Source organism: Urocitellus parryii, chromosome 7, assembly GCF_045843805.1.
Source record: "Urocitellus parryii isolate mUroPar1 chromosome 7, mUroPar1.hap1, whole genome shotgun sequence".
NCBI lineage: Eukaryota > Metazoa > Chordata > Mammalia > Rodentia > Sciuridae > Urocitellus > Urocitellus parryii.
Genome location: NC_135537.1, coordinates 95860749 through 95932837, shown reverse-complemented (window position 1 = coordinate 95932837; position 72089 = coordinate 95860749). Strand labels below are relative to the sequence as shown.

The 72089-nt window shown below is 41.2% G+C and overlaps 1 protein-coding gene across 1 annotated transcript; it reads right to left on the bottom strand.

Annotated features, from left to right (window-relative positions):
- Positions 1–21494: 21494 nt before the first annotated feature.
- Positions 21495–49868, bottom strand: LOC144256063 (tensin-1-like). The gene is given in 13 exon segments (XM_077801218.1): positions 21495–21639; positions 23248–23280; positions 23703–23771; positions 24841–25009; positions 25238–25309; positions 27023–27100; positions 27744–27836; positions 28184–28315; positions 29050–29136; positions 46135–46293; positions 48959–49095; positions 49630–49720; positions 49823–49868. Coding segments are annotated over 13 exon segments (1311 nt in total).
- Between the last annotated feature and the right edge of the window lie 22221 nt (positions 49869–72089).

The window sequence follows — 72089 nt, the reverse complement described above, 5'->3', positions numbered from 1 at the left end:
CGACCAACTGACGTCTATCCCCAGCCTCCCTCTTTTCCCTTCTACCACCATGGGAATCAGATGTTCTTATGCCCACTTTAGATATAAGGAAACAGAGGTTCAGAAATGTCACGTGACTCACCCTCATTCTTGGTTAGCAAAGATGGCCCTGGTCAGTTGGCTGGGCCCCATGTTTACCTCACTATAACATTTTAACATTCCCTTCAGATTATTCTTCCTCTCTATCACAGCTCAGGGAGGAGAGGAAGAGGCAGAGTCATGGAGTTTGAGACACAGAGTATTCTACAACTCCATGTGAAGGGTAAGGTGGTACGTGGAGCAGCCACACAGGACTGTGTCTTTAATTTCCATCCTAGGATGGGGGGAAAAAGGATTGAGAGATATTTTCTGATTCTTTCCCAAGCCATCCTCTGGAAACATTTTTTCCCCAAATTCCCTCTCTCAATTAAGAAATTAAGCTATTTTTAGAATCTAGATCCATCTTAATCAGCTGCCTGTGGGTTGGTCACATGACCTTGGGGTCTTTGGTTTCTTCATCTGCATAAAGTAAGATGGGTTAACTACATGCATCCAAGGAGTTTCTATGAGCAACTTGTTCTCTCAGCTCTTCTAATCCTAAAAACAGACAACAGCCATGTGGATAAACCCTCATCCCTGGGAAAAAGTGGAAGGAGCTCAGCTGGTGCTGTGCACAAAGACTCACTTGTTAGCTCTGAAGGGCTCTTCTAGGAGCTTGTGCAGCCCTGATTAAAAGCAGGGTGGCCGTTGAGTCCAAATAAGAAAGCAAAGATACCAGTTCAGTTTGCATTGTTCCCAAAGTCCCTGGATAGAGCAAATACCTGGACTCTCACTTGCATCTGGGGTAGAATCTCTGTTTTCCTGATCAAAAGCAGACTGGATTCTCTTCAGGCAAAATACCTTTTGTCCTGATTTGCCTACCTGGACCTCTATTACTGAATCATCAACCCAAGGACCAGATGAGAACAGGTTCCATTCAGACGCTGCCACCACTCTGCAGAACTCTCCCTAGCTGAAGAGCCACCACCACTGCTTCTTCTTTCCTGTCCATGCTCCCATTCCTACACTGTGAAGTAGGAATTCACAAGTCCATACTTATTAATTAAGGGTAAAGGTAAGGGGAATAGGACATGAGACAAGGAAGAATGAAAAAAAAAAGGAACACCTTACCCAAGTGGCAATACTTTAATATACTGCAAAGATGCTCAAAGAGTCACTCCACCATACTGGACATCTCAACACGTGATGTATAGAAAAAAAAAATAATAGACCCATGGAAAAAGAAAACAGGATTTATCTTCAGACACCCTCCCATTTCCTCTCTCCCATTTCCTAGTTTCCACTGGCTAAAGTTCACCCTGGAGGAGTTCTCAGTCCTCCTCTTCTGCGTTCCACCATCTGTGCCCTTCAAAAGTCACTGAGGAAGCCAGACCTCCAGCCAGAAAGGTGACAGTGCCTCCAACCTGGAAGAAGTGGGAAGAGTAGTAGTGCAGAATTCAGTTGCTCTGCCTTCTATGGTAGGATTGTGTCAGCTCACCTTGAACTTGTCACCCTGGTAGAGATAGGCAACTAAGTGTCTGGGAGAGAGTAAATCTGAACAAAGCCAAGGAAGTACAAAAACCCTCTCTGGCTATGAGGGGGTAAGAGGGAAAGGTATACCAGAGAAAAGCTCAGGCACCTTTATTCAATAAATGTTTCCCAAGACACTGGATACAGAGATGAGACAAATTTCTTTGCTTTCAAGGAACATACTCTACTGGGGAGACAGACTTAAGACAGGCTATTATAAGTAATTGTTGCAAAGATCATTGTGAATGATTATACTTAACCTCCCTCACTTTATTTATAGGAAAATGAAACCTAGACTTAGCAAATTTGCTTAGAGGGTCTGTGGCAAAAAAAAAAAAAAACACATAGAAAACCCAAGATGTTAATTTCCAAGTCAATGCTTAATTTACTGCCCCTCTCTACAGGCACAGAAGTGGTTTAGAGCTTACTATGTTCTGAAACAAGTGTACTTTAAAAAGGTGCTGCAGTACCAGGGCCTGGTCCAAGCCACATTGCTTAACTCTGTACAAATTTCCCTGTAGATCAAAATGGCATGTCAATAAGGAGGTTGGTGTGGATGGGGAGATAATGTCAGGGAACTCTTTGTGAAGACAACCTATTTGTTCAGAGGAGCCAAGAGAGATCAGTTTAATTGAAGTTAAATATATTTTAAGGAAGGTAAGAGCCTAGCTGGGGGTTCAGCCAAGAGGTTTTGTTCTGCCTTTGAAAATGAGAAGAGTTGAATAGGATCTGCATGGATAAGCTGATAAAAAGCCCTTTGAAGTGGACAGGGATCTTTTTATAGACTCAGAATAACTTAGCCTGGGGTGAGGGGTGAAGGAAGAGAGCTACTCATTTACAAACTGAAGTAGTAAATCCCTCCTGCTGGATTTCTTCTGGCTCAGCCATGAAGAAAGATTGGCCTGGTGTCCTTGTCTATCTGAGAGAAGTCAAATCTGGCTGTCCTTCACACAGAAAGTGCAGACAAACGACCCAGGGGAAAGCTCTAGAACCCCGGTTAGTAGACATTAGAAAGAAAAGTATGGAGCACAGACTCTCGGCCTCCATACTCCATTCCAGCTCACACACCATCAAGCCCTCCACATGGGTCATGGGTTAATCTTTAAAAGAATGAAGGAGAGTTTACTCCAACTTCTTGTCAATGAATAATAGCAATAAAGATTATTCTTATGGATTGTTTACTTTGTGTCTGATGCTACATATGCAATACCTCATTTATTCCTTTGAATAACACTAAGTGGTGGGTGTTATTTTAATTCCCATTCTGCATCCACAAAATTGAAGCTCATTTTTGCACTAGTAAGTTTAAGCAAATCTTTCAAGCTTAGCATATCACAGACCAGAACCTAGAGAGATAAAATTGTTAGATGGTCAATGCTGAAGTGGCTTGAGGAGTGCACCTCTGGTGGCAAGCCTCAGGAAGTAAAGCTTCACTCCCATATCACCTGTCCTTTGTCATGAACAACTAAACAATATGGTCTGATAATCCACTCACCAATAGCTCACCATCTCCTTTTAGACATGAGAACATTTGACCAAAGACTTAAGATTCAGCTTTCTGTAGACCCCTGGGTCCTGTGTTACCCTGCATTTGAAGAGAAAAAGGATGCCAAGAAAAGGAACCACAGTGGTAAGTATGTCCCAGGAACAAGGTACCTCAGTGGTATTCGAACTGAGAAGTTGTTCACCTTCACTTCTAAAGAAGACAGAAATGAGGGATTTGGACCCAAGTTACTGTAGAATTGAACTCAGCTTTAAAGCATATTGTTAAGATCACAAGCTTTATCAAATCTGTCCTGCATTCCTATAAACACGTCAACATCTTTTTTTGATGATTTACAAATACATTTCATCCAAACCTGTGTCACATCAACATCTTGACAGCTGAAGCTGTGACTTTGGAAAAAGCAGAGAAATCAGGAGACACTGGGTGTATTCTTAATTCCTCCCAACCTACCTGGGTCATCTCCCAAGCCCTTAATTCCTCCCAAACTCACCCTCTGGACCTCCATTTTCTTGTCTGTCAAATGAGAGGATTGGGTACAGCTGATCTCCAAGGTTCCTCCATTCCTCCCATCTGAATCTTGCATACTTCAGAGTAGCTGCGGAGGGAAACAGATCACCAAAATGTAAAGAGAGCGGGGGAAAGTGTAGGCCCTGAAATGAACTCTAAGAAAAATCAATGGGAATTTATGTTGCACAAGTACAAGGGACTGTGTGTCCTCAAAAGCCACACAACCTTCCTAGATCCTTGAAATGTCGTGAAGACAGATGAAACACACATTCAGTGATAAGGAAACCTCTCCGCCCTCTTTGAAGATGGCTCCTCCATTCACAAGCCCCACCATTGTCCCTCTCTACCATATAGACAAGAGTTCAGAACACACAAGTCCTTTGAGCTTCCACCTATGGGGCCGTCCACCTCTGATCCCTCCCACTGGAACCCTACGCTAGGGAAACCCTAACACAGTGTACTCGTAAATATGTACAACTTTTGCATATACATTAAAAAAAAAGTCTAAAGGGAAATGCTAACTATGCTGATTTGATCATTATGTATGGTATACAGACCTCAAATTATCTCACAGTACCCCATAGATACGTATAATTAAAATAATAATAATTAATAAAAAAAGAAAGAATTTGAAGGGAAAGTCCTGGTAATGGAATCTCAGAACATGTTAGAGTGGAAAGAGACCTTAGAGGTCTTTTTTTAAGTTCTGGGAATAGGGCATGTGCTAATTGGCCTGGCTCTGGCTATGAAATAAATTGCCATCATCATTATCTTATTCTCTGAAGGAGACAACCCCAGGTTAATATTACAAAGAAGGATGAGTCACTGGAGAGGTTTAAAAGTACCTGCTAATTATTTCTTTAAAGAAAAGCCCTAACTCTGCGAGAAAGAAGTCATGCACACATTGACTGCCCATTAAGATGAAAGGGCAGCTTACCTGGGCTGCTCAGGAGACCGGGGAATAACAGGAGTGGCTCTGTTCTGCTCACAGGCTTCCCACCAGAGGCCCTTCCTGGTCACTCTTACTGACCATGAGTCCCTGGGAGAGGAGCGGGCTTCATCTCACTTTCTTACTACCTCGCCATGATGCCAGGAGGCTCAGGGAGGGTAGACCAGCTGTAGGAAGGGCTGAGGCTCTTTGAGTTGTAGAGTCAGCCCAGGAAGGATTCTAAATTGCCCAGTTTGGGAGTTATCCGACCACTTTCTCCAATGGCTTCTAAACATGCAGATTTATGAGTAATCCCAACAGTTAAAACAGCAGACCAATTCCATAATACGTTCTGGCTTTTAACGTTGACTCAGTATCCTATCCATCTGTGGGAACAATGAAATTCATTTGATAAATTAAAATTTTTGAATACCTGGAGTTTGGTGATTTTGTGTGGTGCCTCTGTGGCAGACACCTTAACTTCTTGAAAGAACTGCCAAGGACCCTTCAAGCCAATACTTTCTAGGCCCTTGAGCAATTCTCTGACTTGGGAATTTAGGTTAGTTAGTATTATGGGCTGAATTGTGTCCCCCGCTCTCACCAAAACTCATTGTGTTGCAGTCCTATTCCCCAATACCTCAGAATGTGAACGTATTTGGAGATAAGATTTTCCAAGAGGTGACCAGGATAAATTGAAGTCTTTAGGATGGGTTTTTGTCCAGTCTGACTGCTGTCCTTACAAGAAATTTGGACACACAGAGAGCCACAAGGGATGCACATCTGTAGAGGAAAGACCACCTGAGGACAACAGGCAGCCATCTGTGGCCCAAAGAGAACAACCTCAGAAGAAACCAGACCTACCAACACCTTGATCACAGACTCCTCGTCAAGAACCATGAGAAAATGGATTTCTATTGTATAATTCACCTAACCTGCAGGGCTTTTGTGTGTTGGATGGTTTGTTTTGCTATAGTATCTATGGTTAGCGATACAAATTAATAAAACCAGCAGTGGCCCCCTTCCTGTGCCCTCTCCTTTGCCATCCTACTGCATTTAGCCTCACTCTACAGTAACTGAAGGTCCAGATCTATGACTCCTGTCCTATTCTGTATTCATGGAAAACTTCAAATGGTCTAGAGGGATGTAGAGATGCCAGTTCACATCTGGTCTTGCATCTTTTTGCTGGAGAGTTCACCAAAAAATATAATAATAATCTTAAATTTCTCCCTTCATCTTCTAGAAAGGGCCCCTAGGTCTTTGTGTGTGTAGGTTCAGGGTAGGGTATATTCCAAGGTGAAGAGGGAGAGGAAAAAGAAGGCAGAAGACAGAGGAAAGAGCTGGAGAAAACAAGGAGAGTCGATAGAGAAGATGGGGAGGGGAATTCAGGAGAAAAGGGGAGGCCGGAGAGGAAGCTAGGAGGAGGAAGATAGAAGCTCTGCTTTCAGAGGTCTGGGTAAGCTCAAAGGTTTCCAAACCACTTGTCCATGAGAAGAGGATGAGATGGGAGCTGCTGTCCAGGAGGAAGACAGCCATAGCACAGGTACTGGGAAGAAAGGATGGGACCCATACACCTGGGAGGACAAGAGAATGACCAGTTGAAGGAAAACATGCAGCTGTGCCTTCACCAGAGGCTGTGTCCCAAGTGTACCTCTGATGGGGCTCCCGCACATTTGGCCAAGGACTAGTATTACCAAAGGGCTCAAGAGCCAAGAGCTTAATCCTGAGTATATTCCTCTTGCACTTAATTCCTATCGCTGCTTCCTTGTCTGGTCATACCCATGAGGATAACACCATCATGTCAGGGTCACAATACCGAGTTGAGTTCCCCCTCTTTCAAATAACTGGATATGTGGCCCCTTCAGGATCGAGTCAGAGTCCCCTCACCTGTGAGGTGAAGAAGCTGGAGCTGAGCTATCTACACATCACCTAACTCTCCTGTGACCTTCTGAGATGCTCGCCCATGTGCCCATCAATCAGCACAGCCTATGAGAACGCTGCCATCAGGGTCCCTGGGGGATGGTCAAGGAGAAGCCAAAGGAGCAAGGGAGGTGTTCAGCTGAGTTTCCAGAAGGAAGAGGCTGCTGTTCACCCCTGCTGAGGGTGGAACACATTCAGGATGAGGCGGTGCTGGGACAGGGTTTGTGCCCTGCCCCCTCCTGAGGGCTCTTAACAATGGGGAAGAGGCACTGAGAAGACAGAGTTCCCCACTTAGGTCTGGCATAAGGGTGTGAACCAATAGGAGCTGGAGACAAGGGACACAGGTTCAAGGTCTGCCCTCTCTAGATAGATAGATATGTGTGTGTGTGTGTGTGTGTGTGTATGTGTGTGTGTGTGTGTGTGTGTGTGTGTGTGTATGTATCTATGTGGGGGTGGGGAGGGGGTGTGTGCTGGAGCAGAAAGAAAAAAAAAAACGGTGTGCCTTCAAGCTGAGGTTCCCATGCATAAATAGATTTTATATGGTTATAAAAAAAAAGGTTGAGGAGAAATAATTTTATGAAGCCAGAAGAGAAGGGAGTACAGGTGCAGAGCTCTCCATCTTATCTGAAGGGCCAGCCAGCCACTCAGCACATAGTGTTCTGGTCAGAAGTGGAGCTCCTGACCCTGAGGAGGTCAACACCCTTGGTCACGGCTAAGGGACGACAGCCCTGCACATGGAGAAGGAGCCCTGCCAGTGTGGCTGCCCTGGTATGGGACTCGGAGTCTGCCCTTTGACGCTAAGATTAAGTGTTTGCATTTGTAAAATGGAGACAAGAAATTCTTGGTCCAACTCCCCTTAATGGCCATAGGAGGCAAGAAACACTAGACGATAGAATGGAAGGAGCATGGTGGATCTGGAAAGGCAGGCATTAGAGCATCGGAACCAGAGTCAGACTCGGGGAGTCCTCAGCATGGACATGCAAACTGGAGCCAGGGACGTGCATAAAGGAGCAAGAAGAGCAAACCCTGGGGACACCAATGGCTCCAAGATGGGCAGAGGACAAAGCACCAGAAGTGGAGATCAAGAAGGAAGGAACGAGAGCCACCAAGGGCTGACAGGAGGGAGGTGAGAGAATGATCATTTAAGCCAAACAGACTTCTGAAGAAATGAGACTTTTGTTCTTTTTACCTCCTCTGTATTGACAGCGGAGGTCAATCAGAGCAGAGCAAATGGCCACTTAGAGGAAAGAACACATGTGGCTTGCAAAATCATTTTTTAAATTTTTGGCATCTATTGTAAGCCTGCTGAGAAGCACAGGGCTCATCCATTCCACCTGGTGGTTTGCTGTGTGGCCCTGGGCATCTTACACAATTTCTCTCTGCTAGATGTGAGCCAACATTTATCCAAGTCCTGAGTGGCCTGGGTTCAGAGGGGATGAACTGAGGATCCAGTTAGTATTGAGCAACTGACTCCAGAGAGGAGTGTGTCATACCTCATAGTCAGCTGGGGTCTGCATCTCTCCCAAAGTCCAAGCTTCTAGACACGGATCTAGAAGTCCTCTTCGAAAGAATCCCACTTGACATTTAAAAATCTTTCAGTCCAACAGCACCCAAAACAAACCCATCCCAATAGCCAGAATTAGTGGAAAACCCTCTGGATGCAGACCATTGGACAGAACCTGGGGAGAGTTGAAGGAAGGCACAAAATCTGGGTCCCTGCCCTCCACCTTGGAAGGACAACAGACTCTTCTATGTTGACTAGCAGCCAGGCTCTGCTGTTGCTACAAATATACAAACAAAACGCACTCAGAGCCCAAGCAGAAGTCAGCAATTCTTCAGGGATCAGAGAAGCCTTTACAAGGAAGTCACCATCTGAAAGGGGACTCATGCTTAGGATTTCAACTTTCAGAAGAGAAAATGTATTCTGAGCTCAGTGTAGAGCAAAACTCTGGCAACAGGAAAGTAGCATTCTATTCAAGGAATAAGTTGATGGTTTGGGACTGCATTCTTTATTCAATGCAGAGTCAAGAAACTTGTTTAAGCATAGGGGTGGTCGGATTGATCCTGATATTTAGATAGAGTTTTCTAGCCAGGATGGAGAGTAGACTAGGAGGTAGAGTTACCAAGGGAGGAGAACTCTTGAAAAACTACTATCAATTCAGAAGAGAAATCACCATATTTCTAAGGGAAGAAGTGTTGATATTGCAAAGATCAAAAAATAAAAGGCAAACACCACATGATCTCACTTACATGTGTAATCCAAAAAAATTGATGTCCTAGAAGTATAATACGGCTTAGTGTTCAACAGAGGCTAGAGAGGCTAGAGAGGCTAAGGAGGCTGGGGAGGCTAGAAAGTGGCTGGGAGGGGTGGGGTGCGGCAGAGGCTGAGGAGGCCGGGGAAAGCTTGAGAAGGCAGGGAGAGGCGGGGAGATGTTTTTCTATGAGTACAATATTATATAGAAGGAATAAGCTCTGGTGTTCTGTTGCACCAGCCGACAATAATGTATTGTACGTATCAAAATAGCTAGGAGAGAAGATTTTGAATGTTTTACCTCCAAGAAATGATAAATGTTTAAGGTGAATGTTGTGCTAATCTGATTTTATTGTTACACAATATATATATATATATATATATATATACATACCAAAAAGTCATTATACCCTACAAACATGCATAACCATTATGTGTGAATCAGTATTTTTTAAAACGATGGCTTCAAGGTTTTCCATAATGTGTCAATAAAAAACACAGAAGGCACAGTGTTAGGAGAGTGAAATATAAATAAAATTATTTCTAAACAACTTGAGCCTGCCATGGCAGAATATAAAGGTCTTGAGCCCGAGAAAAAAGACTCTCCAAAAGTGAGTCAGGGATCTGGACTGGAGGTCAGTGCACAGGTTAGTTAGTTCAAGGTCAATGTCGAGCAGAGTCCTTTCAAGAAAGTCCCTTCAAGAGGTTACACTCAACAATAAGATCCAGTCACACTGCCTCAAGCAGGCAGGCCTGTGATGCCTACAGAGATTGAGGCGCCATCTCAGCAACAAAAGCACCAGCAGAGTTGTGTTTGGGGCCTGTTGAAGAAAAACACCAGAAGAGCATGACCTGTTCACTGAGGGGAAGGGTGGTCAGACCACCACCACTTAGGAGTCTAAATTCATTCTCTCTCTCTCTCTCTCTCTCTCTCTCTCTCTCTCTCTCTCTCACACACACACACACACACACACACACACACACACACTCACCTGTTCAACATGCACTTGACCCTGAAGAGAGCTACACAACATGAGCCTGTCTGTGCAGTGAACACTACCTACTGCAAGCTCTGGCGTGGGATGCCCAGGGAGAGAGAGGGACTAAGAAAGGCAGAGGACGGACGAGAGCCAAGAGCCGACTGAAGAAATGTTGTCAAAGGAGAAGGAGTCGAAGAAGAATCCAAGAGTGAGAACTGGGGGATATTAAGGGTCATGTAAGTCAGGGAGGGGAGGAGGGAGGGCCTTTAACCATACTAGATTTTATGAGAAGAAAGAAGTCTTAGAAAAGGCCTCTGGTGAACTTGAGCTTCAGTGTTACCAAATGTGCTAAAATTTTCAGCCTCTATGAATGATGAAAATAGAAGCCAATCTATAAAGGTGAGGATTAGGGGACAATGAAATGAAGACACTATGGTATCTTCCAAAAGTTTGTCAAGGAGGGAAGAAGGAAAATTGAGGAATGGCCCAAGAGAGAAACAGAGCTAAGGCAGTATCTTTAAGGGCATTTGGTAGTTTGTAAAGTGAAAAAAAAAAAAAAAAAAACCTTATTAGGTAATAGTAGTAATAGCTAGCATTTATTGAGCATTTACTGTGTATGGTATATGGTTAATATTACTTAAACTCTGGAGAGAAATTAGCCTCCATTACCCGCCAGGAGAAACAGAATCTTAGATTAAACAATTAACTCAAATCCCAGAGTTGCGGAGGGGCAAAAACAATAGGGGAAAATGATCAACATGACCATGGGAGAGTGGATTCCAGATGTTCCACCCCAGAGAAATGGAGAGCATTGGACTTGGTTCAGAACTTTCCCACAGTCTGCCCCATTCATTCCCAGGAGCATCTATGCAGAATTTTATGTAGTGATTGCTTATGTGAACAATTCACAAATCAACATTCATTAACAGAAGACAATAGTGTGGCCCAAGAGCCACACTTAAAGGAGAAGAATTCAGCGAGGGCAGGAATGATCTTGGTTATGGTCAAGAGGGTTCTGAAACAAGAGTGTGGTTTTCCAGGGGGAACCCAAGGGGACAGAGTGCTCTGGGGGAAGGGGCTGCAACTCCCCAGATGACCACTGGAGGGAGCCTTAGGCTATGGACAGTGCTGGAAAGCTGTCTCCAGGAGGACTTCAGGGCATCCAAGAGTCCTCTGCACCTCTGCAGCTCCCCACACCCCCCAGCTTCGGCCCCTCCTGTTCTCCGAGGTCCCTGGGAAGGGAAGTATCCTTGGTCTCCATTCTCCACTGTGAACTGAGGCCTCGGCAGGGTGGAAACACAGAGGCTGGCTGGGAGAGACAAAGAGACAGAGGGGAGACAGGACAGAGAATGGGAACAGAAGGGAGGGGCAGGAAGAAGGGGGGAGGGCGCCAAACAGGGGAGACCGGGAAGAGCAAGAGGAGGGGATCCTAAGAGGAGAACTCTAACGGCCTCCCCAACCTGCCTTCTGCAGCCCCAAACATCTCTCCCTCCCTCCCATCAGTGTCTGCCACCGCGTCCCCATCCAGGATTCAGGGTCAGAGCTGGGAAGGTCCTGGAGCAGGAACAAGAGAAGAAGAAGCCCAAGTGCACAGGATGGCGGCGACTCAACCCCTAGCCCCCACGAAGCTCTGCCCCTCTGACCCAAGGCCTGTGGCCCTCACCTGGCTCTCACGGCCTTTATCTCCCCTGGGGATCAGTGCAGCTGGTGTCTGAAGGACTGTCATTCAGAGAGGTTCCCCTGCCCCTTGCGGACACAGCTGATACTGCAGGGGAAAATCCAGTGGGGGAACAGGCAGTGCCTTCTGGGGCCAGCCAGGGCCGGCTTTCCAGGACAAGCCCTCCCTCGGGCCTCCCACCTCACTCCTGCCTTCCGACCTCTGCGTGGGTGAACCTGGGCCCAGTGACCAGTGGAAAGAGTAAGAAGCACGTGCCGTGGGCAGAGGTGACAGCTTTGGAGGGAGCCGTGTGCACCTGCTTCCTACCCTCCCCTCTGCTCCCAGCTCTGCAAATACAGGAGCCTCGGAGTCTGAGGCCTCTTCCCCAGCCTCTGCCACTCTCCGCTGCACTGCCCATTTTGTCCCTTAGGAGGGACAGAATGGCCTCCTGAAGGTCAGACTCAGTGGCCTTCTCCAGAGATCATTCACTCAAGGCTGAGGTGCTGCCTGAGTGATGATGGCCTGCTATTCCTCCTTCTAGAAATGTCCTCACAAGCCGGCGCCCCTTGCCCACCAAGACGTCACCCCTGGGTTCTCCTCCCCCCCAGGCTCGGCCTGCTCCAGGGGATCCTCTCTCCTCTCTTCCTTACACACTGTCGCTCCCCTAGTTGCTCCGGTGACCCTCCTCTCTCTGCCACGCCCGCGTGTCATGTGCCTGCAGCGTGGCCAACAAGTGCAGGGCAGGCCTCCTCTAGACAACTTTCCCAGGCCACAAGCCCTCGGTGCTGAAATGGGAAGAAAATGAAAGTCCTGACCTCCACCTGGGGCTTAGTTAGGCGGAGGCTTGGGGACGGGTCTGTCTGGTCCTCATCCCCAGAAGTCTCCCTGTTTTAGCCAGCCTTTGCCTCTCGGTGACCAAAAGGACAAGAGCGATTTTGGAGGAGGAAAAGTTTGGTACTCACAGTTTCAGAGGTCACAGTCCACGGACGCCCGGCTTTTTTGCTCAGCGCCTGAGATGAGGCAGGATGTCAGGGTGGAAAACTGAGGGGAGGACTCAGGCCAAGGCCCGGCCCGGGAAGGAGAGAGACAATAAGCTTAGCTCACAAAATACATACCCCAAAGACATGTCCCCAGTGCCCAGCTCCTGCAGCCACACCCTACCTGCCTACAGTCACCACCCAGTTCATCCTTGTCAGGATGAATGCACTGGCTGGATTGAGGCTCTCATAACCAATCATTTCCCCTCTGAACGTTCTAGTATCATCTCACACACGAGCATTTGGGGGACACCTCATATCTCCTGAGATATCCATCACCTAGTCTGGTGGCCCTGTGAGTTTCTGGGTCGAACATGGAACATGAAACCTTTGCCTGGCACCAGACCTTATCCTCTGCTGAGATGGTGGCCCTCCTGCTCCCGGGGTTAGTCCCATGTTGCAAAGCCCAGGCCGTCCCACCCCAACCCCAGAGCCTTCCTCTTCCCCATTCTGAGTCCAGGGAGGAATGTGGGCTGAGCAACATGAGCCATGCTCATCCCTGGACACTCTACTATATGACCTGAGGACAGTCTGCCCTGGGAGCATCCCCATATGTCAGGACCTTCTCATGCAAGTGGGGGACCACTGAGCCACACGGCTGCTCCAAGTGCCATCTGGTATAACTCTCAGGTCCTCATCCAGCGGGACCCTTCCTTGCCCCGTAGCCCAGAGAAGGTTTCCTTCTAGAATTTCCACACAGTTTCTCATAACATATCCAACCCCAAGCAGTACACCTTCTTCCCAAACCCACATTTCTCACTCAGTGGGAGTGACTAGTCATTGTTCCCATCACCCTGCAGTGGTCGGGTAGCAACTGAGCTGCTCCAATCCTCTAGTGTCCTCGATCTTGACTTCACAAAGAAACAGTGTAACCCCTCTTCTCCGGCCTCTTTGGGCACACACTTCAGTCCATGCCTTGGGGACTTCACAATCTAGCAAGGGAGAAATAAAAGAAATAAATGATATGCACAGATAATATCAATTGAGTACTCACAATTGAGCACTCAGGTATTCCCAGCTGTTTTTATAGATAAGAACTCTCAATTCTCACAATCAGTCTCAGGTACACTATTATCAGCTCACACAAACATGGAAACAGACACACAGCAAGATCAAACAACTTGCTTACGGTCACACAGCCAGTGGGGAGAAGCCAGAACTTGAACTCAGACAGCCTGACACCACCACCTGTGCATTAACCATGCTTCTGCCTTGCGTCCAAATGAATGCCAAGTTCCAACTAAAAGGCCTGTTACTTAAGAGAGGAATGTGGGACGCAGACAGGCCAAAACCCTCCCCCCCCTGGCCCTTGACATGTGCTGTTTCTTCTGCCTGAAATCCCACTGCTCCCCTCTCTGTCCAGTCGACTGCTGTTCACCCTTGGACTCCAGCATCCAGGAGGAGTGATGTCCTAAGGGACCTTCCCCACTCCCCCAGACCATCAGGATTCATCTGCAAACTCTTGCTGCCTGTGGAGCTTTCCTCCGGAAGGCTCATCGGAATGCCAGGATTCATTGCTGATTGCTTTTTGTTTTTCCATCTCCCAGCAGACCACAGCTCCACAGGTGCCTGCAGGTAGTGGATGCTCAATAAACAGCAGTAGAGCTCATTATTAATGGGTTGATTTACTTGCCCTAGGCAGCCTGAGGTCTGTACCCACACCGAAGCTTCAGGGTCTGGGGTCTCCTCCATCTCTCTCAAGTGGTCTCCTGCCCTCCTCAAGAACCCCTCCCCTGCTCCACCCACGCCATGCTCTTGTGGCCCAAACCAGCCCACGTCCCCTGAGGGAGGGACAATAGTCTGCCAGGTCCTATTCCACCCACGCAGGACACAGATGCAGGGCTGGGGGAGGGCAGGGCCTGGCGACCTGAGGGGCACCTTTCATTGCCTAGGACTCGACTTGGGAATGGGAGGCTTCCCAGGACTGAGCTAGGAGTCAGGGAATGGAGTGGAGGCTGAGAGGAGGGGCCCTGAGCCGGACATCCTGTCTTGATAGCCAGAGATGATCTTTCAGACCCGATAAAAGCTGGAGCCGAGGAGGCGGCTGTACCCCCGCCCCCTCAACCCTGTGGTCAGGAGCCCGGAGCCCAGCAGATCAATATCATTCGGGAGGCTGTCTGCCCCAGCTCCTCTCTGCTGCCAAGTCTCCCCAGAGGCCTGAGGGGTGGGTGTGGAGGAGGCAGAGGCACCAGAAAAAGAAAGGAGGTGAGTCTTTGTTAAGAGCTGGTGGGGGCCCACAGTCAGGCCAGCACCGTGTGAGGTGGTCTCCACCCTCATAGCTGACTTCTAGGGTGGGATCTTCCCATTTCACAGATGAGGAAACTGAGGCCCAGAGAAACCAGAACCAAACCCACCCGTTCCTGGCTCTGAGGCAGCGCACCTCAGGAAGATCCTGCTTCAGGGGGCTCTTCTCAGGTCAAGCATGGGACTGGCCATACTCCAGCTAGACAGGTCACTGTCCTGGCCTGTGTCTGCAGCCACACCTGACGGAGCTTAGGAAGGGCCTCTGCAGTCTTCAGCCCCACGGTCTCCGGGGGGGAAGCTCACCCCTCCCAAGCACCCCTTTCCTTTCCAAGCAGCTCCCCCACCTCTGACCTCCCTGCAGCCTTCACCCAGCGCCCATGGAGGCCAGAGGAAGCTGACTGCCTGGACATCAGAGGCCATGGAACATGGGATGCCCAGTGTCACCCCCTCCCCTAGCCTAGTGAGCTCACATTGAGCTCCTGGGTCCTGGCTGTGCCCTGGGCTCTGCCCCTTCCCACCACTCCCCAGCTTGCCTGCCCCCAAGAGCTCACACACTCCTTCTCTCCCCTTCTCTAACGGGGCCATTTGCTGACTAGCAGAGCTAGGGTTGGATCCTGGAAGGAGAAGCCCCTGCACCCTGGTGCTGGGAACCTGGAGCTGACTGCTGGCTGCACCCCAGGTGCTTGACGGGTAGGAGGCAGGAGAGGAGATGCCAACCAGGGGACTCAGCATGGCTCAAGAGGCTAGGTTACCTGTGCGTGTGGACGGGGGCTCTGTGTGGTCTCTGCCTCTGCATGTGCATAGTGTGCGTATCTGGGGGAGATGGGCACCCACACAACGGCAGGTTTGCTTCTACACCAGGAAAGGTCTGGCTATGGGGTCAGCTCACCTGGGGTCTAGCCTGACACTGTCACTTATCCCAGCTTTGTGACTTTGAGCAAGCTCCTCAACCTCTTTAAACCTCAGTCTCTTCCTCTATGAGATGAGAACAAAGACATTCTTTATCTCACAGTTGTGCTTGTGCAAGAAAATACACTTACGTGCCTAGTGCAGGTCCTGGCCCTCTGTGAGTGTTTGCTGAAAACTGGCTGTCACAGGTAATGATGATGACGAGGCCCAGCTTTGCCAGTTAGAAGCCAGGTGACCTCTCAGATCCTCTGTTTCCTTAGGTGTCCCTTAGGTCACAGGACAAACCCCATGTTGTGGATTTGGTGGGACGTCTGGCATGATGCTGCCATCCGGGGACAGGCCTCTTCACAGCCGGCAGGTGTGTGCTTCCTGACTCGCTCACCTCATAGAGCACCAGGTATCGTCCCACGTGGGCTGGCACCCCGGGGTTCCTGAGGCCCTTTCGGGGGTTCTGTGAGATCAAAGCTACTTTGTAATGATATCAAGTCGCTCTTGGAGTTTTTATTCAGTTTCTGCTTTAGAAAGTATCAGTGCCCCAATGGCTCGGGAGGCTGAGTCAGGAGATCGCAAGTTCAAAGCCAGCCTCAGCAACTTAGGGAGACCCTAAGCAACTTATTGAGACCCTCTCTCTAAAAAAAATTAAAATCTCTGAGAATGTTGCCCAGTGGTTAAGCACCCTTGGGTTCTTTCCCTGATATCAAAAAATAAAAATAAAAAAAGGTTCACTTTCTTTCATGGAAATGCCATTTACTTTCACACATAATGAATGTTCTAGAAGTGAATGAATATGTTTGAAGTGTTCTCAGTTTTAATTTATACTGAGGTCAAGATGGGAAGATATAACCCACCTAAACAAAAGCTCTTCAGGGGCCTCAATAATTTTTAAGAGGGTAAAGGAGTCCTGAGACCCAAAATTGGAGAGGCCTGCCCCTCGTCCACTGCTGTGCCAACCTTGGAGGGCTGACCTGCGGGCCCCACCAGCTGGTCCAAGTCACCCTCCCGGCCACTCTGCAAGCTCAGTGGAGAACTTGAGGATGTGGGGATCCCCCAGAGTCCCCTGTGCTGTGCTGAGGCAGGCTCTGTGGACCACACACCCAATCCTTCTGAACATGAGTGGCACCCGGAGATTCTACCTAGAAGCCTCTGCTCCCCTTTACTCTGATAAACCTCACCCCTTCAAGGGGCATCCAGCCCTCCCCATTCTCAGTCCCCGTGGCTGATTACAGAAGGTTCCAGAGGCAGCTCTCTCAGAACCAACAGGCATGTGCCCCAGGTTCTCCCTGAGAACGTAGGGAGAAGGGAGTCTTCTTTCTATGGGACCAGCAAGCTGATGGGACTGAAGGCTCGGAGCTTCCTGTGACCCCATCACTGAGTCTGCCTGAGTATTGGGCCAGCCCAGGACCAAGTGGTGGGAACAGATTCCCCATCCCATCCCTCGACGCCCTGGACCCGGCTCTGCCTGCCCTCCTCAGCACTTGGCCTAATAAATGCCATTTTTTTCTTGAACAAATTTGAATTGAGTTTCTCTTCCAGATGAAAGAGTCCAGATGAACAACCCAACAGTGACCAGAGGTAGACTTGGGTGTTGGGGAAGTTGTTGGGAGAATTTGGGGTGAATCAACCACCGGAGGGAGAACTGAATCCCCCTCATATCTGATGCCCGTGAAGGGTCCCTTTCTTCCAGAAACCCCCTGTCCAAACAACACCATGCTAGATAATACCATGCAGTTTTTCTTTAAGTTTTATCATTTATAAAGCCATACAATGCATCTCGAAGAAACCGAGGCGCTGTACAGGAGTGGGAGAGCCAGCGTGGAGGTCCGTACATTCATATCCAGGACGAATAGCATACATCAGGGTTTATACAAGGTGGCAAAGTTATAGGCACAATGATACAAAATATAAAGTATATTTCCATCTATATAAATACACAGCGGGGTGTGGGAGGACCCTGGGGTACTCGGGGTTTTCTGCAGAGGACCTGGAAGGCAGGTGGGGTGGGGGTGCTGTGGTAAGGAATTTCTGACATTTGTTTTGAATGACAAGTCTGAAGAGAGGAGAGAAAATGGGTGGGGGGGGACACAGAAGGCACACCTGGGCGTGCTCACACACACACACGCACAGGCACAGACCAAACACAGACACACAGGAGAGTGTCACTCCATTTAACACTGATTAGAAAACAAGCTTGGGACATGGCTCTACAATAACCTCGTTGCTGGGAACGGCCCAGGTGTGGGAAACTGAGTCCCCTGTCCTTTCCCACTTTACAGGGGAGACAGGAAGGAACAGGTATGCTGAGCCCAGCCCAGGGGGCTGGTCCTCGCCACCCGACGCTGAGACTCCACCAATCGCTGGCCCTACAGGCCTCCCTTCTGATAGCTCTCACCGCTGGGTTACCTTGAACTTGACATTCTGCCATGCACCACCTCTGACTCCTACCCCTAAGTGCCCTAAAGAGATGAGCCAAACACACACAGATGTCCACACTTGCACGCGCGCACACACACATCCTATGTTACCTCTAGACACGGGAACACGAGTCTCAGCATTCCAGGGCCTGGCCATGGGTGAAGAGGTGGCCCTGAAACTCTGCCCCCCAGCTCTTAGAAGACCCCAGGGGTGGGCAGGGGTGGGCTTCTTAGATGGGGGTATGAGGTGGGAGAGTCCCCCTCCTCTCCCTCCTGAGAGCCCCCTCATAGCAGGATGCCGCACAGCCCCAGGGTCCCACCACCCATCCTGCCCAGTCCCTACCACATCTGGGGGTTACTGAGAAGTCAGGGAGAAGAATCCTCGGCAGTCAGTGTCCTCAGCTTTCAGAACTCCTGGGGGAGAGGGTCAGTGAGATGGCTCAAAATGCCTGTCCCCAACCCAGGAGGCGATGCTTCTGTCCTCAGATGCCTGGCTAGATCAAGGAGCCAAGACATCACGATGGCGAGGGGCACCTCCGTCACCCCTGGAAGCCACAAACACTGCTCATTTCCCCAGCTCCCCTCTGGGGTCACCTCACCATGGCTCTCAGGCCCAGCCCTTCCCTCTTATTCTCCCTGGGCCCCAATCCTTGCAGAATCAGAGATGTCCCCACCATGCCTGTGGCGGCCAGCAAGGGCGAGGCCCAGGCCTGCCCCAGAGACCTGCTGGACAGGCAGAGGCAGCACCTCGTGCTGACCAGGCGTCTCCCGCTCTTTCTTGCCTTTTCTGCAGACCCTTCCCTGCCTCAGCCCCCATCAAGACCAGACAGCACTCTCCTGCTGACTACAGATTCAACAACACACAACAGGCAAATGGCCAGGGAGGGGGAGAGAAACACGTATAAAATGATAACAATGAGTCAAAGTGCTCTCTCTTAAAGGAAATCTTTGGCAAGCATAAACTACAGCGCAGAGTGATGTGTGTGTATGTGTGTGTGTGCATGTGCATGTGTGTGTGCCAGGTCCACCTGTGAGACACTGAGCAGAACGGGGTGGCAGGCCACCACGTGGCCCCCAAAGTGCTGATCCCTCCACAGGTGTGCTGAGCGCGAGTGGCCAGCTCGCCAGCACTCTCTGATGCCCCCCTGGCTCACACGGGGCTGGCCTGGAGTGCGGGGGCTGGCCAGGCCTGAAGGGGCTGAGGGTGGGCAGTGGCTAGGCAAGTGTGAAGGCTGACCCCAGACTCAGTCCCTGTGCAGGGCGGGCTTCCGTAGGGTCCTCCAGCCTCCAGCCAAGAGGAGGCAACTGACCAGGAGGAGGCTGCCAGCCTAGGCAGCGGGAGAGGGAGGTATTTACAAAGAAACCAGGTGGGGAAATGTCTCCTATATTAGAGGAGACCTTGAGTGTGTTAGGGAATAAGGAGAGGTGGCTTCAGATATTTGGCTTCAACATCTCAGAAGGAAGGGCACTTTGGAAGGACCTAGGTCACCAATCCTGGGACTTTCCCTTTGGGGAGTGCAGTGGGGGCTCAGGCTTTGCCCCTGTCTAATCTAGACACTCTCCTTTCCAGCTCCCAGAGACGCACACGTGCACACCTGGTCCCCAGCAGGCTCACACAAGCACTCAGACCTGTAGGAATGAAGACAGCTCCCCAGATGTGCAGGGAGCTGACCACTGGGCCCTAATTGACAGAGAATCAGGGAGCCAACACAATGCAGCATACGCACCCCACCCCACTGAGCCTCAGCACGGCCCAGGGCAAGGAGATGCCCAGCCACACCACGGACAAAGGCCCCTCCACTCAGGCTCTACTTATATGTAAAGAAAGGGACGGGGACTGGTTTCTGCTCAGGGAGGCAACAGAGCAATCTGGGAAACAATAAATACTTTTTATCAATTTACCTATTTTTTAACCTTTTCTTATATTTTATTAGCTTACATATTCTGTCAGTATGTCTCAGGTGTATATTATACATATTTATATATCAGTACAATGCCACTCTTCAGAGGGCCCCTGTGGGCTGAAGAATGGAGTCCTGTTGAAGTTTCCATTCTGGCTTAGAGTTCCTGGGTGGTGGCCAAGGGTCTTCCCCACTGCCCAAATGGACCCTTGGTCTTTTGACCTAAATGCATGCTCTTTGTCCCCTGCTCTGTGGGCAGTGTCGCTCTGCTGGGGAAGCCAAGGCAGAAGGGAGACAGCGAGGCTCTGGCGTGATGGGGAGGCCCTGTGATGCTCCGGAAGTGGCCCTAGGAGCTTTGCTGATGTCACCCTGAGCAGCCCAGCTGAAAGGCGCCTGCAACCAGTCAGACCTTGAGGCTCTTACAGAGGGGACATCAGGACCACAGGTTTCTTCTGGGGCCTTGCTGAGAAGAGATCTGAGAAGCAGATTCCCCAGGATGAGCCCCAACATGAGGACCTTGCAGGAAAGACAGGGCAGGGCAGGAAGTCACCATCCCCAGTGCCCCAAAAGGCAGCATGCAGATAAGCAAGGCTGAGCTGAGGCTGGTGCTGGGGCCCTGAGCCCAGGAATGGGGCCTAGCAGCAGTAGTAAGGCAGAGCCCCAGCACTGGCCAGAGTGGCCTGCCCAGCCAGCCGTGAGGCACCCGTGGTGGGAAGGTGTCAGGGCTCAGCAGCCACCTTTCCTGACAGTCCTCCTCCCTATGGACACACATATCTCTGCTTCCTCACACCAAAGCCCAGGGCTCCTGGTCAACCAGCAACGGAGCAGGGGTGCACTTCTCCTCTGACCAGGGCCTCTGTACAGATCAGGCTGGTGGCACCCGGGGCCACTAGAGTATAAGTACAGGGATGGGGAGGGGAAATACTAGGTACTCCTGCAGGAGAGGGCTCTGTCTCCTCCTGCTGCCGTGTCACCCCCAACCCTAACCTTCTTTGGACAGCATGCACGTGTGTGCTAACCCGGGGACAGAGACGAGCAGAGCTGTTTACAATTCTAGCAGACAGAGGCGATAGAAATCAGTGTGTGAGGGTGTGGGTGGGGACATACAAACACCCACGTCACAATGCATCGATGGCCCAGCACAGGAAGGAGGGGCCTCGGGTCTGGCATAGTGTCAGAAGGAAAAGCTTCTCCATGCGCTTTCTCCCGCCAGCCTTCGGGCTCAGCGACCCGCCCTCAGGTGGCCAGAAAAAGACTCTCTTGACTTGAACTGTCCTTGCAAAGCAGGTGGCGAGGGACACAGAGCTTTTTCATTTTCCCCCCAAAATGTGGACCCCAAGGAGGCCCGTGGAGGAGCTCCGTCCTCTCAGAGGGGATGGGAGTGAGGGGACCTGGGCTGGCTTAGGAGGCTCTGGGAGGCTGCCGTTTCCATCTGCCCAGGAGAACCTGCGTCTTCTCCTCCATCATTTTTTTTTGCTTTTTCTCCCTCTCCCCTCCCCTCTGTATTTCACTTCCCCCGCCCAACGCTACACTTTCTTCTCTCCTTCTCCAAAATTAGCCCAAAGTCCTCCTTGTGGATTCGAGGTGGTCAGGATTCAGAGGTCTCCTCCCCAGATGCCCCGTCCCCGCTGCCCTGGCCCTGGGAAAGGGGTGTGGGCTCATCTCTTCTGGCCGATGCTCTGCATGACCTTGGAGACAAAGTTGAAGATGGCAGAGGCAGGCTGCTTGGGGTCGAGCTCAGCAAAGAGGTGGCAGGCGTTGTCTGTGGTGCTGCCCTGCTTCCAGGCCACGAAGCCAAAGAGCCTGCAGGGGCAGGAGAGGGTGGTGGGCAAGAGGGGAAGACAGGAGGACCCTGGCCAGGGCACCCCCAGCCTGCCACATGGCGTACCCAGCCTCCCCGGGCCTCAGGGACAGGGGGCGCCTGAGACAGAGCCCTCTTGGTTTCCCCCGCAGCAAGGCCAAGGCTGGGGACAGTGTCTCGCTTTGTTTCAGGGCAGGCGAACAGTTCCCCTTGGAGGGGTGGAGCGGGACTGGGGTGAAGGACAAGACTGGATAGTTCAGGGTGGGGACGAGACCAGAAATAAAGTGGGAGCATTCGTCAAGCAGCCTCTCCCAGCCCCACCCAACTGACCGCTCCCATAAACAGCACAGAAGCAAACCAGGAGGCCGGGGCCCAGCCAGGATGGGGCCTCCGCACCCACTACGCACCCAGCAGGCACCCACCACACACCCGCCATGCACCCACCATGCACCCCAGGAAGTCAGGGAGTCCAAGAAGGAGCAGGTCCTCCACCCCCCCCACACACACACACAGCCGCCCCGTCCAGAGGCTGGGAAGTCCAGAGAACCCAAGGGGGAGGGGACCCCACACCCGTCCCCCCTCCAGCACCAAGATGGGAGTGACCTAACATTCTCTCTTTGCAAAACAGAGTTAAAAATACGAGGGCAGAGAACAGAATGCGAGCTCAGGGCCCCTCCCAGCCAGGGTGTTGCTAATTAGAGCGAGATGGGGAAATCAGGACAGCTGGAGATGCCCATGGACACCCCTCTGCCTCAGACGGCACTGCCCGGCTAAAATTAGCCAAGTCACAAACACACTCTCACACACACACACACACACACACTCACACACAGCCCTGTACTTCCCACAACTTGACTCTTCCAGCTTGGTTTCAGGAGCTGGAGTAGTGCTCAGGTGTTGGAGTCACTGGGGTCCACAGGGCAGCCCCCCAACTCCTCCCTGTCTGGGCTGGCTAGGGCTGTAGTGCAGTGGGGGTGACCTGAGCAGGGTGGGGGTCATCTCTGAGCTCCCATCACACAGGCATGCCAGCCTTGTCTGCCTGCTTCTCCATGATGGAGACCTGGCCAACCCATGCCTGCCCTGACACTGCCACCTGACCCAGCTGCAAGCTCTGGCCTGCCTGGCCGGCTGGCAGGGACACCAAAAAAACATGGGGACTCGATGATTATGAGGACTGAACAAGGCCAAGTCCCCAGCGTTGATCACACCCAGATTCCTGGTCACTGGAGGTGGCCTGGCTGCCTCTGGTCTCCTTTCTTCAGCCAACAACCATTCAGCAGCCTCTCTGTGGGACACTCAGCCCTGCCCAGATTGCTGGTCAAGCTACCTCCTCACATTAAACCCATCTCTCTCCTACCTTTCAGCCTGAGCAAACTCTACCTGTCTTTTAAGATCCATTTTAAAATATTCGTTCTTTTCCAAAGCCTTTCCAACTCTGTCCCTGAAAGGACACACTCTCCTTTGCTAAGACCACACACGTGGGCTGTACTGTTTCTCCAGACTTCCGTGACATTGGCACAAAGATCCTTGCTGGCCTTTCCCTACCCCAGCCTCTGGATTCTAAACCTGCCACCCCCCCACCTGCTGGTGGACTAGGAAGCCACACTTACTTAGCAGGAGCACCTCCCTCTGTCTTCATCCACCTGTGGAGAGAAAGTCAGCTCAGGGTAAATCCCTGCACCTGTCCCCAGAGCACCGCCCACTCAGACCAGACTCTGGGGCAAGCAGAGGAGCCCTGACCTCTGCAGGATAGAAGCAGCCAAGGTCACCCAGGGGCTTTAAAGTTGGAGCAAACACTGCCAGCTACCTCCCACAGTGTGGAGGGGAGATACAGGGTCAGGGTCAGGGTCGGGCCAGAGGGGGTAAAAATGGGCATTTGAGTCCCAGGAGGGTCTCCAGATCTATGAAGAAAACTCAAAAAATGCCCAACACAATTAGGCACACTCCCCTGGACACAGACGGATCTTCCAGTTGGACAGAGAACTTGCGCACCTGTGCTCATGTACACACACTCTCTCCAGCGGCATGAGCTGGCTGAGAGGGAAGGTGTTTCCAAGAGACTTACTTTCTTTCCTGTGGATCCAGGTCACAGAAGGTGACAGTGTTGAGGGGGTAGTGTCTTCGGAAGAAGAGCCTGTGGTTCAGACATCAGAGAACAGAGAATGAGCATGGGAGGGTCTGCTTCCTCCAGCCCTCCGCCTGTGCCAGGCCACCTCGCACTGTGCCTGTTGTGGGTCACTGTCTCACAGAGCAAGATGGCCTGAGGTGCTTAGGAACAGAGACATGTGCCACAGAAATAAGCCCAAAAGCCAGGGGCTGGAAAAGAAACTGATGCTGAGGAATAAGAAATGGGGGGACCCTAAAGGAGGAAGGAAATGAACTGGGGTCATGGTTAGGAGAGAGCCTGGGAGGAAAGACTCTGCTCCTGGAAAGAAGTACCTTTTAAACAGTTGTATTGAGAGCTGACTACCTAGTTCAGGCAGATCCTTATAGGATGGAGGGAGGGAGGGAGGATGGAGGGATGGTGGGATAGATAGATGAATGGATGGAGGGAGGGATGGATGGATTGATGGATGGGTGGATGGATGGAGGATGGATGGAAGGATGGAAAGATTGATGGATGGATGGGTGGGTGGATGGAGGATGGATGGAGAGATGGATAATGGATGGATGGATGGATGGATTGATGGATGGGTCGGTGGGTGGATGGGTAGATGGATGGGTGAATGGAGGACAGATGGATGGAGGGATGGAGGATGTATGGATGGGTGGATAGATTGATAGATGGTAGGTTGGTGGGTGGATGGATGAGTGGATGGATGGATGGATGGGTGGGTGGCTGGATGAATGGAGAATGGGTGGATGGGTAGGTGGATGAGTGGGTGGGTAGATGAATGGATGGCTGGATGATGGCTGGCTGGCTGGATGGAGACACACACAAATTAAGGGATAAGTAGGCATAGAATAGATAGGGAATGGATGGATGTGAGTAAGTAGATGAATGGACCAATTGATGAGTGTGTGAACAAGTGGATGAATAATGGATAGATGGATGAACAGCTAGTGTGATAAAGAATGGAAGCAAGATAGATGGATGGGATAATAGGTGGGCTGAGAGGTGCAAGGGTGAGCGGTGGTGAGTGGAGGCACGGATGGGCTGCAGGAAGGAGAGCCCAGCACAGGAGCAAGTAGAGGAGGCTTACTTTCTCTGGTTGTCAGTAAGTGTGATTCCCTGCGCAGAGACCTTGAAGTGAACGATAGTGGCAGCTGGCGTGGGGTCAGCAGCCAACGTCTCAGATGTAGCTTTGGAGATGGCCTGTGGCCCAGTGAGTGACTCCATATCCACGGAATTGACGAAGAGTACATTACAAGCTACAAGAAATGGACCCAAGTGGGAATCAGGAAGGCTGGAGTCGGTGGAGACGATACCCCAGTCCACTCTTGAGGGACCAGCCTCAGGCCAAAACATCTACACAGAGGAACATAATCTGCCTGGAGACCTCTGGGCCTGGCAGACTTCCACCTGCACCTGCAGGAGGCCCGGGCAGGAAGGTGGAAAGAAGGGCGTGGGCAGGGGTCCAGTCTCCAGGGACCACTCACCCGCTCCTTGCTTCAGCAGGTCAGAAGTCGAGTTGGCAGGGCCCAAGCTATCTCTGGATTCATCTGTGGGGTCTGAGACAAAAATTCGCCTGGTAATTAAAACCCTACAGCTGGAAACAAGCACGGTTGGGCTGGGCCTAAGGTAACTTCTGCAAACACTTTGTGCCAGGACACGCTCTCCACGGCTGGCCCCGGTGGGAGTCACTGGGTTACCTACAGGTGGAATGTTCTACCACTGCTGTAAGAACCCAGCACATGGGTTGAGAGCTCTGGGTCCAGGATAGCTGGGCTCGAACCCTCAGCCTGCCACTTGCTAAGTGGAACCCATGACCCAGGGTTTTCAGTGTTAATCCACTGCCTGGCAAAAAGCAAGCTTGGAACAGCAGTGGTGTTGCTTCTGTTTATGCTTAAATTCATTCAGCCACCAACAGAGCACAACCATAAGTTCAAGATTAGTAAGAACCGAGAGATAGACATGTTCAGTAGCTTGACTTTACCATTTCCCAATGTGTAGCTATATCAAAGCAACACATTATACACAGTGCATACTACTGTTTTTATTTCAACTATACCTAAATAATTTTTTTTCATGGTATTGGGAATTGAACCCCCAGGGGCACTTTGCCACTGAATTACCTCCCAGCACTTTTAAATTATTTTAATTTTGAGATAGGGCTTTGCTAAGTGGCTGAGGCTGGCCTCAAACTTGTGATCCTCCTGCCTCAGCCTCTCCAGTAGCTGAGATTACAGGCCTGTGCCACTGAGTCTCCAGCACTAAAACTTTTAAAAACAAAATCAGAACAACAAATAAGCATCGAGTCTCATTTGTCACCAGTGTTGCTTACACTTTGGTGTGCAGCCTTGTTAAAATGCAGATGGCTGGTCCCAACCTAGAGTTCCTGATGAAGTGGACCTGGAGAATGCCAGCATTTAACAAGTTCTCTGGGGATGCACAGCCTGCTGGTCTGGGGGCCCCGTTTCAAGAACCACAGGTTTATACAATTCAAAGTCAAACAGCTTTGTAATTGCTGGACTTCCACAGTAAATTCCATAAAAAAGTAATTTAATTGGTGTCTAAACTGTGTGGTTAATAATGCTGCTTAAGTTGCGTTGGAACTTTTAAGCTAATAATGTTGGCCAATTATTATTAATAATTCAGTGAACTGAATTGAATAGATAAAAATCATCCACTAATATTGGAGATCTTATCTCAACCTCTAGGACATTCTTCTCCTGACTCTCCCACGTCTTAGGCCTTCCCCGGGGATGAGGCTTATTCTGAGAATTCAGTATGAATTTCTTAAAGGCTCCAGAGTATTTTCTAGAACCATCTGGAAAGACAACTTACATATGCCCCTGGAGTTCAACTCTTAAATAAACTTTTCCTTCTTTTGGGGGGGTACCAGGAATTGAACCCAAGGGCACTTAACCACTGAGCCACCTTCCCACATCCCCAGCCCTTTATATTTGATACTCTGAGGCAGGATCTCACTAGGTTGTTTACAGTCTCGCTAAGTTGCCGAGGCTGGCTTGGAACTCGTGATCCTCCTGCCTCAGCCTCCCCAGCCACTGGGATTACAGGTGTGTGCCACCACGCCCACAAACTTTTCCTTCTTTTTTATCAGGAAAAAGAAGTGTGTGAGAGAGAGGTTTTGGGTTTCCCCACGTTGGCAAAATTGCCAGTGCCCTCCACCCCTGGCCCACATTCTGGAGTGGCTGGCAGGGCCAGACACGAAGGAGGTAGCTCAAGGGCACCTTTGGAGCACGGGGAGACTCACGTCCTACCTCGGTTTGGAATGACGAGCTTGCAGGGCAGAACCAGAGGGATGATGGAGTGCTGGTAGACCAGGGTGGACAGGGAGCCTGCGGGACGAGACAGCGGCTCAGAGGCAGCACTCCTGGGAGTCAGGGGCCAGCCGGGGCCAGGCGCAAACGCCAGGAAGCCTCACCCCACCGGGCTTCTTTCCGTGTGTGTGTGTGTGTGTGTGTGTGTGTGTGTGTGGCTAGAGATGGAACCCAGGACCTCAGGTGTGCTTAGCTATGGAGCTACCCACAGCTTAGCTTCTTTATTACCCCTCTCTTATCCACAAATTTTCAGAGCTGAAAATTCATGCCCTCTTTTTTTTTTTTTTTTAGCAAGACCCAAGGAAGAAGATTCCAAAGACTCCCTCTAGCAGTCATATTGTGACCTAACAACTTCCCTTTACAGTTCCTCCTAACATCTTTTCTAAGTCTCTCCAGTGATGACCCCACACCCCTCCCCCCAAAAAAGAAACAAACAGGGTAGAAGCATTGGAGAATTGTGGGATCGAATCCCAGGTCAGTCACTTGTTACCTGTGACTTCTTGGGTAAGTCTAATTAACAGTTCCCTTGTTCGAAACAAGGACGGTGCCATCTACCACACAGGATTATGGAGGAGAGAACTTGGGGTCAGGCCCCAGGGGAGCTTGAAGCAGGGCAAGATGCTGAACCCCTCCTGCAGGGACAGTGGTGGGGGCAGCTCACCAAAGTTCAGCTCATTGGGGCAGCCCTTGAGCTTGACCCCTCTGGGGCCGGTCTCGATTAGGAAATGTCTCACCAACTCATGGGCCAGATCTCCTGGGATGGAGAGAAAGAAATGGGACACTTTTCACAGAGTCCCCCCATGTACTCCCAAGGCTGCTCTACCTCTTCTCCAGTGCACGGTGGGAGAGAGGGTCGCAGAGATGGGGAGGCTGGAGCCTGGGGCTGCAGAGACCACCACCGGCCCCTCCAGAGAGGAGAGACACCTGCTTCCCTGTTCCCCAATGCCACAATCACCAGCCCAGGGCACGTTCTTCTGGAGAGCTGTTTATCAGGCACCAGCTCTCTGAAACTTAGGTCCTGCTCAGCACCCTGGGGCCCCCCAGCACCCCAGGGTTTGAAGAGACCGTGAAGATCCCATAGTCTCCGGAGGAGGATGTCACCTTTCTTATTCTGCTACATGATGGTCGGAGGAGGAGAAGACACCTTCATGGCCAGCCCATAGGCCCCCCAGAAGGAGTGGCTGTCACGGATGACGAAGGCCCCTGGCTCCTGATCCTTAAGGAGTGCGATGGCTGCGCCAGAGGAGGGAAGAGGGCACATGAGATTGGCGTCCCTGGCTGCCTAAGTGCCCTGGGGGCCTCTGGAACTTTGTTTTCTCTTGGATGAGATGACATTCTTTAAAGTCAGAGTGTAAACACTCCCAAGGGTCCTCCTGGGCTGAGATGGCCAGAGAGTCAACACTGGGGGCCACGCAGCCTGTCGCAAATACTCAAGTCTATGGCTGCAGCTGGAAGCGAGAGACAGTCTGTAAACTAATGGGCATGGCTTTGTTCCAATAAAACTTTATTTACAAAGACAGGCAGTGGCCAGTGGGACCGACAGGCAGTCCTTGGTGAGCCACACCCACACCCCACAGATGTTCTATGAGAACCCATAGAGGGCCTCGTCTCTATTCCCATATTCACAACTTCATTTGTTTCTACAAAATGCAAAAATCTCCCACATCATACAGATGGAGAGCTGAGGCTTCATATGATCTTGGCTGTTCTTCTACTTTGTCCAGGAAAACCAAAGCTCTGATGGACTCTTGCAAAAATCATTCACACCAATGGTCTGCCAGCCTTCCCTTTGATGTGGGAAGTGCTTCTTACTGTCTGACTTCAATTCCAGCTCCCACTCTGTGACCACTACCTACTGCAAAGAGGAATGAGTGCACTGTGTTCCTTGCCCAAGTCAGACATGGTGATCGGAAGCCAACTCTGTCCTCTATGGACCCACAGAACCACCAGAACCACCCAGTCCTCACCTTGCTCTCTGGAGATCTCAGGCTTGTACCAATACTTGGAGGTGTCCTGGACAAATTTCACTTTAGCCCGGGTCTCAGGACTGTTGTCTGCAGGAGAAGAAGAATGGGAAGTGTTATGGGTGGAACTCTGTTCCCTGAAAAGAGATGCTGAAGTGAGTCCTGACCCTCAAAGCCCACGAATGGGGCCTTATTTGGAAAGAGGGTCTTTGCACATGGAAGCCAATAAGGATGAAGACACTCTGGACAGAGCCCTGGTCTAGGAGGATGTGTCCTCAAAAGAGGAGACAGAGACTCGTGGAGACAGCTCCATGTGAAGAGGGAGCCACACGGGCTGGCACAGCCACAAGCCAAGGAACACCAAGGACCTCCAGACCCAGGAGGACTTGGCAAGCCTGGAACCCATGGTCCCTCGGAACCCCACCAGGGACCAAGCTGGGTGCTGGACTCCTGGCCTCCCCATTTCTGCTATTTTAAGCCAACAAGTATATGGTGCTTTATACCCAGGGGGACACAGAAAGTAGTGTCCTCGAACATCACAGAGCACAGCAGGAAGGGACAGAGCAGAGACTTCTCACCCCCCCACTGCCTGCTGGGCATCCCACAGAGCCAACCCAGAGCCTGCCCTGCTCCCAGCACCCGTCCCCTAGAGGATTCCCCACACGGCTAAGACCCACCCTTCCCCCTCCCCCACAGGCTCAACCTCCCAACTGCAGCATCGCGGGTGACAAGGCAGGAAGACCCCTTTCTGTCCTCTCTTCCTGATCCCCCTCCTCTTTCCCACGTGGAAAGCCAGTGTTCTGCAGTCACACAGGGCAAAAAATCACTCCAACTCTGGGACAAGTATGAGGGACTGGCCTAGGACCTAGAGGCTCTCTGCAGGGTGTCGCCAGGCTAGGTTTCTCGGCTGCTGATTCCTCCACCCAGCTCCTTAGCAGGCCTGGGGATCCCTCCTGGGGTGCTATGTTCTGGGGTAGCTCAGACAACTGGGTTCCGCTGTGCAGCTTTACAATCAGGAGAGAGGCTTGGAGGGAGAGTGGCTTGGTGGGTTACAGATGGTGACCCACAGAGAGACCCTGGGGTCAGGTGAGCACCAGCTCCAGGGCAGCTTCTGGGTCAGGGGTTGGGGTGTGGGGCCCTCGCTTTCCAGCCTCTTTCCTCATCTTTGTTCCTTATCAGCAGGTCCTATTGTGTGAATTTCTGGAATACAGCACCACATTTCAAACACGTACCCGGCGTGCACTGGTCCAGACAGGGGATGAGCACCTCTGTCTCTTATCATTTCTTTCTATTTGGCACCTTTGAGCGCCACTCTTCAGTTCCTCAGATCCCCTTGGTTTTTGTAAACCAGAGAAGCCACGCTGTGCCTCAGAACCCTAGCACAGAACCCTCCTCACTGTTCTGCTCCTTCATCTTTGGGCACCAAAGAAACAAAAGGAAAGCAGAGGAGAGAGGGACCTTCCACCCCACACCTCCCTCTCCTGTCTTCAGAGCCTGGAGCCGAGGCCCTGCGCTAAGGACAGTGTCAGTTTCTGGGGTTGCTTTCTCCTTCTTGTAAATTTCTATCATGGGCTCAATAATGATACTTTTATTCTGTCTCCTACTGTAGACAACTGTATGCAGGTTATTCCAGCTCATGTTGTAACTATTAAAATAGAAGTTCCCAAGGTTATCCACAGACGCATTTATTTTTGTATCCCATACAGTGCCTTGCACAGTGATAAAAATAGTTTGACTCAATATTATATATTTGAAATACAGAAAAAGGAATCTTGATTTTTGTAGAGGCTGAACAATGCTAGAATTGAAAGGGAGAATAGAAAGTAGAACAAATAGCCAAATAGCATGAAAGCAGTGTTGTGATCCAGCCCTCTAAAGGCAAATTCTCAGTTACCAAAACCTAGTGAAGGAATGTAGACTTTGAAGTTGACCTGAAGGGGTTTTGAATATGCATCTACCATTCACTAGATATTTAAGTTTAAACATACTAGGTCCAAACTCTGAGCTTCAGAACCTCTTATGGTGAGTAAAAGGAATATCTATCTTGAAGCCTTGAGAGAAGACTCACATGAGGTAACATAGATGATAGACCTCAGTATATACAGCATATATAGTGTGATAATGGTAGGTCTGTCTAAAGTGACTTCATAAGGACTAGTATGTAATAAAGTAAGTGAAGCAACTCAGACACCCTTTTGGAAATAGCTAAGAGATGACATCAGCAATTAATTGAGGTAAAGGAGACAAGATGCAGCAACACAGGACACAGTAGAAAAAGGCCTTTAAGAATTGGGGAAAGACCAGATCTATGTGCTGGATATGCAAAACACTTAAGATAAAAAATAGGAGTGAATTTTATCAAAACAATTCACAGAATAATTGAGCTAGAAAATGTTTATTTCACTTAGTCCAACTTCTATCCACAGCGCTATCTCACTCGTAGTGGATAAGTATTCTAAGATAAGCATAAAACCCGCAGACCAAAATCAAATTACATGTGCTGTATACTCCCCTAATTGGTCATTAGATTATTCTATGCTAATAAATCAGATTCTGACTACAAAGTGGCTTTCTGATGGCTTCATCCATCCACCTAGGTGGCAACATAGCTATTTTTTGATACTTCCAATTAGTTCTATCGCTTATGAATTGTTAATTGAGAAATGCTATTATTTCATTAAACTATTTCAGCATGGTTATTTTTCCTAATTTAGAAATTTTTCCAATCTCCAATTATTTCATAAGCTAAATTCTCCAACTCCATTTATTCTTTGGTCAAGTACCGTGTTTATTATTTCAAGGTTCATGTTTATTATTTCAATTAAACTAAATGCTGACAGATGTGTGCAGGAAGGCTGTGTGTGTGTACAGCTTGTTTTTAAAAGGGAACAGAACCCTGAAGCATGGAGAAACTTAAGCCCGGAAACTGATTTGTCCAAATGAGCCTCAGTAAGAAAGCTACATCATCAGCAGGGGCCATCTTAGCCTCCTCACCACAGCCCCACAGCCAACGTCTACTACAGGCTAAAACCTCAGGGGTGACTCCAAAGTCTCAGTTACAGACACACACAACAGTAACAAGGACAACATCTAAACTGAATTAGCAACCAGAGGGCCATTAAAAGTGGTTGGAAGAAGAACATACAGATAGTTGTTCTCTTAATACAATTTCCCTGAGATCAAGAAGAAAAAAATTAAGTCCCTCTGCTGTGGTTGAAATGACACAGGATTTTTATGAGGACTTTGAAAACCAGTGTACAAATTTCCAGAAAAAAAGATAATATTTGACTCCACTATAGGAGCAGACTTAAAAATAAAAATTAAAGAGTCATTAACAGATCATAAACCATAGACACAATGCTTTAGATGGTGAATATTAAGACATTCTGCTTTTCCCCAGATCGTTTTAATCCATTTCAGAGTGTCAATAGGACTGTTCTATGAAGAATTCATATGGCTCCCCAAAGTGGCTCTTAACTTAATTATTCTTTATTTATTAATAATCAAACAAAATTCACAGGATGTCCAGTGCAAAATAAGAATCATTTTGACACTTGTACTAAAAAAAAAGTAATTAAATTTTAGACAAGACTGTATATTCTTTCATTCAGAGTTGAATGACTTTCCCTCCAAAACTCTCATATATTAACATTCAACATTTATTTCTTATTCAATTTCATTTTCTTTAAAGACATAGTCTTTCTATCTCCAGAAAGGTAAAAGAAATTGGCTTTTTTTACTATTATATTTCAATTTTTCATTAAAAGGCTTTCTATTGAATTATAATAACTATGATTAATGAAGTTTAAATACATATTTAAATTACTTCTGTCCACCATAAGTGTTGATTTCCATGACTCAGCAGAAGTATTTTATGACAAAAACAGCTAAATGCCAGCATTTATATCTTTAAGCTAGCAGTGGAAAAATGGTTGCACTGCAACCATCTTATAAACCCTATCAATATGGCAATAAGCAGAGCAATTCAAATATACAAAGAATAAGATATTACCAAATAGTCACAAACATCCCTTCTAGATTTAGAATTGCAGTCAATAATTTTGTCCACTTGTAATTAAGTATTTAATTCATGGCTGGATAAACAAAAACTAGATTCTGCAACTTTACACCCTAGTGTAGGATTCTGGTCATTTCAATTGAAAGAACAACTTCAAATACTAAGAAATTTACTATCATATATAGTAAATAAACAATTGTGAATTTTATCAGAAATTCAATTTAGAGTTATGATTTTAATGTAGTTAACCATTAACCACCCAAATGTTTAGGCAGGTAATTATGCATGACAGGTAACTGTGTTTTTCAAAGAAAGTATGCTTCTTTTCAAATTCTAAATAGAAATCACTACATAAGAAAATCAGATTATAAAAATTTAACATATTGTTTGTGTATCTTATGCGTAGAAGTGTTACTTCAAAAAATTTCCCAGAAAAAGAGTGCCCCTCATTATTTATTCCTAGATGATTGTATGACAGTGAAATCAGTTTACATTTGAAGACATTCTGAATAATCCTATTAAAAACCAGTTTAAATGGCATAGCTCATGTTTACCTCTTTGGGTATGTACCCATTAATCTCTTTAAGTGCTTCCTTCCTTGACGCAGCTGTAGTTCAAGAGCTGGCCAGCAGCTGGCCTCCATTTCTGTAGGTTTTCATGAACACCCAGAATTCTTTTTAGCAAGTTTGAAAAATGCTATATGCCTCAACAAGTTTTTCATACCTAAAGAGCTTATAAAAAGCTTTCAAAAGGAGTCCAAAAGAAAATTTTCTCTTAAAAATAAAAACCAAACAAAAGAAAGTCACACATACTACAAATTCTATCTCCTATGAAGACCTACCAGCCTATTCTTATGGTTTTCTCTCTCTGCCATTACAACAGAACGTCAATTTCATATAAAAATTTGCCAGTTTCATCTTATTCAAGTGTGTTGGTCTAACGTTCCAGGCTGCTGTGCAAGCAGCACACCCCCATACAAATGGAGAGATGCTGGATGCCTATATCCACTGTCTGTTCTAACCAATTGGTGCCCACGGCACACCTTTTTTTAAACATTGTGAACTTCATCCCTGCTTATTTCCCAAATGAAACCATAAATTCTTAACAGAAACCATGTCTTATAAATAAGTAGTATATTCTTCAAAATAAACACAATACCAAGCACACAGCTAACATTCAATATGTATTGGTCAGCTGATTTGACGGAATGGAAAATGTTGCATTGTGAGAAAAAATATTCATAAGTTATATCTACACTGGAAACAAAAGTTTAAAAGATAACAAAATATTTTCAAGATCAGCAGTTTAATGTCAGGGACATTTTAAAAGGATTATTTAAAGATATTCTGTGCAGTCCATAACTGCCAAGATGTTTTATAAATGTTTTCACCAGAAGTGTGAAAGAAAAGTTTTAAAAATATTCAAGGAGTAGATGTCTTAACAGCCCAAAATAAAATGTTTGCTGAAGCTACAAGGCTGGCAGAACTCTGCTTCATTTCAAAAAGTTTCTAGGCAAAAGAAATGTTTTCCTGGAAAATACTACCTTTTATTTAGAGAACACTTGCCATGAACACTTAGTCATTAAGTAATTTAAGGTTTCCTCACAAGCTCTTTGGAGAAAATCTATTATATGAATGAATGAAACTACCAACACCTATGTCAAAATACACATTTGGTTAAACATATGAAATATGCCTAAGTATTTTTCTAAGTAATGTGAAATACTCTTATCTTCTTTTTGCTCCTTTTAATTTTCTATAAAACAAAATGATGAAGAAAAAGACAAAATCCTCAAGTGTTTTTCTCTGTCTATAATACATTAAAATGCAAAAACTCCAGGGCTTATTTTATTCCAAATTCCAAGTAATTTTCAAACAGACAAAACATTCATTTTGTTCAATGAAAAGAAATAGTAATTTCAAAGCTATTTTTAGCAAAAACATTTGAGTTGACTTCAAATCACCTTTCAATGAGAGAGCAACTTGGTATCCACATTTCACTCAATCATCTGCAGTAAATCACACAATGAGACCTAAGAAAACCATTCCTTCCAAGAGTTTTGTAGCCAACTAAGTCTTTATTCTTTTCAACATCAAAAGACAAAACTAAATTATACTCCAAGCACATGGTTTATACGTTTACTCTTTTAAAAACCTACACAAAAGGATATTTGTTTTACCTGTTTAGTATTTCAGTTAGTTTCACAAAACCAGTGTAAGCCAGTTCAAATGCTCCTCTGTGCCTGGACTGTAAAAGGTGTTGTTTAAAGTAATCTCCTATTTCTTTTACCTTTAAAATTTTTTTAAAAAAATATTCAATTTATGCTTACATTTATATGTATATAAGTAATATAACTTAGAACCTACCCCTAGATGTCCATCCACTTAACACTTACTGTGTGACAGATGAAGTTTTAAGCATTTTTTATTATTATCTCATTTAATCCTCACATTCCATGAAATAAGTACTTTTATAAAATATTTTTTTTTAGTTGTTAGTGGACACAATGCCTTTATTTCTATTTATTTATTTTTATATGATGCTGAGGATTGAACCCAGTGCCTCACCCACACTAGGCTAGCATTCTACCACTGAGCCACAACCCCAGCCACAGTACAATTATTATCTCTACTCCACAATGGGGAAACTGAAGTCCAGAAAAGGTAAGTAGCTTCCCAAGGTGACATGGCAAGTAAGTGGTGGAGCCAGGACACACAACCAGGCAGTCTGACTCCAGAGTCAGCCATCTTTAAGTGCCACACTAGAACTGCCTTCCTATGCCAGAGTCACAAACTTCACAGTGTGCTCCTGTCATTCAACACCAATATAAAATACACCAAACAACAGCACTCACATACGTAGGCCTGGATAAAATAATCATGCTTTCTATAAAAGTTTTTTTCCCTCTCTTACATCCATAACAAAACTTACCATTTTAACCATTTTAATTGTTAATTAAATTATTAATTAGTTACTAATTTCAATTACAATTCAGTGGCATTAAGTACATGTCAGGAACATGTTGTATAACCAAACCCTCAAAATCATCCAACTATAGAATTTTTTCACCTTCCCAAACTGAAACAATACACTCAGTAAACAATAACCCCCAATAACTGCCTTCCAGTGATACACTGTTAATGGCAACATAAGATTTAGTACAAAGGATATCCTAAAAAAAATCAATAGTTATCACTGTGATTCAGAATCATGGGCTATGCTAGAATGCCAGCCAATCACTTTCCAACACACTTATTCCCCATGCAAAATCAAACAAATTTTAAACTGGTTATTTAAAGAAAACACAACTAACAATTAGTTGTGATTGTGGCTTTGGTTCTTATGATGTTAAACTGGTTAGTTTGATTGGGCTTTATACCATTATATCTGGTGGCTACTGGATTTAGAAAATCCAGGTTTTGCAAAAAACTCAGAACCAAAGCTGTTATCAGCTATCTCTTGATCCACATCTCCACAGATCTCAGTAGAGTGGAAGGCAAGTCATCCCAGGATATTTTGATCTGCTTACCCTGAAACAGCCTTCATGTCAGCAGAGTGACTAGATTAGTGTTCTGCATGTATCAGAGGTGATAGGAGGCACAAGGAGTGAAAAAGTGACCACAGGCAGCGTCTCACTTTCCTCATCTACACTTTAAGGATTGTAACAGAACTTACCTCATAAGTTGTTCTGTTAGAATGAATAAATTGCCAAGTTCTGAACCAGCCCATAACCTATAATCTAATTTTGTTTGACATAAGCCTTCTGGGGTCCTAAACAGAGGGAAAGTATCCACGCTCATAGTGTTACCTGATTATGATGACCTAAGAAGTGATGTCATTAGAGAAAGAAGACTCAGAAATGAGGCCAACAAAGATCCAGAAAAGCAGTATAAAGTTAAGTTTTTAAAATTCTAACACTTTCAGATCCCAAAGATTAATATATCATGTTCTTCAGTTAAAGATTTCCTATAAATATCTAATGATTCACCTCATATCTCAATGCTACTCCTTTAATATTTTTAAAGGTCACATTATATGAGGCTAAAGGCCACAAAATAGGTCTTATTTCATCTTCAAAACAGTAATTGCAGAATATATTTTAAACAAAATTATCAAGACTTAAATCTAAATTCCATCCTCAAAATAGATCTGAAGCTCAATATCTAATCCTACAAAATGGGGACCAGAAGAAACACCAGTTAGCTAACTCATCACATCCACCATTTCTATTATTAGAGAAATAAAAGAATTCTATGGTGTTTCAAATCAGAGAAAATTAAAACAGGAAATCATAGAGATAGTTTCTTTCTTTCTTAGTTAATTCTGTTTCCCAAAATGTCACAGATATCAAAACATACTTCAGGAAAACATAATATTATTAGAAAAGTGCTTCTTTGTGGACTCAGTAATGATTTGCAATCTCCTTAAGCAGTAATTCCACTTTCATTGCTTCCTTTATCCTAACTTCCTCCAAAGGGACCTAAACTAAAAGGCATATAATAAAGACCTTAGTAGGGTGACCAGTCCTCTTAAGATTGGACCTCTGCCTTAGTTAATCCTGGCCTCAGAAATCAGAATGACATTTTAAAGAAAAAGGTGAAAAAGAGTCTTTCCTCATTTTATTCTGCTCTTCATCTCCCAGAAACACACACAGATAATAACCAAGCTTATTATGAATTTTTTGCTTTTGTAGGATATATAAAACTACTGTTAATCAGAAAACAAGTACTTCTTTGGAACCCTGCAAAATGCTTAGCAGCTTAATGGCTGGGGTAGATAAAGAAGATAAAAACAAATGTCTGTCTTCAGTAGGCTTTCAGTTCGGATTGGCAGAGGAAAAATCAATATGCAGAGAGGTACCCAGTTCTAAGAAATCAAAGATCCTTCTGCACTAGAATTAGAAAAGACTTCATGTCCAGACCTTGAACAGGATATACACACTTCGGTGGACCAAAATGGAAAGGCATAATTGACATGAGAAGCTGGGAGGCTAGAATGAATGAATAAACATTTTCTAAGCACCTGTTAGACACTGAGCTAGATCTTTTTATCTAAATGGATGCAACATAAACAAAGCTAAGGCTAGCAGACCTGAATGAATGACCTAGAGGTTTCATGCTACAAAACAGTGGATGATGGGGATGCAAGGAAGAGATGAACCCAACTACTGGGATGGAGTAGTGAGTAATGTGGTCTATGAGCAGACATAGAAGGGCCCTCCAGACATCTCCCAGCAGGTACTCAGACTGGAGAACAAATTTTATTCAAACCACTTAAAAAGCAAGAATAGAGGAAGAAAAAAAATTTTTAATTAATTCTTAATTAAAAAGCTCTCTGAAAACTCCAACTCAATTGCCTTTCATTAGGTACCACTGAGTTCCTATTTAAAGTTCATAAAAGCCTGTAATGGCAGACACCTCTCATCACAGCCACTCGGGAGGCTAAGGCAGGAGGGTCTCTCAAGTTTGAGAATAGCCTCAGAAACTTAGGAAGACCTGTCTCAAAATACAAGAAAAAAAATGTGGGGGTAGAATAGTTCAGTGGTAGAGCACACCTGGCTTAAAAAAAATCCATAAATGCCTTCTTTCTGAATGATGTATTTGCAAAATATTTTTATATAAATAGCATACATCTCAGGATTTAAAAAAAAGAATTATGCTAAAATGCAGAACAAATGGCAATGATTTCTTTTTTTTTATTATTAAATTCAAGGGGCTGGGGCTGGCGCTCAGCAGTAGAGCACTCGCCTCACATGTGTGGGGCCCTGGGTTCGATCCTCAGCACCACATAAATTTTAAAAAAAAAGGTATTGTGTCCACCTACAACTAAAATAAAACTTTAAAATTTTTTTATTTTTATTTTTTTAAAGAGAGAGTGAGAGAGGAGAGAGAGAGAGAGAGAGAGAGAATTTTTTAATATTTATTTTTTAATTCTTGGTGGACACAACATCTTTGTTGGTATGTGATGCTGAGGATCGAACCTGGGCCGCATGCATGCCAGGCGAGCGCGCTACCGCTTGAGCCACATCCCCAGCCCTAAAATTTTTTTTAAAATAAAATAAAATTAAATTAAATTCAAGTGACTGTCTTTTAATTTAGCATATCCTGCTTCTAACTTTTTATAAACTTATTTCTGCAGGCAAATTAATATGCTTTTTGTATTTATAGCATGTAAATTGCCATAGGGAAAGACAGCTACATGTTATGTCTCCAGATATCTACAATTTATCACAAGACAAATCAGGGATGCTAAATGTTCATCTAGAATATAACACCAACAAAAGTTAAATGTAAACTCACTTTTTAAAACTTACTATTTACCTATACAATAAATATAGTAGACAAATCAAGACTCATTCCATTCATAAATACATAAACCCAAGAAGATTTAAGTACAGATGGGACACTTCTATCAAGGGCACATACAGTGGTTAAGATCTGAGACTTTGAAGACAGGAGGGTGGTGAACTAAAGCCTACTTCACAGGATGATTGTGAGAAATAAATGAGATTAAGCATATAAGTGTTTAGTAGAGTACCTGGCACAGCAGCAATCAAGAAATGTCCATTTGGGGCTTTATTTGTATTTTAAAAAATAAGACTCAATTCAAGACAAAGTCACTTCTTATAACTTTGAGAATGTCAACAGTTGAGTTTCAAATTCCACTTTGGTTAAATGAGATGTTTTACAAAAGTTTATCCTCCCGTAAGATAATTAATGTTTTCAACTGTACATTCTCTACTACAGTGATTTCTTCAAAGCTGAAACATTGTTTTCCTGGATAACAACAACAAAGGCCATAGTTTTCTGGTGTTCACCTATATCTTACCAGAATGTTTATTCTTTGCTTTCTAGCAAATTCTTAATCTTGAGCCATTTTAACCATTGCCCTTTAGTCTGAATTTTTTTAATGAACTTGTCTTATGCCCCTTATTATCCTTCTAAGCTCTCTGAGGTCAGAAAAACCACAAATTATTATTTTTTATGTCCCCACCATACCTATATAGTAAGGTAGCCAATAAATAGGTGACTAAAAGATGTGGTTTCATGCTCAACTTCATTTCAAAACTTAAAAATGATAACTTCCAGCTAGGCAAGATGTCACATACCTATAATCCCAGCAAACTGAGAGGCTGAGGCAGGAAGATTGCAAGTTCAAGGCTAGCCTCAACAACTTTGCGAGGCCCGGTGCAACTTAGTGAGACCTTGTCTCAAAATTTAAAAAATAAATTTAAAAAAAGGTAATTCCATGCAACACAATTCAAATTCTAAAAACTAATCAATCTTGGGCAAAATAAAATACAAAGGCAATTACTTTTAAATTTACAAATGCTAATAAACATATACTTCATTTGTAGTCCATTTCAAAAAATCTAAAACCATAATGAAAAACCTAGAGGGAATATATCAACCCAGTTAGCCCTGTGCATTATGCAAGTTATAACCAAATCTAAAGTAGAAGTTCTTCTGGGCTGGGGATGTGGCTCAAGTGGTAGTATGCTCACCTAGCATGCATGAAGCACTGGGTTTGATTCTCAGCACCACATAAAAATAAATTAAAGATATTGTATCCATCTAAAACTAAAAAATAAATATTAAAAAATAAAATAAAAATAAAGTAGAAGTTCTTCTAATAGTTGGCAATTATTTTTATTCATATGATTTCTGTGCCAACAATTACGAGTAGAGGGAAGAGGAATGAAAAATTTGCACAAAAGCTTCTTTTTAGGAATATCAGAAAAGATATGTAAACGTATTGCTACTCCAGGTAGAGGAAGTTGTTTTAAAAAATCAGTAGGCAACAGGTATCAGATATCCCATGGAAAGAGGACCAAGAAAATGTATCAAGCAAAAGTCTGTATCAGCAAAACATCAAGCTAGAAACCTAGACACACACCAACTATCCAGGAAGCTGTGCAATAAGGCTGTGTGCACTGCCCACTCTGGAAGGGTCTCCACTTACATCCCTCAAATCTGGTTTTATCTCTGCCTCTTATACAGGGACATTATGAAAGAACCTTTCATTACATGGTTACAGTGCAGGAGGAAAGTCAGACATGCCACTGAATGAACACATTTGCCTCGTGGAGCAGCGGGTGAGAGCATACTGCTTCATAAAAAGTGATCTAAGGAAAAGATTGTTAAAAAGTTCAGTAGGGAATTGTCTTACTGCCTTGCTGCTTGCAAATATTTGCTTGAGTATTAGAAATAAAAAAAATCAACTTAAAGAAAAATTAAATGAGCAGTTCAGAACAAAGGAAGCACTGTGCCATGTGAACATGTCTGTGAAGGAAAAGAATCAGGTTCCTATCCAGAGCTGCCACAAACCAGCTTTGTGATCCTGGGAGAACCAGGTAGCATCCAGGGGTTTCAGCTTCCTTCTGTCCAAAGGAGCTGGAGAATATCATCTCTGTGACCCTTTCTGCTCCAATAGTTTGTGACTACAACACTGAAAACTTGGAATTATAAACAAGCCTCAGTTTTTCTCTTCAAACAGCAACAAAAGCCCTCAAATTGTAATGTTACTTCCTGTTAGCCTTATTATAAGATATACTCACATATGTGGAATTTAAGTGGCCACCCCCTTAACAAAGGGCCATAAAATCAGGATGGTCTTAAGAAAACTGGGCTACAAAAGAAATCTTCCCTGTCTTCTAGCCTCAAGCCATGAAATTTCAAATTATAATAGAATTATATTACTTTTTCAAAAGTGGAGGGAATAATCAGTATGCTAGTCTATATGGAACAGCGTCCTCCATTCATTGATGTAAAAGCCGCCATAGTTGTTATTGCTGGTACTATAAAACCTAGGTTTCACATTCTCCAGCATGAGGCTGGAATTCTGCCTGCAAGTCACATCACTGCCTCAATGTGTCCCGGTATGTTGGAGTCACATTCACCTAAGGTGTTGACTCTTAAACTGGTAGTTTTGCCATCAGGCACAGCAGATCTAGCTGCAACAGGGCAACCATGCCCTTGGCAAGGTATACCTGAGGTGTGGCCAGCCATTCCAATGTAAATGACATTCTTCTCTGTCATTTATATTTTTAACTCTTAAAGGTATTAAGGACATGAGAGTATTTTTAAAGAAGCAAAAATTTTTGTTTAAAAACAGTCATGTAACTAATTTCTTGATGACTTTGGATTTTCATGGACCAAATACTCCTAAACTGAGACATTTCTTTAAAGTCAGCAAGATCAAGAATAAAGCTTTCCATAGAGAGAAGTATTTCAATATTAGAACACAATTATCACATATATTTTTGATCCCTTGTTAAGCCATTAATTTATTCTCAAAACTACAGTTATCACAGAACCACACACTGGAAAAATGACTGCAGGGCATTAGAATGGGAACTAAGGTTTAACCAAAAAAAAAAAAAAGTCAGAATTCTATTTTTATTCAAGCAAATCACCATTGGAAGTACTCTATGATTTTTAAGAGCCCGTCTTTTTATTATTGTTATTGTTAGTCTTTGAGTTTTTCTACAAACATCTCTTTCATCTTAATTCAGAATTTTCACATAGTTATCCCACATAAATTCACTTACATTGCATAAAACTTTGGATGCATCAGAAAAGGTGTCAAGGCAAAATAATTTTCATAGGAAGCTCTCAGGTCTGCCTCAGTTATAGTGGAAACAAAATGTTTCCCTTAATTTATTTTTAATACACTCCAACAACCCCCAAAAAACTATATGTTTTAACTTGTCCTTGTAAAGAGAAGATGAGAAATCAAGGCACATGTTTATTTCATAGCAAGATGGTAAACATCAGTGAAGTAATCATTAATCATAACTGATTCCTAAGCAAAGATGTTGGCATTGGCACTACAGCCAGTTACCAGCAACTACTCCAAGTAACTCTAGAACATTAATGCCTATTTGATTTGGAGGAGAATAAGGAACATAATGCTGCCCACAGTGTACTGTTCACCTTTGCCTCTCTCCTTCCTGGGGCCTTGCAACATCACAGGCCAGCTGTTAACCAGATGCAAGCACATGAGCCACAGAGTGTGAGAATAAAAATATTAGCATTATTTCCATGGAATGAGTCACGTGGTGATTATAGAAATAATCAGCATTAGCATACTACAATATTTGTTTTGTTCTTGAATGTTGTAATACCCTAGGGGGGAAAATTATCTTTATTTGAAAAAGGTTAAAAATGAAAGTATGTGTTATATATCTTTGCTGGAAAACTGTGGGAAATGGATTTGTTGAAACCATATGGAAAGGAAGAGGGAATCAATTAAAAACAGAAATCTAATAAATCTAAAATATTTCCAAATGAAATGCTTGTGGTAAACTAATTTCTTGTAAACACTGCACTCAAGTCCCTTGAACAGTCCCAGATGGTGAACTAACTTTGTGGTCTTAAAATAAAAGTCAGCCAAAAAAAACCAAAGTGACTACAACTTTATTATTGAAGTAGTGGGAAACATAAGATCCATAATCAATCAATCAATCAATCAATCAATCAACTTTGTATTCCTCTGCAAAATTTAAGAGAGTTGGAGAGTTTTACTGGAGAGTTTCAACTAAAATTTAAGTTTATGTATGTTAAATGGAGAAAGAGAATTAAAGTAATAATATCACAGTAAAAAGTGAGGTTAAAAACTATGCTTATATAAAAATATTCCTAAAATGCCATAGTTTTGAAATGTACTACAGGTCTAAAATCCTAAGTTATTGTGAACTATTTTTCAGTTGACAGCTGTAAAATTTTATTCAAGAAAAATTCAAAAATTTTTTTAAAGTTGGATCATAAATAGAAGCTTGTGATTTACATCTTGACCAAAAAGGATACCTGCTGGAGCCTTACCTGATCCTCTGTTAATAATCCATCAGAAGATTCTGGCATAGACTGCATAGATAGAAGCTGGCACAGTGTGCCTAAAAGTAAAGCAAATTCCTTCATACTTCTCCAACAACACACAAGCACCATCTGAGCAGTTACATCACATGTTTTTCCTTCTTTACCTTAAGGGAAAAAAAAAAAAACTATTGCAACACTAGACACTCGATTATTCACACCCTAGGTTTCTTAGAACAAGCTTGTTCATAATTTCCCCAAGAATAATCCATTTAAACAAACCAATTTGTTATATGTTCTATTTATTCAGGAGAAAAAAAAATTTAAGATTTGTCAAGCATGTGCCATGAGGAGAAATCATGCTAAGTATTTTTTTAATTTGTTGTTTTCAAAATCAATTTTTAAAAAAAAACAAAATATTCCTTCAAAACTTAAGTCTAACTTTTGGAAATTAATGAGACAAATTCTCTTTGCCTCTTTAATATCCATAAAGTATTATATGAATGACTAATAACTACACTTCTTATTTATCTTGGCAAATATGGCTGTTATATCAGTTGAGTAGAAAAGAACTTTATTTTCTATTTTTACATATTTATTTTTTTCTTTCCTTTTGTTTTTTATTTATTAGTTCTAATCAGTTATACATGACAATAGAAAGCTCTTTGATTCATTGTACACAAATGGAGCAGAATTTTTTGCTTCTCTAGTTGTATATGCAGTAGAGTTACACCATTTATGCAATCATACATGTACCTAGGGTAATCATCTCTGTCTCATTCCACTGTCTTTCCTAACCCTTTACCCTCTCCCCTCTCCCCTTTGTCCTATCCAAAGGAAAAATCAAAGGAAAAAGCTAGGTGCATTGGTGCATACCTGTAATCCCAGAAATTTGGAAGGCTGAGGCAGGAGGCTCATAAGTTAGAGGCTCAGTAACTTAGCAAGACCATGTCCCAAATAAAAATAAAAAGGGTTGGAGTTGCAGCACAATGTAGGTCACCCCTGTGTTTGATACCTCTAGTACTGAAGAAAAATAAATTAAAGAAAAACACAAACACTCCTTCAAGATATATTTGAATCCCATGGTCAATAAGCTACAATTACCCTGATTTATTACCTTATTCTTGCTTTAGGAGTATTTTTTTTAAGAGAGAGAGAGAGAGAGAGAGAGAGAGAGAATTTCAATATTTATTTTTCAGTTTTCGGCGGACACAACATCTTTGTTTGTATGTAGTGCTAAGGATAGAACCCAGGCTGCACACATGCCAGGTGAGCTCGCTACCACTTGAGCCACATCCCCAGCCCCTTTAGGAGTGTTTTAGTACTGACATTTTTAAAATCCAAAATAAACTTTTAAATTAAAAATACAAATTAACAAAGTAATATTTATACTGTAATCCCATGTTTTTTTTAAAAAAATTCCACTAAACTTAAATGATAAATATATATATAAATAACATACTATAGGTATAAAAGAACATATACTAAACAGGAAAGTAAAAAAGGAAGTAATAACAGCTTTAATTTATTTTTAATTTGTATTTATCTCTATGTTGTATGAAACTATTACAATAAGCACATAATAATAGTGTTTGTAATTCTAAAAATATAATTGCAAAGACAATTTTGTAAAACCATATCTCCACCTAGTGGAAAATGCAGAATATGTAATAAATAAGAAACTACTGCTTCACAGTATCACAGAAAATTCAATAGTAACAACTAATGATAAAAACAAGCTGTAGAGACTGAAATTCTGGTGGCCTAGTAAAACAGAGCACCTCACATTTTGATGAGTACTAAAGTTTATTTCCATTTAGAGCTGTTCTACTTTAAGAACTTGCACAGCAGATGAACCCCATTGCAAGGAAATGACTGCTGCCCCACTCAGATTCAAGGAGCAACACTGCTTGTACAGCACCTGGCCTGTCAAGAGGATTTTAGCACTTAAAAGCCTTCTGCTATACCACCTTGTATGCTGAACTGGAACACATCACTTTCTGGTTTTAAAAGTCTATAAAATTCATTCGTAAAACCAGATCATTTCCAAAACCAATTTTTTTTTAAAGAAAGAGTTCATTTATTATATAAAAAAAACATTCCATATATTTTACTATTACTTAATCACCTGGGGCTGAAACTAAAACTAAAAGATAAATCTGTTACTTAGCAAGCATGAGGACCTAGGTTCAATCCCCAGTACCATACAAAAAAAAAAAAAAAACAATGATTACATATCAACTTTACATATGTTACCTTTGATTTCTGCAGAAGTATCAATATTTGACACATTGATATTCAAGTCCTCCAAATCAAAACTATCACATTCTTTCAGTATTTTGGCTTGGTTGAAGTAATCGTTAGTATCTTGTGGCTGAATCTCTTTGAGAATCATCTGTAAGCGGCTTGCTGACTCTGCAAGAAAGACACGAAACTCCAGTTCCACATCTCATGCAGATTCACTTGGGGGTACCTGCACTAAAAATTGTGTAATTTTCAGCACCTGATAATAACCTCTATTAGAAGAGACAGAGTAGGTAATGTGAAATTTATTTGTATAGATTCTTCATGATATTTAAGTAGACTTTTTTTTTTTTTTTAGCGGGGGTGCAGTGTTGGGTATTGAATCTGAGGCCTTGTGCATGCTAGGCAAATGCTCTACCACTGAGCCACATCCCCAGCCCCCTTTAAGTGTACTTTTAAAACATGGCAATTTAGGCTGAAGATATGATAAAAAATACAACCATAACCATCCACAGAACAAAGGCTGCCATTTCATTTACATTGCTTCTTTGTTGTCTTAAGAATCTCAAACACGGGGCTGAGGTTGTAGTTCAGCAGTAGAGCACTTGCCTAGCATGCAAGAGGTGCTGGGTTCAATCCTCAGCAAAATAAAGGTAAGGTGTGCTGGGGTGTGGCTCAGTGGTAAAGCGCTTGCCTGCCCTGTGTGAGGCACTGGGTTCTATCCTCAGCACCACATAAAAGTAAATAAACAAAATAAAGATACTGTGTCCATGTACAACTAAAAATATTTTTTAAATAATTAAATAAATGAAGGTTAAAAAAAAGAATCCCAAACATGATGCTTAACATGTGAAAGAAGTCCAATAAATTTCAATTAATTTTAAGAGGTTGTTTCCCTATCTGCAATATAATTTAAAAATATAAATGTTAAAAAATTCTTTAAAATTAACAACCAAACAGTCTTTCATAAAAATATCATGAAGACTCCATATTTGGATTTAAATACATCATATAATATACTGCTTTCTCAGTGTGGTTTACAGTCCTAGTATTACATTAAATTTCATTTTTACTCAATGAGCACTCACTAGATTAGGAGTAAGCTCCATGAATGCAACACTTTGTACACTATGGAGTACCAGTGCCTAGAACAGAAACTGGTTCATGGCCAAGGTTCAATAACATGGGCTGAACGAATAAATGAATGGCTAGGTAATAAGAAGTTAGCCAAGCTCTGACATTTTTTTTAAGAGAGAGTGAGAGAGGAGAGACAGAGAGAGAGAATTTTTTTTTTAATATTTATTTTTTAGTTCTCAGCGGACACAACATCTTTGTTGGTATGTGGTGCTGAGGATCGAACCCGGGCTGCACGCATGCCAGGCGAGCTCGCTACTGCTTGAGCCACATCCCCAGCCCTGACTTTTTTTTTAATATACACATTTTAGTTGTTGATTAAACTTTATTTTATTTATCTATTTATTTATATATGGTGCTGAGAATCCAACCCAGGACTTCACACATGTTAGGCAAGCACTCCACCACTGAGCCACAATCTCAGCCCCCAAGCTCTGACTTTTTTAAAATAACAACAGGTAATCATGCAGAATAGATGAACAAATCAAAGAACAGGTATTAGCCATACATGTATTATTTATACTTATATTTTAGGTACTGTTGGAAATATAAAGATTCAAATTGCTATCATGAAAATACAACCAATGTGTTATGCTCATTTGTCTCTTCACTGAAATTTTGTCCCAAACAAACTTCAATAGCCATGAAAAAGTAACACTAGCCCAAAAGATACTATACAAAGATGAGGAAAAATCAGAATAAAATTTCAAGGATCCTGTTCATTTATTCTATGGTTCTTGGGAGGTTTTTTCCAAGAAATTCAGAATGCATGACAGATAACATGGGGAAGAAGGGGGAAAAATAAAGACAATCAAAAGATGAGACAGAATTTTTTAAAAGTCTGTGAGCCAAAGATATTTTAAAACTCCCTACACAAATAATTTTAGCATACCCTATAGGCTCTTTCTACAATAGGTAACTGAAATATTCAAGACCTTTGATCCAGAATAATCTGGTATTTGCCTGATCCAAATATCAGGTATAAGACTACATGTTTTGGGCTGGGGCTATAGCTCAGTGGCAGAACGCTTACCTAGCATGTGTGAGGCACTGGGTTCAATCCCCAGCACAACATAAAAATAAATAATTTTCAAAAGATAAAAAACAAAGACTACTTTTTTTTCATGTACAAAGAAAGAAAGCTAAAACATTAACCTAAATAAATGTGTCTTGGCATCATGAACCAACACATTATCCAACTTATTATTATTTTTTAAAAAAAACAACATTTTACATGTAAAACACACTGCTCCAGGCCAATTTAAATATCATCCCAAGGTATTTCATTGTATGGATAGCATGTGTTCATAATATACTCAGACTCTTCCTAATAAAAGGCTCTCATCTGCATTACAAAATGCATTCACAAACTTTAACCTGAAATATAAATTTACTTCATTTTAAAGGTACACTTTATGTTTGTGCACATCTTTAATAGCCAATCTTTTTGGACTTGTTCAATTACCCATGCATGCCACAGTAGGACCTCCCAGACACTAAGCTTGGCTCCTATCCTTTCAGTAATTGTTCATTCACTGATACATTCATAATCAATAAATATTTACTATTTTTCTTCTTCTATAGGCCTTTCTTATTTTCTCAACTTAGCTTTTATATCTCTCCAGAGGTATGATTACCAAAGAAGAGAGACAGATGATATAATAATCAAACAATAGCACTATAGCTCTCTTTGTCTGCTGACCTGAATCAGTGTCCATGGGGATGAGGCCCTCACGGGAGGAGCTCTGAATGACCGGAGACACCACAGCAGAAAGTCTGTAGGACATGGACAGGAGTTTCTCCACCAAAAGTCTCCAATCACTCACCAACTGAAGGCTGCTGCAACAAGGACATTAGGGGCACTTATATCAAAAGCAAAAAACAAATATTAATAATGGAAATTGATACATAAAAGGAGTTTAAAGAATGTGTTTCGGGCTGGGGATGTGGCTCAAGCGGTAGCATGCTCGCCTGGCAGGAGTGCGGCCGGGGTTCGATCCTCAGCACCACATACCAACAAAGATGTTGTGTCCGCCGAGAACTAAAAAATAAATATTAAAAATTCTCTCTCTCTCTCTCTCTCTCTCTCTCTCTCTCTCTCTCTCTCTCTCTCCTCTCTCTCACTCTCTCTAAAAAAAAGAATGTTTCAAAATTGTGTAATACATGAAATACTTGAAACACAAAAAAGTATAAACAGATTTATAAGTCTAATTTTCTATTCTCTTTAAGGCAGCAGACTACATTCCATTCCCAGGAAACACTGATAAGAGGTGAAAGCTGGGGCCTAAGTGTGCTTCTAAGAGGAGAGGCAGCTGTGGATGTTCTTATTTTAGTGGTAACTTCTGCAGGGCTCCTGTTATACAGTGAACTCACCCATACATTGGAAACGATGCCACTGCCTGAAGCAAGGAATTTTCAGCTTGAGCTACCTCTTCCTCAAGATTTTCCATCAAGCACTTGATAACTAGAAAAAGCAAAGAGAAAACAATACCCATTTTAAAACACATTTATAAATTTATGGATAGCAAAACAGTATCCACGAAAAAAACTCAACTGAACTTCATACTTGAACCAGAAAGAGATTTTTCAAGGTTATCTGGCCCACTGCCCATTTCTAGTTAAAGATACTAGTTAAAGAACTGAGTGTCTTCCCTAATTGCCTGGATTCATTATGCATTCACTCTGAACCTCCTCTAGCTGGGGTATCAAAGCCCAGGTCCGTGTGGCATATGCTAATTGGTCAAGAGATAACTTTAAATAACAGCTTTCGTGACACATATTTCACACACCATGCAATTCACACATTTAATGCATACAAGTCAATGGTTTTTAGTATAGTCAGAGATATAGGCATATACCACATTCTAGAACTTTTTTTTATCCACCCAAAGACCTTTACCTATTTGCAGTTTCTTCCTCTCTGCACCTCTATCCTTCCTCTGCCCTCAGCAATCATAACCTACCTTTTGTTCCTATAGATTTTGTTATTCTGGACATACCACATAAGTGGAATTACACAATAAAAGGTCTTCCATAATTGGCATCTTTCACTTAGCATAACATTTTCCATGTTCACGCTGCCACATATACAGATGCTTCATTCTTTATTTCATATGGATGCATAATAGTTCACTGTATGGCCATACATTTTTATTTATCCATTTACCAGTTGATAGACATGTGAATTATTTCTACTTTTTGGCTACTATAAATAATTCTGCTATTGAATACACTATCCTAGGAAGAAAAAAGTGTATACTCACCATACAATTGAAATTTGAAAACAATAGACAACACAGACCTAGATGATTTTAGTAATCCATGCTCTCATTAAAATTAGGCTTTGGTAGAATCCTACGATAAGTGTGAGTTTTGCATTCTGTGTCCAGAAGATGATGTGATGAAAAAGGAATACATGGAGCAGGTGACATGCGTATTTCTTCCACCATTTCTGGGAGCATGTTTTGAGACCCTATCATTTAGAGTTTGGGCATACAAATAGATGTACCCTGGGTCTACATATATAGAGATGATGCATGAATAGACCATACGGTAAATAAAAAATATAACAGGTTACTATTTTAAATAATGGATTGAATTGATATTTTAAAAAATACATGAAATCTGGTATTCACATACAAACATTCAATCCAAGTAGTTATACATCTAGTGGTAATATTAGGGTTACTAATTATAACAAACTGTGTTTGAGTTTTGCTTCAAAAATGATGATGGAATTCAAAAGTAATGTGTTATAAAAGAAATCTCATGAAAAAGCAAGTAAAGCAACATGGAGAAATACATGGGTTCTGATACAGGGAGTGAATGAAAGTGAACCATATGCATATCAATTTGTGAACTGGGGATGAAATGATACATCCTATGATGTATATGTACTGAAGAAATAGGAATATAACAATTTTGAATGAAAATTTACTTCAAAAAACACATCATATCCCATCTGAATATACTTTCATTGATGTTAAACTGGGTCACTTACTGTAGAAATATTAGGGTTAGTACTCAATATTCACTGAAGTTCATTTTGAGTATTCAGAAATGAATATCTATGTCAAGAAAATGAATATTTCTGAGTAACATCTTGTGAAAAGTTGATTATAAATCCACACAGATGGAAATAAAAGAATCAAGGTACATAAGTATCTGACACATATAATTCATGTTTGCAAATCCATACTGTGTGTGTGTATATATATATATATATATATATATATATATATATATATATATATTACATAGAAATGTAACAGTACGTATGCCAATTGAAATTCATAAGGGGATATATATCCTTCACATTTGTACCCAAAATATTCATTGTCCTCTACATTGTTTCATGTATAAAGTTGTTGAAGTATAAAGCTCACCACAGCTTGAATTTTCAGTTACCTCAGTGTATTGGGGGGCAGTGATCTCTTCATGAAATTCATATTTTCCAAAGTCAGAGTACTCTCAAGAATATACCTGTGATGGCAGTAGGATTATATATATGTATATAAAAATATACATTGGGACCCAGACCTCAGAGACATGGAGCCAGGAAGTTACATGTTTGTTAATTTTGAAAATTCATGGAGAAATAAAAGGAGAAAAATCTGTGACAGGTTTTATAATATGTACCTCTGATGAAGCAAAAGGCAAGTCCAAGTATACACCATGCCTCCCATCAAATGCCTCTACTTCTATTCCTTTAGGATTATTTTTATTGATGTTAGGATAAGTAGTCAGAGTCTAGTAGGTTATGGGTTAGTGTCAGAGATTCAATATTTCAAATGGCAAAACGGAAAATGAGTCATATATATATGCGAACATGTGCCACATAAACATCTTCCACTGTCCTCCACCACAATGCCTTGACATTTCTATCACCCCAAATAAGACACAAAGAGAGGAGAAGAGGATAAAAATCTGTGAATACATATGTTGAATTGGAAATTCTGAGGAGCTCACAAACTTGGGTGTGGCAGAAGAGATCCCAAAAGTAGGGGACAGGGTAAACATTCCACAAACATGGGAGCTTTGCAGGCCTAATAACTTCTTAACTCTCTGCCTCTGACATTTGTGCACTAGAAATATAGCTTTGTGCTTTGGCTTCCTTTGTAGTGAGACCATCAAAGCTTGGTCTTAGTCTATGTGAACAGGAGGACATGCTTTCACGTTTTCCAATATGAACAGGAGGCAGCAGAGCTGAATGCTCTCTTTGTAGGTGACTGTGGCCGTGGGGGTATGAATGTCTCCCAGGGTGGATTGTGAAGCCTTTGGCTCACACTCCAGTTTTAATGGCATTTCTTGCAGCTTCCCTGGAAACTTGGTGTTTGTTTTAGAAATACAAAAACGTCAACCGTGTCACCCCACGGGACAGAGCAGTGCTGGATGGAGCTCTGTCACATGGGGTGAGTCAGGGTCTGAAGGAAAAACACAACCTGGGCTGCCATCCGATATATATTTCCCCCTTGAGTGAAGCAACTTGATTCTGATCATCGCACCAAATCCTCTCCCCATAACAACATGTCTTTCTATTTTAGGATCTGCTGGCTGCACCTTGTCAGTCACATGTCATTTGGAAGCCAATGAGAAAAGCATAGGGGCCCACCACAGATGTTTGATCACACACCTGCACTCCATTGCTCCAGGCCCAGTTCCCTGCTGGCTCCTACTCACTTGCATCTCTGTTCTTCACCATGGTTGTGAATTCCACTCAGTCAAAAACGGCACTCGCTGGTTCAGTCATGATGAGCAATAGGAGATCTAAATGTTCTCCAGAGATTTCTGGTCATGCGATTCTCAAAAACTTCATGGTATTGGCCTAGTCATATTTCAAGAATGAAGAAGTTGGCACTGTGGCTTTTGATTCATTCAGGTGCCATTAAGTGTTGAGGAATCTCCTTTCAGTGAAAGCTCTGGAGATCACATGCAGGCAAGGTGTCCCAAGGAGTGGTGAAAGGTCACAGGAATCCAGGCCTATTGGGGTCTAAAATATGCAGTTTATGTGAGTTTTGGCTCTCAACTATAGCTGACAAGGCTTTAACAGCAAAATCATGTGAAATCCTGGCTGAGATTCCCAGTGCTGTGGAGAAAGCCACCCTGGGCCTAGATCTCAGTTTCCAAAGGCTCCTCTAATGCCTGGCCTTCTCAAATCCCAACACAATTCATGACAATAGTTCTCTGAGATCAGTTCCAGAACTCAGTCTCTAATGGCATCACACCACAGTTCAAGCTGAGTTGGACCCAGTCATCTTTTCCAACCACCACACAGAAGACCATTATTCTAACAAAAACACTCCCACATGGCCCTCATCTTCTTCCATACAGACACTCATCATAATGTTATCGCTGTTGACAGGTGAGGAGTTCTTGCTTCCCCGATGTTGAAGAATAACACCAAAGAAGCACGCCAAGGCAAGGTCAGAGTAGAAATTAGAAGTTTATTAAAGGATGGCAGAAAAGACTTCTCCTGGAGGAAGAAGGGGACCCAGGAGGTGGAAACCGTGAAAGTGCGGTTGTTTCCCCTATTTATAGTTTTGGTGATGGAATGTAGGTTGGAAGGCCCGAGGGGTGGGACACAGGTGGGCCAAAGAAGTAGTCTGAGCAGGAAGGACTTCATTATCACTTCTTTGTGATGGGCTATCTTTAAATCTGCTGGGGGCTATTCATTAATACTTCTTCCAGGTGGACTTTGGCCTAGGGCCTCTTTGGGACTTCATTAACATTCCATGAATTGTCCTCTGTGTTTTCCCTGAGTCATTCCCAGCATGGCCTCCATTTTAGATTTCACTCGGTATTAGACCCGATTTACCTAACTACACTGACTACCTAACTTTAAATCTGGCTTCAATAACATTCTGGCTGGGGGTTTCCATAGGGGGAGCAGTCTAAGATGGTGTGCAAAGTAAGCTCTCATGCTCATCATATGCCAAATGTCATGGTTGCCTGGACACCCTTCCTGAGAAACAGGATAGATAAAATGGGCCTATAGCTAATGCTGCTCTGCTTCTCAAATTAGAGGCCTCCTGCCTGCCAGGGGTAGATTCTTTATGTGTACTGGACTCATGAAAAAACCCAAACACCTGTGTGGTAGTTACTGGAGTGCTTGCAACAACCCCACTGACCCAAAAAAATCCCTGTTCTTACTTCATAAGGGTCAGGAGCCTGACCAGAGGAAGGTAAGGGACTTCATCCAATATTACAATTCTTTTTCATCCTTTTAGATCTGTATGGACACGTGGGATTTTTCTTGAATTTCCTTGGGTGCTGAGAATGTAATTCACAGCCACACACAGGGCCAAGAGTCTGATTCAGACACATCTTTTACAAAGCACTTTACCTAAAAAGCACAGATTAGGCCCCTTCATTTCCATTTGAAACTGTTTTCTTGAGGATTCCCAAAGGAGTGCCCTAAGGCAAAGACCTCCCTGACATTCAGGGGAACAGAACAATAGGTAAGAAAGAAGCCTGGGGAAAGACTGTTTTTTTTAATTGAACACTGTGGCACTGACAGCTCCTAATCATGCAACTTGGGTTGCTATCTATCCAAGCAGGGATTCTCCAGAGACATCCTTACCCATCATGCTAATTTTTGAGCTTTCTGAGATGCTTGGCATTCCCTTCAGCAATCCAGTCCATGGCCATGTATGTCACAGAGCTTGAAGGTGGTACACATCTTGGACACAAAATCCCGAACCCCTTCAGAGAGTGGCCAAAATTCAGGAAGAATATGGGAACTTAGGATCTTGGTAGGTGTTGCCCATCTGCAAGGCAAGCATCAGTCCATTCATAAATTGGCCATGAGGAGTCCTGCAAAGGTTTCCACTAGACAGGACACATTCACGGCTGCATTCTTCTCTCGACTCTCTTTAACCACAAACCCAGTGGGATCCACTGACATAGAAAGACTCACTAGTTAACAGTCCATTTCAAACCAACAACAACAACAACGAAATTAAAAAAGTTTATTCTATGAAATGCAAAGAGCCAGCTGGTTCAGAAATTTGTAGAATTTGTTCAAGAAAGAACTCTGCTAAGTTCTCAGGTGTGAGCTTGGAGGAGATTCAGAATTTCTCTTCTACTCAATTGCTCTCTGAGAGAAGTAATCCAAGGGTCTGAAATGTTTCTTCCACCTCTGATATTAAACAAATATCCCTGTGTATCTACAGGAGGTCCACGTATTGAGCCCAAGAATACTCAGCCTTTGCAAAATAGCTGATGCCGAATAACTGTTAGCATTTAACTGACACCACATTTATCTACAGCTAATGTTTTTTTCTGTTTATTTTCCAAAATATTTATTAGCTACACTGCAGTCAATGCTTTAAAGAGCTGAACTTATTCAAATCACAAAACTCTTCTTTTTCATTTTCTATGAACTTCAGGTTTCATTTCTACCAGGTATGTGTATTATAAATCAAATTCAAGTGGGTTGAATATTACTAGACCAGTAGCACTAATTCAGTGCTCCATGTGACTCTGTTGGCCATTTAGCATATATTCCTTTTACATATGCACCTTACCCATATGTTTCTTTTATGCAACTAAATACATTGTGTAACCTCTGGTCCATTCTTTTTTTTAAAAAAAAGGAAGAATAAAAAGAAAAGAAAGTTGTGAATCAGCCAAAGTCCTACAGAGGGCAGTATGGTTCTAGCTGTTTCAGAAGAAATCCTATTTCATAGTAAAGAATATAACTGTAGTCAAATAAATTAATACAAAATGAAACAGTTGTATGAAAAGGTGAGATGTGGAGATATAGGTTGAAAGATAATAAAAGAGTAGGGTAGAAGACTTCTGATTGTAAATTAATAAATAAGAATCATAATTTTTTTAGAAATTAATGAACTAAAAGTAAATTTTAAATTATCCATTATCCCTAAGGTCATACAGAATCATTCTGATGTCTGTGTATGTGTGTGTGTGTGTGTGTGTGTATACACATACACATATATTCATAAATATATATATGAATCTGATAGAAGTTATATATACTTATAACTTCTATCAGATTTTGCATTCTTATATTCTTTATGTCATTTAAGATTTTTCTAGATTGTATAATTTGTATACTATTTTTAATGGATGGATACAATTTCTTCATAGATATACATGTTAACTAACCATTTAATTCTTTTTTAAAAAACATTTATTTATTTATTTTAACCAGGTATATATGACAGCAGAATGAATTTTGATTCATTGTACACAATTGCAGCATAACTTTTCATTTCTCTGGTTGTATATGATGTATATCACACCATATGTGCCATCACACATGTACATAGGGTAATGATGTCCATCTCATTCCATAATCTTCCCTGCCCCATGCCCTCTCACCATTTAGCTCATGATTCAACTTTAGATATATTAAATGTTTTTCATAGATTAATGCTATAATAAACATTTTGCTTAAATTTATATATTAATTTTTTTTAAAGAGAGAGTGAGAGAGGGGGGAGAGAGAGAGGGAGAGAGAGAGAGAGAGAGAGAGAGAGAGAGAGAGAGAGAGAGAATTTTTTTTTAATATTTATTTTTCAGCTCTCGGCGGACACAACATCTTTGTTGGTATGTGGTGCTGAGGATCGAACCCGGGCCGCACGCATGCCAGGCGAGCGCGCTACCGCTGAGACACATCTCCAGCCCCTATATATTAATTTTTAATGTTTCCTTATAACATGTTCTCCTAGCATAATTAATAGTTAATACCTATTTAGATACTAACATGTAACTTTCCCTTATATCTGTCGCCAAATTCTTTACACATATACTGTGTGACTATAGATAGCTTCGACAACATGTAATTATACTCATAATTTTATTTGATACTAGAAAAATGATACTTCAGTTTAATTTTTGATATGATAAAGCATTGGTTGGGAAAAATAGTCCAGAATTCAAAATTGTAAATTATATCTGAAAAATCCTGAAACAAGTGGTGTTGAAATAGAGTACAAAATCATTTCAAAGATCTCTTGGGAGAGGCAAATGAGAGAAGGGAGGTGGAAATAATTTTAAAATATTTTCTTATCTAAATGGAAGGAATCAATAAAGAAATAGTATACTTTTCTAAGATAAATAATTGAATCTATAAGGTAATATATAAAAATGAGTTTTGAAACTTTGGTTTGACTCTAAAATACTGAATCCATTTCTTACTATTTGCATAGCATTGGGTAAATGCCTTAATTTCTCTGAACAGATTATGCCTACTTAAAAGAATGTTGTGAGGACCTAATTAGATAATATAGATTATTATTAACACTTGACAGGTACATAACATATACTCCATAAATATTATTAACATTATTTTTTAGTCAATTATCAATAGAGAGACACATGTCTAAGTATGAGCACCAGAAAGAAAAATCATTAAGTAATTAAAAAATATAGTATGATTTCCAAATTAACAAGGTAATAATATGGAGCATATTCCAATTGTATCAAACTCAAAGAATAAGAATTGAAAGGGGAAAAAGACATAGTAAAGTTAAAACTAAGCCATATATATATATATATATATATATATATATATATATATATAGTTAATGAAAGAATAAATGCAAAGCAAAGGGATGTTTGAGCAGTGAAGTTATTCTGAGTGATACTCTAAAGGTGGATATATGCCATCATGCATTGACCAAAACTCACAGGTTACAGCAAATCATAGAACTCAATAGCAATATATCAATTTTGGCTTATCAGTTTTAACAAATGCTGTCTAATTAAAGATTCTAATAATAGGAAAAAATTGGGGATGGGGAAAATAAGCTTGTAGCAGTTCTGTGTTTTCCACTCAACTTTTCTGTAAAGCTAAAAGTGCTCAAAAAATTGTATATTAAGTTTAAAAAAATCTGTACAAATCTCTGCTACATGAGAGATATTATTTACAATGTATTTTTGTCAACTATGAAATACAATAAATTTATATTAGTTTTTAATATGTTAATTGTTTTGAAATTAATATTTCCTTAAGGTATTATTAAGACCTTATGAATTTTAAACAATTCATATTTATGTAGATTTATTGTCATTATAATCTCAAGCAGATATCAAAAGAAAATATTGTGTTTATGCCTTATGAAAAAAATGGCTAACTTTACAGAAAATATAAGTTGTTGAGTGAAAATACAGAGTAATCCCTCTGATTATTTTTTGGATCTTGGAAAGATTTATTGTTGATCAAGATGCAAAAAAATGTTAAAAATGAAAAAATCAAATAAATAAAAACATAAATGAAGACATAAAATAATTCATCAATCATGACATAAATTGGGGGCGAACTATAATCCATAAAAAGTCTATGTTCTTAAACTAGTTTGGAAAATGACAGCTCTATACTATTTATAAGAATCAGAATGAAGCCAGTCTCAGGAAGTCAAGGTCATATATTTCCTCTTATATGCAGAAGCTGTAAAGAAAAAGAAGAAAGAAAAAGAAACTGCTTGGAAACAGAAGAGAGAGTGGTAGAATTGAGAAAGCAGATGAGGAGGGAGTAGAGGAGAAAAAGGGGAGCTACTGAGAAAGGAAATACAGCATGTATGCTGTCATACATCAATTAAATTTTTTAAAAAGAAACTATGAAATCTCAAAGTAGGTGCAAAAGAGAAAGAGAGGAGTAGCAACATTAGTATCAGAAGGCTGACTGTAGGGTTGAAAGACCTACATGAATGCAAAGTAGGGAGCCATGTATCAATAAAAGACACATTTTTGAAGAAGTTATGCAATTGTCAATTTCTGTATGACAAACTATACAGTAGCTAAACATTAAAGGTAAGAACTACCAATTAGTACATTGTCAAGTAGATGAGAATGTAATTAAATGAAAACTTTTAATGTTTCTTTTCAAATTTGAGTAATCTAAGTACTTCATGAAAATTAACTCAATCTTCACCCTAATAACCCTGTAAAGTTAACATGATTATAAGATGTATTTTCAACTGAGGAAAAGAACAAATGATAAATAAATCACAGATTTTTGTTTTAGATGTTCCATTGAAAATTATGACTTCCTCAAAACTCAAAAGAAAGGGAGTAAAATACACAAGATTAGATAAAACTTAACCACAGAGGATATTAATAGAAAAAATAAATGTTGTGGTACAGAATTTTAGAGAACACATTTGCAAATCAAAAGAAATGTATGATTTTTTTTGGGGGGGAGAAATAATAAATACCACAAAAGACTAAAAAAAAATTGGAAATTTTTAAATGTCCACTTTGAAAAATTTGAAGAAACAGATTCACAGGCAATTTCTATCTAATATCTAAAAAAGGATACTTAAGCTGCATTAAGGCAAGAAAGTAGTATTCCCTACCAAAAAACCTATAGAGATATCAAATAAGCATTTGATAAAATAGACTAGCCATTCCTAACAATAACACTAAATAAAAGGACTGAAAAGAAATTACTTAAATTTAATACTTGGGTATTTGCAAATCACACAATAAGTATTATTGCTATAAATAGCAAATGTTTAAATAATTAATGATAAATAGCGAAGGCTGAAAACAATGTCATTTTAAGGTCAAAAATTGGACAGGGAAGACTGCTTTTAAGATTAGATTTCAATATTGGCTGGAGGTGCCCTGAAAGCACTAGGGTAAAGATCAAATTAGCATTGGTATTGGAAGACAGAATTTCATTTCTTTCTTCTCTTAATATAATTTTGTACAACTGAGGAGATTCTAGAAAAATCTATCAAAGTTAATATGGAAAAAAAGAATCTAGATACAAGACACACATTCAAAAATCGGTAGTTTTTCTCTTTGTCTTGCCATCACCTTTAAATGAAAAATCTTTAGACTCTCATTCATAGGGCGTAAACACAAAAGAGAAAATACTTAGAAACTAGCAGAGTGAAATTGATTATATAAATAACAAATATACATATATAAATTTACCAATGTACATAATAATTTGTATAATACATTATATAAAAATATGTGAAAAAACTTATCGGGCCATAAAATGTTCTAAATAAATGAAAGAAGTTGTATAGTGCTGGTTAAAATTGCAGCCAATTTAAATAAAGTTTGTCAACATCTGTTAATATTATAAAACCTTTAATTAACTCAGTATTCTCCTGAAAATCTTATACTAAATAAATAACCATTATGGATATATATGGAGAAATATTTTGTTATATAATATTTATGGAAATAAAAACTATGGAAATAATCGAAGCATTCATTAGGAGAATAAACTGTTGATTATATTATGTAATATTATGTAGTCAATGTAATATTTTAGACAATGTATGGTATTGCAATCAACAAAAATAGATTGCTTTGAAGTTGTTCTAGTGTTCTTATTAGTACCTTGGAAACTTGATGAAAATATATTTACAATGAGAACTTTTAATATGTTTCTTTTGAAATTTGAAAAATCTAAAAACTACATAGACAATTTATGGAGTACCTTTCTATTCTTTTGTAAAATGCTGTTATAAAATAGTCCTACAGGAAAGGGAGGAACAAATTATCATGTGCTGCATCACAACTGACATCAAAACCGAGTGGCTTAAAGAAATGGTTCCTACATGAATTAATTTGCTTCTTGAGGAAAATTTTTGATTATCAAAGCATGTGTCTGACACAAGTTAATATATCAAATTAGTACCACAACCCAGACATTCTGCTTCTCTTGCCCACATAGTACTTGTCAAGTCAATAAAATACACAATGAGGACTGAGATGGAGCATGACAGCAATATGGTAACTGAGCTTCATAATAAATCAAGACTTAAGAAGACTGCCATCTATAGCCCACATGGCAACAGATTTTTTAATAAAGGGCTAAAATTTTCTGCTTCCTCTTCCTCTTTCTCCACTATATGCCAATAGTCTTTCTCATTAAAGACTTGGTCTGAGACAGTAAAAACTATATTTTGATCATTTGTCATCTATTCTAATATAAAAGGGTTTGAATGGAACAGGGTCTGGAGAGGGGTCTTGTTGCCTTAATTAAAGGACCATTGGATGGATCTATCAGGGATGGCACACTTCTTTAGGGAACTCTGTTTCAATTTTTAGTGAGATGAAAAAAGTATATATTTTCTCTCTGATTTCTGAGATGTATCCAGTTTAGAGTGGTGGTTGATGAGGAGTATCAAGTACCCACACTCTAGATCTAGGGTATTGTTAAGCATCCTACAATGTAAGACTAACCTTTTAAAACAAAGAATTGTCCTGTCCAAAATGTCACTAGGGCAATGTGAAGAAACTCTTAAAGAAATGACAGTGTTTATTAAATAAAATACAGAGCTATAATTTGGGCAGGTCAAGGTTGGGTAAGAGAGCCTCCCTCTCCTCTACTCAGGGTCAGGGTAGAGGGCTTACCTGAAATCATGTGAGGCCTCTCTGTTGGAGTTTAATACTGAAACAATCCACAGCTACCCTCTCCTTGTGGTCTTATTTTTGTATTAAGGATGTAGCTAGACTCCAAGGTTAAGATTTCAAAAGAGTAAAAGGAAGAGAAAAAGAGACAAGCCATGTGACCTTTAAGAATGAGCTGCAGAAATTCACATGGGTCTACCAGATTCTTCTTGATTGGGTTAGTCACAAAGCTTTGTGTAGTTGAAGAGGAAGGGAAATAGACCCCACCTGTCAATGGGCATAGCAAGGTTGGAAATATGAGAACAGAAATACTGCTGTAGCCATTTTGTATGTCTTTTTAAAATTGCCTACTGGCATATGATAATGAATTATGATTGTGGGATTAATTATGTTGCATTCATATATACACATATTTATTTGATCCATATCATTCCTCAGTACCTTCCAGTTCCCCACCCACTCCTTCCGCTGATCCACTTGCTTTATTCTACTTGCTGTAGCCAGTTTTGAAAAAAACTGACTTCCTATTTAAAATGAGACTAATAGTGTTTACTAGAGTTATTGAAATTTCTAATTATCCATTAAAGAATAACATTGATTAATAACAAGTTTGGACAGGAATTCAATGTTCCAGTTAATAGTTCTAGCTTTTTGCTAAACAATTAACAGCCTTGGTGTGGATCTCCTAAAAGTCAAAGGGAAATCAATGGAGGAAAGTGACTAAGGTGTGGGAGGAGGGAGGGAGGGAGAAAGTGCTGGGGAGTGATATTGGCCAACTTACATTGTTATACTGTGTTCATGTATAAATATGTAACAACAAATCCCATCATTATATACAACTGTAATGCACCAACAAAAAATGTGGGGAAAAACAAATACAGAAGTGTTGGAAATGTTAAAAGTGGAGAGAATTTAAAAATACTGTTACACAGACAAGGTACAGATGCTTAATGACTTAAAATGTGGGTGTGATGAGTAAAGAGATGAGAAATATTGGTGGAAAATGCAAATATCAAGGATATCCAGATGGAAATTCTAAAAGAGGAAAAAAATGAGATTGTGGGGCTGCAGGTGTTGCTCAGTGGTAGAGCATACAGTTAGCATAAGGAAGACCCTGGATTCAGTTGCAAGTACTGAAAATAAGTGGGGAAAAAAGAAGGAGGAGGAGGATGTGGAAAAGGAGGAGGAGGAATTAAAAAAATATATATAAGATCTGAATAGAAAATGTCAAAGAATAGATTTCATAGAAACATAGAATATTTGAAATCAAAGAAGAAATGATCGTTAAAATTGACTACAGGGTAACAAATAACAATTCAAACTTAAGCTCAGAAGCAAAAAAAAAAAAAAAAAAAAAAAACCCAAAACCCAAAACAAACAAACAAAAAACCCCACAAAACTCTTTTGGGTGTGTTCAGGAGATAAGGGAAATCAGATGAATCCATAGATCTAAAACTTTGGAAATAATACAGGATCAATGAAAAAGAAAATAGTGTAGTTCTGCACAAAGTCATGGAGACCTGTATTATTGCCCAAGGTACAATTTATTGGAGAAATTACCTTACTCAATTTTGTAAACTCGAGCATCTGGAAGGTCATGATATCACTGAGTAATTGATGATTTGAAAATAAATATGACTTCACTTACCTCATTAAGACCCTTTCATGTCTTTGAATTCCTCTTAGCATAAATGCCTAAATGATCTCAACTCAGTCTGTCTCTCCAGCCTCATCATGTTATCTGTTTCTCACGTGTACCAGGACCTTTGCATGTGCTCTTTGTCATTCCCGATGCATACTTCCCTCTACTCTTCACATGTAGAAATGTTTTTTCTTCAAGTCTTGGCTAAAATGTCATTTTCTCAAGCAACATAGCCTTAACAGTTTAAACACAGGTCAAAGAGGATAGCAATATAGATGCAGAAGCCCACAGTGTTCTAAATTCTCCTTCCATTTCACTTACCAAAGTCTCCGTTTAAACAACTAAGTGTGCAATATTTCCTGCAAAATATGTAAACACCATTAAGGCAGGAATCACATTTGTTTTGTTCAGTGTTTTATCCCCAGTACTCATATAGCACAGTATAAAATGGAAGAGGAGGGTCTTGGAATGCATGTGTTTTTCTAAAAAATTAGTCACTTTATCACTTTTGATGGAACACTTCCAGGGGTGGACATCCTACTACTCCCGAAGGAAAGTCATTTTTTTTAACAATTCCATTAAAAATGCCTTCAATTATTGGCCATAAATCTGTGTCCTTCTAATCTTGGTTCTTTGGTTTCCAGTTTTACATAACAAATAAGTGATTCTTGAGGGTCTTGAGGACCATATGAGACTTTTCTTGTTCAATACATTCATTTTTGAAAGATCAGAGTCACTTTCCACAGTGACAAGAGGGATATTACATGCTTATGCTTGCAAAAAAAAGCTAAAAAAATAGATAAGTGGGAGGAAAGGATAAAGGCAGAGACGTTTCACACAGAGTAAAAGTAAACTATTGCATTTGTGGTTCTTTAGTCTCAATAAAAGAAAGACTTCATTAAAGTAGCCTTCACATTTTCCTTTTTTTCTGACTGCTCTCCTTTTAGCCCATCTTCTCCTAGAATATTTGGATTTTACATATTTATGACATTTAAAATATGACTGAGGATATTGACATCCACTATTCACTGTTATTTTTTTTATTTTCTGGAAATATGGCTGTGCTCACACTCTGAAGTCCCCACAGGCATAAACAGAGCAACTTTGAAATAGAAATATATATAGAAACAAGACTGAACTTGGTGACTTTAAACTTCTTCATGGACCCTAAAGAGTTACCACCCAGTGTAACATAATCTATGAAGGTCTTGCACTCCCAAATCATCATTGTTTGCCTCTAAAGCTTGAGCCCTTAATATCTGGGGTGGACACTATATACTGTCTCTTTTATTATGCTGCTCCCATCTTTTCATGAAAAGTGCTATGGTTCCAGTGACTCAAAAAATGGAGAAAAGACTCCACAGAAATGAGGATTTACAGTCACTTAGCCCTGCCACTACCCTCCTCACATACAGCTGCTTTATCATGTTTACTTGATCACTGTTATTCTACTATATTTCAGTAAAACTATCATATATATATTCCATTTTTTATGACCTTAAAAGCAAAACATCAATCATATAAAGTTTCAGGAATGTACAGGATTATGAAGAGTATAATCATAATCATACTTCTCTTATTAAACAAGAAACATTATTTTAATGTCATTATGTTTATGTTATTCTACTACATTTCAGTAAAACTATCATATATATATATATATATGATAAGATATATATGATATATTATATATATATATATATATACATAATAAGATATATCTTAAAACATGCATTCAAGTTAATTACAAAGACTTCTAATCTCAGAATTACATTGAATTGCAAGTTCTTTGCATTGGAAATAAATTTAAGGACTGTGTTTTCCTGGTAGTAGCACTGTATGAACAAGCAATAAAACATCTTGATAGTCACAGTAATCCATCCACTCTGTGAAATTGTCTAATAACTAAGAGTTCACTTCTTATGGGATAGCAAATTCTATCTTTACACATTACTGAGCATTTCAAATACCCTTATTTATTTTACACTAAAATTTTACAGTTGGTTAGTGCTAACTAATGGGATTAGGTCTATTTACTCTCTTCAAGAATTCTGTATTAATTTGAAGATTATAATCACACTCTATTTATTTTTATACATCTACGCAAAGCCTTCTTGTATTTTTTTTTTTTGCACCTTGATGTCAAAGCCTCACAAAATCTTATATATAAAGTACTTTCCCACTTTTATACAGATTTGCATAATTTTTGAGTTTTGGGGTAAAAATTAAATAGAACATTTACCTTCTACCACAATCACCCCTCACCATGCAAATTCAACAACAGTAGGAACATACAAAATATAATCTGTCATTACTCTTCAAGGCGCTCAGCTTTAACCATGTTTTTACTCCACAAAAATATATTACTTCTAATCAATTCTGTGATTTCATATATATATTTCCATTTTTTTAGGACCTTAAAAGCAAAACATCTATCATATAAAGTTTCAGGAATGTACAGGATTATGAAGAATAGAATCATAATCACACTTCTCTTATGAAACAAGAAACATTATTTTAATGTCATTATGTTTATGCCTGTTTTTAAAAATTTGTTTTAATACACTCATATACATTTCAATATAGTTAACATCATGCTATTTTTCTAGGTTTATAGTTTAAAAATATTTTCAATATATACACAATCCATACTATAGACATGCTCTAATTTACTGAAACAATCTCTTATTGTCAAAACAATTTCTTATTGGCCATACTACCCAAAGCACTATATAGATTCTATGCGATTCCAATTAAAATTCCAATGTCATTCCTTATAGAAATAGAAAAGGTAATCATGAAATTCATTTGAGAAAAATGAGAGACCCAGAATAGATAGAGCAATCCTTAGTAAGAAGAGTAAAGCAGGAGACACCACCATATCAGACCTAAACTGTCATACAAAGCTATAGTAATGAAAACAGCATGGTATTGGCACCAAAAATATACATGTAGACCAATGGTACAGAATAGAAAACACAGAGACAAACCCAGATAAATATAGTTATCTCATAGTAGACAAAGCCACCACCAAACACAAACAGTGGAGAAAAGATCTCTTTGACAATAGTACTGGAAATCCATATGCAGCAAAATAAAAATATTTTTTGGACATTTTCTTAATATTTACAAATGTCCCTTATATTGATGTGATGAACTCAGTTGTAAATCTTGCTTAAATTTGCTCGCTTCATCAATTAATTTCTTTTGTGCATGCTGGCTTAAAAGGATGGATGTTTTAAAGTTCTTAAAATATCTGCAATCCCAGTGGCTCAGGAGGCTGAGGTAAGATGTTCATAAGTTCAAAGCCAGCTTCAGCAATTTAGGAAGACCCTGTCTCTAAATAAAATATAAAAAGGGCTGGGGATGTGATATATATATATATATATTTGCGGAAAACTGAATGTCAAATATATTACAGTTTTTCTCCTGATTACTTTTACTTTTTATGGCCATGTATTTAGTTGTTTTGTATATAAATATGTTACCTTTAGCATTAAAACACAAAATTTTATGGTGAACCTTTACTTGCATGTATACTTTTAAATAGGCTTCCTAATATGCATTTCTTATAATATAGATATAATTTATTGTGAGTGATGCTTGGGGTACAACACAACTCCAACTAGCACAGAGCTACTTGAAACTTTCCACAGGAGAAGCAGACAGCCTATTTCATAGACACTGACATTAGTGTGGGACCAAATGCTCCTTTCCTTCACGAATCAAACAAATTTCATTTATCTGAATTATTGTCACTTTATAAAAAATATAAGATTGGAAAATAACTCTTTTTTGTCAACATCTGAACATTTACAGGTGTAAGAGTTTTAAAGCCTTGGATATCACTGACTGCTCCAGATGCCTGAATTTGTATATATGTAAAAACATAAATAGGCACATACAATCAAGATATATTAATAAATGCCAAATAATTCATGAAGCAATTACAAATAAAAGTTTTTAAAAGATGCACATTATGCAATTTGAGTTCTTCTCAGTTGTACTCATGAACAAAAAACACTTTTTTTTTCTTTGCTTGTCTTTCAGTGCTTCCTTCCCCAAAAGGAAGCTATTAAAATGTATTGATTTGTGTAAAATCATCAGCTATGATTTAGTCATGCAATGCTGATACTACCCAGAAGTGGCAGCTGGGAGGCTTCTGGTTAGATAAAGAAAAAATAAAAATTATATGTACTACTGTCACCAAAACATCATTTATCTAATGTCATAGAGGAAATTTGGAATTTTACTTTATTGTTGATAGGGTACTTTCTTCATCTTATAATACTTTAATTCATTCTAATTATAGTAAGCAGTATTAGTTTCATGACAATAAAAATTCTCTATATTTTTTCAGATTGCTTTAGAATATATGAATGATTCCACTGGCTATAGATTGACATTATGCTTTCATGTTCTAAAAAAAAAAAGAAATATGGCAAACAGAAGTTGACTAGAAATATCCAAATTGCATTAATACCAATATCAAGTAAGTTTCTTTGATTTGATTGTAAATTAGATAAATTTATCAAAAATTAATAGGTCATTGAGAAATAAGTCAACTTCACAGATTTTATAGATTACAAAAATACAGAATTATACCTTTATTATAGCTAAACATTTGTATTTAAATACATTTATTTGTCTTATTTTCATGAAAGAAGTAGACTTATTTCAGGTTCGCTAATAATTCCAAGGCTAGAAGGAACCAGTTCCCAGTTGTCCTATTTTGGTATTGAAATCATAAGCTTTTTGAAAAAAGCAGGCCTGACTTCCTTTTTATGCATCTTCTAGACACGATATGATGTCACAGTCACTGCCGATTCACCTTTCAGGCCTTTAATGCCTGATCAGCAAGCTATCCAAAAAACTCTGCATCAGAAATCCTTGGGAGGAATCACTTGAGCAGTGAAGGCACAGAAGCTCAGTTTGTGAAGATGCTGGTGTTCATGAAGCAGAGATTTATTGTATTTTAAGTTACAGCTGCACTAGCATAACTCTGATGTATATTAATCCTAATACCTGTTTTAATTGTTTTCTACTATGGTTGAGTAAAGTGTCAGGGTTGAGATGTATCTGTCTTGTTTTGTTTGAAGTTCCACATCTCTAACCTTGGTCACAATACAAGGTTCATTTCAATGTTTTGAACATATTTTCATAGTGGTATTGATATTATTTCATTCCATTTGAGCCAGATAGGTTTCATGGAGCAGACCTTCCCAACTGTTGTACCCATGCATAATAGGTCACAGGCCTGTGAGATAATGATATCTCTGTTCTCAGGGTGCCCTGGTGAGGCCTGGGGGAAATGAGAACTCCAATAACTATCAACAGCCAGGAGAAGCCTTAACAATTTATTTTAACTTTCCACAAATGTTATTTTGAAGTGCTATATTATGAGAAAAGCCAAAAAGAAATGCTATCAAGTACAGAAAAGGTTTTTCTCACTTTGCAATGAATACAGATTGGCATATATTTCCTAGTTATCTCTCAAAGATGAAGTGAATAGTTTCCATTTGAAAGATATGTCCTTAGGCTGAAAATATTTTAAACTTGTGAGGATTACTATAGTATGTGATTTGCCTTGATAAAATAAATAAAGAGCTGAAGGTAGTTATAATGATATTAAAGTAAATTCTGACTGAAATTTTCAATAAAACAATATCACAAATTACACACACACACACACACAAACACACACACAAACACACACACACACACACACACACACATGCACATGTGCATACACATTTCTATACAGAGCTGATCTGACTCAGTTCCAATCTGAATATTTCATTCCTGAAAGAATCCAAGGCCTTTCTCTTTTCTATTTAGTAAACTGCTAGAAGTTTTTTTTTCAAATTTATTATTTTTCACATTTTTGTTACCAGGATTAACAATTTTCTCTATTTTTCATGCCTTTTGTTCATGTAGAAACAGTTTTCATCACTGAATATGCTATTGAATATATGCTGGCTACTATACAGATATGGTAAGTAGTAAGTCTCTATCTATATTAAAATTATTGATTTCTGCATATTATTCTGGTGGGGGTGAAATTTAAAACTATGCTTCAACAAATGAAATGTGTCAGGTTCTTCAGACATGCTAAAAATTCAAATGTTAAATTTTCCAATGTACAACATCTTCTCTAAATATACTTTATCTAAATGTAATAATTTTCTTTACAAATAGGTGAAATAAGAAATACTATATTATTACCTGGAGATTCAACCATTGAATCAATGGGAAAAGCTATATTTATAGAAAAAATTTAGAAATTGTTTATTACATTTACTATCAAATCCACTAATGAGATAATCATGGAGTTAAACAAAAGAATATTCCATATGCCAACCTATTTATCTCCTGACAAAACTCTGCTCACGCTCTAACCTTCTCTGTCTGCAGACTTGTTTTTTGTGCAAAATAAGAGGTCAAATTACCTCTTATTTTGTTATATCTTTGCCCAGACAGGAGGTGGTACCCTGATTCAACAACTGGGCTGTTTGGAGCCACATTCCCTTTAACGCCATTGCTTTAGGCACAACACAAAAGGCAGTTTTAACTAATCTTATTATTTGCAGAAGAAAAACCATCTATGTGGGTTACATTGACATCACTAAGAAATGTGAACCTCCTTCTTTCATAAATGTGGATAAATAAGTGTCAAAGGGTTTCCTGTTATGGTTTACGGGATTCAGGTTTCAAAATACTAGTCATCATCATAATAGTAATAATTAAGTTTATACCTTAGTAGTGGATGTTAAGTAAGATGTCATGCATAAATCAAATCTATTATTAGTTTTTTCCATTAGATTTTGATTTGAGAATAGATTTATGGTCTGGTTTATGTTTAATTGTCAATAGCTCTTTGCTGTTTAGGGGTTCTCCACCATCATGTATACTGCCAACCTACCAAGCTAAAGTATTAATGATTTGCCAAATATTGTTGTGCTTAAAACCAATCAAAAACTTCTTAAAATTATGTCTTACCCTCAGAAAAGAAAAACCCTGTTTTATAAATGTAGCATTCTTTTTCAGTTACTTTAATAAACAAGACACGGGAGCATATGTGTGTTCAAAGGCAGAGTCCCTCACCCCTAATAGTAAAAAGAGATACTATCCATTATTTAGTCAACAAATTAGGAAATAATTAAGCATTAATAAAAATGACTGGTTTTTCAAGTAACTTCTAATGTATGTATTACCATGCTAATTTCCCAAATAAGAGGCTTAAGATAACCCCAAGTGACTCAATCATAGCATATCGGAAGCTGAAATCTGGGTATATTTTGATGCAAAGCTTGTAGTCCTTTTTTCATACCATGTTTAGTCAATTACCTACTTTGCATCATTTTTGGAGCCAAAAGAAAATCTATCTTGCTGAAGCTCCTGTGTCATTTGTGAAAGTTTCCAAAAACACAACTTCATCCTCCTTTTTCTGTCCCTGCTGCTCATCACAAAATGAATGAGGGTTTTGCCAAACAGATTGTGTTGCTGGCAGGACTAAAAGCATGAACAGTTCTTTGCCTTGAAAAAGATCACTGATTCTTATGAATTAAATACATTTTGATATGTTCTCCTTACCCATCATCTCAGTGCCTTACAGCCATTACATCTTTTTTTTTTCTTGTTAAAGTTAGAGCAGAGATGGATCAGTCCTTCATGTCAAATACTGAAATGAGTCAGTGTTGACTGATCCAGTTCATCCACATTCCAGGTAGGGATCCCCAAACCTACTACTATTAATCTGAAAGTTTTTTTCAAATAAATGTCATTGAAGCAGGAGAAAAGGACTGCACCAAGAGAAGCAGCTTCCCCCTCCTTTCCTTTCTTAATTTTGGATATACAGTACTTAATTAACATCCATTCTATCCTAGTCATTTTGCTGAGTGCTACAGGTCATGAGTAGAGTACAAAGAAGAATGAAGAAAGGTCAGAGCCAGAGTAGAGAAAGGGCTGTGCAAGCCAGAATCAGACATTATTTTCAGTTCCTACACCTGTCTTTAAATACAGTAACATTGGGTATAGGGCTTCAACATATGACTTATGGGGATCACAACCCAGTCCTTAACAATGTCCATTGATCAACAGCAATGACATGCAATAGAGAGAAGTTAAAGTCAAATGCCATAGGCATACTAGTTAGTCAGAGGTTCAAACCCAAAGCCTGCCACTTCCCAACTGTGTTAACATTGGTGAGTTTTCTTAACCTTAGTGCTTCCTTCCTTTGTGGATGTAACAAGGACAATAAGTATCCTTTCTCCTATGGCAATCATCAAGTGTTTAAATCTAATTAGAAGGTAAATTGAAATGAGAAGCTACTATTAGTTGTAGATAAATAGTTTCAAAGATGTTGTTACTCTTCTTTCTATGGTAGTCATAGTATTTTAGGAATTGTGAGAATCAAATGTAAGAGAAAAGACAGGAAATTGAATGCTTACACTATTTTTTCTTAATGAATTTATTTTATATAAATATAGTTGTGAGGCTAGGCCTACACAGAGAAAGATGCTTTAGATTTCAGAAATGTGTAGCTTAATTCATTCTTTTAAACAAATCTTTACTGAGCATTTATTATGTGTCAGAAATTTTGCCAGGCATTTTGGAGACAGCAGTGAGCAGAAATCACTATTCTTGGGGAATTTATATTCTAGAATTGAAATGTCACCTCCACTTCCAGAATTGGGCAAAATAAGGTCCATCAAATAAGGAAAATAAATTAATTAAAATAAATTTACAACATAATACAAGTTGGCATTAAATTGTGATCATATGGTGAAAAGATAGATAGGCATAATACTAGCTCTGGGGCTGTAGGACTGGATTTCCCAAGTGGCGTCCC